The 72,089-nt window shown below is 40.2% G+C and overlaps 2 non-coding genes across 2 annotated transcripts; both read left to right on the top strand.

Moving 5' to 3' along the window:
• The first annotated feature begins 13,187 nt into the window (after positions 1-13,187).
• LOC129025471 (U6 spliceosomal RNA) lies at positions 13,188-13,294 on the top strand. Its single transcript, XR_008497227.1, has one exon. It is a non-coding gene; the product is annotated as a U6 spliceosomal RNA (small nuclear RNA).
• Positions 13,295-47,928: 34,634 nt separating this feature from the next.
• On the top strand, positions 47,929-48,035 carry LOC129025503 (U6 spliceosomal RNA). The gene has a single exon (XR_008497258.1). It is a non-coding gene; the product is annotated as a U6 spliceosomal RNA (small nuclear RNA).
• The last annotated feature ends 24,054 nt before the right edge of the window (positions 48,036-72,089 follow it).

The raw sequence follows: 72,089 nt of genomic DNA, 5'->3' as shown, positions 1-72,089 counted from the left end.
GACACATCACCCCTCTAATGACTGGATTCCTTCTCCTAGAATGAGGGGTGACTAATGTGACTTTTAAGGTCTCTTTCATCTTTAACATGTTATAATTTCATAATGTGAAAACATTCAGAAGAGACTGAATGGACTGGATGTGCTAGAAGGGACTGAATGATCCAGAAGGGACTGGATGAACTGGATGTGCTAGAAACATCAATAAGTTTTAAAGCCATGTGATCTCTTCATCTTATTCCCTTTTGTCCCTGAAGTTTGGGGAATAGAAGAGCCACATCTTCATTTTATACAGAATATTAATTTCTACAATAAGAACACAAAGTAAAAATTCCATACTGTGAAACTAACCCTTGAAAAGCACTTTACATTGTCCACAATAAACAATATAGGTAGTTTTGTATATACAGTGCAACCCTGCATAGTAATATGTATTTCTATATGTACATTTAAAGTACACAGTGATGGAGAATATTTAATAAAGGGTAGATGCAAAATATAATTTCAAGTATTTTAAATTATGTGGGACAGACGGAAAGATTGAGATGGAAGAATGTAGCAATGTATGTAGTGAAATTTGCACAAGTTAAATGCCTGTGGAACTGGTTTATTTAAAAGGCTGAACTTGACTGGGTATAAATAGGAAGTGGCTGTATTTTCCATCACTCCTTTTAACCTTGTTACGTCAACCAAGTCTCCCTGCCTCCTGAAAACATCTTAAACAAATCTTGTGACTTTTAGGCCAATTTAAGAAGCCCCATTTCGGTATTCCAAACTCTAATCTAAGTCAATACTTCAATTTCATATCCAATTCAAAGTTGCTCCCCTTTCCCTAGCTCAGGCCTGACCCCTGGCTCAGAGAACTTATTTTGGGGATCAGAAACCATAACAGTTCCTTCTACACTTTCTCGCATGGTTCAGCCACTTAGCTAAACTGAAACTACATTTCCCATGAGTTAGGGTGGAGCACAAGAGAAATTTGCACTAGACAAAAGTGAAAGAACCACCATTTTGTGCTCTGAAGGTAGAAGTAGAGTGCCAGGCACTGCAGCCAGCTCGCAGACATTGCTGCTGATCTGCTTATTCCCCTTGTTGGTGTGGGCAGCACCCAGGCCCACAGTTTCTCCAACTCCAATGAGATCCTCTCCTTTAGTTTCTCTAAGTCCTGGGCCAGGCATGTGTGCTGCTCTGTAGCAGACAGTGCCAGCTTCTCCCACAGGTCACCCTTTTCATCAGAGTTGAGGGAGCTGAAAGTTCCAATTTGACCTCACATGTTCCAATTTGTCCTTGCTGTCTCTCACTTTCATATCCAGTTGCCTTTCCTGACCATCTGTCCTGGCTGACCTATAAAGACTTCGGCCCCAACAGCAGACACAGAGCAACAGTTGCACACAGATTTCTCTACCAGTTCCCACGATGTGTAAGGTCTAATTCCTATAACAGATCACTCATTCTATATCACTCATAGTAATTCTGCTCTTCTCATGGGACCCATGTTGATATACTACCCCTTCTTCCATATTATGCTTGCTTCTCTGAAATAGAGAGAAAAATTATTGGACGAGGCAATATCTCATTTCAATGATGCTATTGTAACATGCCTCTGTCATAGCAACCATTCAAGTACTGGTTTTTCTAAGGGATGCAGACGCAAGGGGAATGTGCTCTTTGAATAGTCTGCATGGAGCTCTGGGTGGCAGTTTCCTGACTCTGATAACACACTCTAACTGATCAGTTCTGACCTCCTCAGCTTTTGCACCCGAAAGAAAACCTGAAGCCTCTTATTTCCAGGATCCCCTTGCCCCAGCAGGCCACTCTCTTGGATAGGGTCCCTGAAAGATGACTCCAGCTACCTTGCCCACAGTCCTCTTGGCCCCCAGGAACTGCATCCTGCCCACTAAGTGGCAAGAATACTCATCTGTCTGGGCCTCCTACCTTTGCACTGCTCTTGTAGCTTCCTCAGCCAACCTTTCCCTTTAGACTTCCCCAGGTGAGAAGCAGGTGTCAGTCTCTTTGATCCCCAGTACTTCTAAATTCCAAGGGAGGCATATACATCTCTCCCAAGAGCAGCATGACAGTGCTTTTGTTCCAGCCCAAGAAGACACTGGAATGGCTGGAGAAAAGCCAAGCACTTAGTGTTTCCTTAAATCCCCTTCTAGAATTTCTAGTGTTATCTTAAATATGCTGCTGGGGGTGATAGTCACTAGATGGTTTTTGTTAAATTGTAATGAATTCTACATATGTTCTTTGGAGGGGGTTTAATTACCTGTTTTACTTGGCTTTGAGTCTCCAGGTGTATTCAGAATCCTTATACTATCCCCTCCTAACCTCAGAATTAGGGAAGACTGTCCTTAAAATTAATCAGATTAGTCTACTCCATGGTATTATTTCAGGAATCCTAAGAAGGTCTACCTGCCCAAATAGTTTCCCCTCTCTTTCCTTCTATGATGCCTTAGACTCCTCCATTAGAAACACATTTCACCTGATTTGACAGATTAGACCCAAAAGAGTCCTTAGAAATGCATTCTAAGCTATTATCCTGTATCAACACTTTGGCATGGATAAATTAGTCAGATGGCTTTCTAGCGAGACAACTGATTGAGTAGCGAGCATGAAATTCAACACAGGTGTCTTGGTCAGCTCACTGTAAGGACAAATCAGAGACTGGGTAACTTATAGACAACAGAAATTTATTTCTCACAGTCTGGAGGCTGAAGTCGGAGATCAGGGTGCCTGCATGGTCAGGTTCTGTGTCTTGTGAGGGCGTGATTCCTGGTTTATAGATGGCTATCTTCTCACTGTGTCCTCAGATGGTGGAAGGGATAAACAAGATCCCTCGGGCTTCTTTATAAGGGCAGATATCTCATTCATGAGGGCTCCACCCTCATGATGTAGTCACCTCCCAAAGGCCTCCCCTCTTAATACCATCACATTGAGGGTTAGGATTTCAACATCGAAATTTTGAGGTGACAGAAACGTACAGCTCATAGCAACAGGTAAGTTTTGATGAGAGAAAGCTAAGTCTGTACCAAAGGCAATTTGAGGTGTCAAGACAGACTGAGTCATCAAGGACCAGCATGAGAACCCTGGAGCCAAAACCAGGAGGGCAAAGAAAGATGCTGAAAAGGCATAAAGAAAGATGCTGAAAAGGCATAAAGAAAGATAAGGTTCCCCCAGTCACACTTTTCTAAGTAGTCTTTGATGCAAAGAATACCTTATGTTCTAAGTAAATGCTTATGTAATAAACAGTTGTTTAAGGCCATAAAATCTCATTTTTGAGAATAAAATGTTTGGACACCCCTTTAAACCTTACATCTATGGCTGTCTCTCTTCATTCCAAAACTTGTTCCCCCAAATTAATTCATTATCTAATGGATATTTGAACCAAAGTGCTAAAAATTTTAGAAAGCTAGTTTATTTGGCACTGGGATGTGATTTCATGGAAAATTCATTTCTTGGGGGACCTCTGCTTATCTTAACTACAGAAATAAGAGGAATTAGACTTAGACCCATAATGTTATCTTTTTACTCATTATTTCTCGCACTGACATGGAGGAAGAGAGAATTGAACAAAGATAACATGGACCAGGGTAGGGGTTCTCAAACTTGAATGGGCATCAGAATCACATAGAAGCTTGATGAAAACACAAATTTCCAGGCCCCAAACCAAAAGATTCTGTTTCAGTAGATTGGGACTATACTGTGAAAAACACTGAGCTAGAGCCTACAAAAGTGGGCCCCTATATCTGCCCAGTGCCATCTTCTCTGCACTTCCACACACACACACACACACACACACACACATTAATCGGTCATCTTGTTGAACTTCCTACATAACATCTTTGGGTCCTTTTTCAGTGTATATGAATACTCCCAAAACTGTGGGTCCTGACAAGTTTTCTTACTTTACCTCTATTTGTCCTACCCAGTGCTACTCAGTGGCACCTCCAGGAAGGTTTTGTGGACTTGTCTCTCCATGAGAGACTCTCATTAACCAAATCCTTCAGTGAAATTGATATATAAAATTGGAATGCCAGATTACTGATTTATTTTAAAAAGAAAATCTGTCCTCAGGTGGGACTGGACTCTTGCCTTCACTGCATTCTTTCCTGCTATAGTTTGGATATGGATTGTTTGTCCTTGCCGAATATCATGTTGAAATTTGATCCATAACATTGGAGGTGGGTCCTAATGGGAGGTATTTAGGGCATGGGGGCAGATCCCTTATGAATAGATTAATGCCCTCCCTCGAGGGAGTGGGAAAGGAGTTCTTACTCAGTTAGTTCCCACAAGAACTGATTGTTAAAAAGAGCCTGGCACCTCCCCACTCTCTCTCTTGCTTCCTGTCTTTCTATGTGACCTGTGCACATGCCAGCTTCCCTTCATCTTCTGCCATGAGTGGAAGCAGCCTGAGGCCCTCACCAGACGCATACAAGGGCCATGCTTCTTGTAAAGTCTGAAGAACTGTGAGTCAAATAAACCTCTCCTCTTTATAAATTACTCAGCCTCAGGTATTTCTTTATAGCAATACAAATGGACTAAAACATCTCCCTAGAAGAAATCTGCATGGGAAACAGATTATAATCAACAGTTTGCTTACTTGATGTGGAATTGGGCAAGGGCTTTTAAAGAAATCACTAGTGGGCACCATGAGGTTAAGAGTGTCAAGGGTCTCTGTCCACACAATTGAGATCTACTTCCCACCAGGACCCAATGGGATACGGCAACCTCTACCCTGGACAACACTTGGAGAAGAACTGCTGTTAGTCTCAGTGATATGCCCTTGTCTATGTGCCCATAAAGGGACCAGCTTATCTTCTGGTGGGTACACACCCTCTTTAGAGTCAAAAAATAAATATCTGTTGAACTATTAATTAACTCATAATAATGGAATCCCTTCAATCTGTATACGTTATGTGATGGTTTATAGACCTAGAAGTCATCCTGTTTCTTTAAGGGAAATTTTCTCTCTAAGACTTAAACTATAACATGTAAAAGATCAAAGGAAAGAGATGTAATCTGTCTTTCATTCATTCTTGGAAGCAAATTTAAGTTCTGGCTTACAACAGTTTCGAGGTTCCATCCCCCAAGACACAGAAAGAATAAGAATATTTCTGGCTGTGGGTGAAGAAGCAGGGTGAAAGCAACCACTTTCTATAGGTGGTCCCTGTGGCTGTGTAGCCAGAGACAAATAAAGGGAACTGGAAGGGCATTCCTAAAGTTCTTCAGAGGGCCTCCTGAGTCATCAGAGGTAGACAAAGTATATGGCCAAGTTACTGGTTTGACTTTGCATTTGGCTTTGGTACTTTTCAAGTTTATACAAAATGACATTTTGTTACATCAAAATTATAATCTTTCCATTTTATTCACAAAATGATAGATTATAGCAATTATGCAAAGAAAGAAGATTCATTAGTAAATACAGTAGGTGAGATGTATATTTATAGGCCTAAGTACCTTTAAAGGGACAGATATTTAGTAAAGAATGGGCAAGGGTGAATGAAAGCCCTCGTCCTCACACTGACCCTGAGCCCCTCATTTCCTTTGTGATGGTGAGAAATCCTTAACTCTAGACTGGGGCCCCATGCATAGCTCCCTGTCACTACTCACCAGCCTGGCCTAGAGCCCACAGGCATAAGTATTTGGAAGTTTTTATTGGTGTTATTTTGTGTCATCAGAGATGACACGTCATTACCCAGAAAATACAGGGCAAAAAGTGGCTCTCAGAATCACACCAGAAACACTTCGTTTCTAGTACATAATAGAAATTAGGGTCAAATACCAGCTACTGTCAACAGGATCTGAAATCAAGAGTTTTTAAGACCATGGTTACAGACATCACCACCTCCGTCACCCCAAGCCCTTTCAAAATCTGCTTGCTCTTCCAGCAGTCGATGTCTAGCCTGTCACTGTGTGCTGGAAGCTGCCATGCAGAGACCAAGCCCTTATTCAGGTTTTAATCTAAAACCAGTAACATTGGTATCTACTAAGGTTTGTCCCAGGGCACAATTTTCATCCTCCACAACAACCCTCTTTTGTGCAGACAGATAACAAAAGATCATCTCGCCTGTGATTCTAGGACCAAAGGGATGAATTATCCTTCAAGTTTACTGTGTATTTGAATTAAGATTCTACTTGGCTTTGTCAATAACTAAGGCACATCTACAGTTGAAACATGCAAAAAAACAGTTAAAAGGGTTTTCTATTCAGCACAGAGGAAGAGCCTTGCTTCTAATTCATATTCTGGCATCAACTTTCTGTGTGCAGACAATTTCCCCTCTCTGCACCTTTGTTCTCTTGCTCAAAAAATACAGAGATTAGCCTGGGTGATCTTTAAAGCCTCTTTCCAACTGTAATAATCGTGTTTCTATAAAATAAAGGCTAATACAGAAGACTCATAATATTAATGGTCGTGAAGTACTTGGAACTTAGCAACGTTTAGCCCTTTCAACATGATCTAATGATGTCTCATGTAATCCTCCCACCTACCTTGTGAGGGATACATTGTTGATTCCATTATTCTGGTTACTATTGCAGCTTAAAACATTTTTAATAGTAACAAAAAGTATGAACAGTATAGCTATATAAATAAAGATAACAAAATATTAAAAGTATTTTTGTTTAAAGATAAAATGATTATAAGGTACAGTTTCTGATGGTCAATAATTTAAGTGGCTCTCCTGGGCTGTCTAGCTCGGGGTCCTTCAAGTAGTCACAGTCAGACAGTGACTGAGCTGGAACTGCAGGAGTCAGTTTCAGCTCTTCTGAACTCAGAAGCCAGGGGCTGACTGAGCATCTCTCTCTGTTCATGTATAGTCCATTCTCATTATTTGTGGTAGTTATGTTCTAAAAGTCACCTTGAACACTAAATGAGCAAATACCCAACCATCGTTCCTAGGGGAAATACAGGATTAGGTTCCTGTGAGTCCCTGGTCACAATGTTTTCATCAAGTGATCAATACATAACCTTGTTTAGTGTATGTTTCTGTTAAAGACACCTTATTTTATAGATAGATAGATAGATAGATAGATAGACAGACAGATAGATAGACACACAAAATATGTATTGTTAATTCATTAACATTGGATTCACAGTCAACAGAACTATAACTCATGGCAGAGCAAAGTTTATCGAACATATGTATTTTCTCCGTAAAGCACAGCACTCTCTTCCTGAGCTCAGAAACACTAGACAGTACTCCAGCATTATGCTTGGGGGCCATTTTCAACAGCAAAATCACCAACTAAAAGTACAAAATGCAAAAAATACCACTAAATAGACTTTGAAAATGTCACCAGTTTATAGTATGAGAGCTGATATAAGAAGGCAGAGTATCACCTTGTTTGATCTCAGCTCAGAATGTGCACATCAGGTGACTCAAATCATTCACCACTCTACACATGTCTACAGATAACCTTGAAAGTACAGCATGTATTGATTTTGGGTTACAAATAAATTTTAGTGACTAGGCAGATTTGCAAATACAGAAGCTGTGAATAATAAGAATCAAGTATATTTTCAGAGCTTCTCCATACGGTTTCTCACATGAGCTCATGTGGGCTTCCTCACAGTCTAGTGGGCTCTGGGCAGCCAGGCAACTTACATGGCTGCTCAGGGCTCCAGTGTGAGTGTTCCATCCAGGAAGGCAGAAGCTGTATCACCTTTCCTGATCTGACTTCTAAAGTCATGCAGCATTATTTCCACTGCATTCAACTGGTTACAAGCAAGTCATGAACTTGTCCAGATCCAAAAGAAAGGGACATAGAACCAATCTCTTGAGTAAGAAGGTTCTAGAAGAGCATGTGAAATGGGAGAAATTGTTGTGGTCATCATTGGAAAATATAATTTGCTATACCCATTTTACAGACAAGGAAACCGAGGTTTGGAAAGTTAAATAACTTACTTAACGTCACACAGCTAACACGTAGCAGAGCCAGAATTTGAACCTATACCTCTCTGACTCCAAAGCCTGTGTCCTGACCACCCGAAACCCTGCTCTACATAGCATAACTTTGGTTTTTAATCTATAGTTTCAACACAGTGCAAACTAGAAAGCAGCAGCATGGCTGAGCAAAGGGCTTGATGAAACAGATGGAATTTTACGAGGAATCTATAGAGAGGAAAAGAAGTTGCTTGGCAACTGCTGTTGGGGAGATTGCTCAAAGCATAAAGGTGAATTTGAAGAAGCCAAGAGAAATGCAATAAAGGTCAACCCCAAGCAAGGATTTAGCTTAGGCATGGTATGAAGGAGGTCTAAAAGAGAAATGACAAGTCCTGAGATCTGGCAAAGCACACAGAAAAGCAGTGGGATTTGGACACCAGAGGCAGAACAGCCACCCACAGGTGAGCTGTTCAGCACAGAACAACCATAAGGACATTCAGAAAATTCTATCATAAGACAAGCCTCTATTTCACCAATCATTTGAGAGGCAGAGTCTGACTCTGGGGCCCCCAGAATAAACTGGGAAACTGAGAACTATGCTGTAGAATTCAGGGTCTTGCAGAAGACCCTCTCCTAGTGGCTTTGCCTGTAAAATGTGGGAGGGGAAGGTACCTGCTCCTTGGTGAAACAAGTTATACAAGCAAGAACTGCATTTTCCAAGGACAATTTTCTCTCAGTTCAGGCAAAGCAGCCTATTGATAGGGCAAGCCAGGGACCACCACCTTCATTACACCAGTTAACAGTGATAAGTGATAAGCTCTGATGTAATTTCTCCCTTGAAGATAATTATTTTAACAATTAGATGACATTACCATTATCAACACTCAACCAAGTATCTCAGCATGAAGAAGGAAGTCCCAACACCAGTGGAAACCTAAAAATACAAAACCTCTGGCAAGGGGGTTCATGGGGGCCATCCTCCTGATGACAATTCTCCCTGAATCTCAGAGGCCCCACTACTCTTCTTGGCTGATCAAAATTCATTTTCTCCTTCTTACTGATTATTCTAGCTTTCTATTGCTGTGCAACAACTTATCAAACAAGTGACTTAAAAACAATCATTTGCCTTTGTTCATAACTTTGTGGTTCAGGAATTTGAGAAGGGCTTATATAAGTAGTCCTTGCTTGGGGTTTCTCATGGGGTTGCAGTCACATGCCAGCTGGAGCTGTAGTCCTCTGGTGGCTCAACTGGACTGGACATCCGAGATGGCACACACATAGGCTGGCATTGACACTGCTACTGGCCAAGAGCTCAGCTGGGGATGTTGTCTAGAGCACCTACATGTGGCCTCTCCAGGATGGCAGCCTCAAGATGTTCAGACTTCTAATATGGCAACTGGCTTCTTCCACAGTGTCCCAAGAAAGTCAAGCAGAAGCTGCAAGGCCTTCTATGTCCTAGTTTTGGAAGTCACTTCCACCATACACTATTAGTCGACACAATCACAAGCAATCAGATTCAAGGGAAGGAGCATAGACATCACCTCCTGATAACAGGAGTATCAAAGATTTTGAAGGCTATGTTTTAAAACTTCCTATTATATGTTGAATTGTGCTCTCCCAAAAGATGTTGAAATCCTAACCTGCAGTATCTGTGAATGTACCTTATTTGGAAATAAAGTCTTTGCAGATGATCAAGTTAAAATGAGGTCATTGGGAGGAGCCCTAATCCGATATGATTACGTCCTTATAAAAAGGAGAAATTTGGACACAGAGACAGACATGTCCTGAGGGAGAACATCATATGAAGGTGAAGGTGATGATCAGGTGATGCACCTACAAACCAAAGGATACCAAAGGTTGCCACGAAACTACCAGGAGCTGGGAGAGAGGCATGGAACAGGTTCTCCGCACAGCCTTCAGAAGGAACCAACCCTGCTAATACCTTGATTTCAGACTGTTAGCCTCCAGAATTGTGAGACAATGCATTTCTGCCATTTAAGTTTGGGGTACTTTGTTATGGGAGTCCTGGAAAACTAATACATTCTCATACTGGCTAAAAGAATCCTGATTTTGTTTAAGAGGGCAACAAGCCCAGGTAAAAATATATATTTCCCCAAACTCCCTTGCTGCTTAGAGATAGCCATGTGACACTAACCTGTCAGGGATTTCTGGAAAAGCCTTGCTTATACAGTAAAAAGCCATCTTTTTTTCTGTCTCAATTTTTCCTTCTTACTGTCTGTAATGTGGACGTGAGGTATAAAAACAGATCAGCCATCTTGCGACTGCTTGTGAGGACAGAAGCAGATCAGGAAGACGGAAGGAACCTGAGTCTCTGAGAGCAGCCCTCTCAGATCCACAAACAAGTCTCCATTGATTGTGTGATCCAGGCACTATTCTAGGTGCTGGGGACACTGACTCCCCATCCTCCTCTAGTGATCTGTCCTTAACTTCATTGGTAGATCATCTCAACTTACCAAGATAAATGCAGGAATAAAAGTGTAGATGTGATGTTATGAACTCCCACAGGGAAGCCTCCTGCCCAGCCTGCCAGAAGAACTTCCTGGAGCTCCCCACAGGGAGGAACACAAGACATGTGCAGCCTAAAAGTCTATCAGCCTCTGGGCAATGTCCTCCTCTCCCTCAACAAGAAACACACCTTCCTCATATATCAGATGGTCAGATCAGGGCTCTCAGAAGCCCCGGAGTGCTGAGCACAGCGCAGCTTGGGCTGCCTGCAGTTCTCATGGCAGCTGCTACCTCAGGATGCCTAGCAACAAGCCTGTCCTGGGAGACACCTCAGGCTGCCACGGAGTAGCCAAGCTGCCACTGTTCTCAAGAGGGCTAATCAACGGAAACCTGAAAGAAGCCATGCCATGGATAAAACCGAGCCAGCCCAGAACCTGGCTGCTTGCTAACTTCCCTTCTGCAGGACGCCCTGCAGTCATCCCATTTCTCATCATCAATCACCAAAATCCAGAGTCAGAAGCCTCAGCTGCAGCAGCAACGTGACTTCCAGGGTTTTCTGCAGAAAACTAGGACACTAGGTTTCTTGCTGAACTGGGTATGGCTTTCCTCATGCCGTAGGTAACCCAGCCAGATTGTCAGTGTGGACCTAAGGAGCCTGAGAGAGGAGGTTACCTGAGAAAGTTCGCCACTCTCCAGAACTTCTGCCAGTCCAAGGACATTGACACCCTCCATAGCACTAGCCAACATGCATACCTCCTTTCAGAAGCAACAGCTTACCAGAACCTGTGGGAAAACTCTGCTCGTGACTTCACTTCCAGAACCTCACCTCCCTCTGAGAATAAGTATAAGTGAGGTCCTCTGAACAGCAGAAGGATGAATGTGGGTTTCCATAGTCCCTTGGCCAGCAAATGTAAAGACAGTGAAGGCCAGAGTGGGGTCAAATGTCAGCCACACAGACCTGTCTTGCAATCTCTAGTTGTATGGCCTTGCACAAGTTACTGAAACTCTCTGAGCCACAATTTGTTCAACTATAAAATGAGATAATAAAACCATTATAGTCATTGAGGGGATTAAACAAGAACATTTTTATACAGTGTTGTCATGAGAAAAACTTGGGACTGTAACACCCGCTCCTGCCTCCCAAACCGGAAAGGTGCTAAGAGACCAAAGAATGACTCGGACAAGTCCAGCTTGGCGAGTAGATGACTTTATTAAGACTAGATATGGGACACTCCTGGGTGGCAGCAGGACAGCTGTAGAGCCCCATATCACTTTCTGTCTCTAAGCTGCTTTTAAGCTGATTTTCTGGCTCTTTGCCTACTGTGTGTGTGTGTGATGGGACTGTTTTTCTTGGTAGGTTCTCAGATATCCTCTGGGATGTCTGGGTTCTTGGAAACACCTGTCCCTCGGCTGGGTACCATGGCCTTAGCTCCCGGCCTAGCCTTTAGGGCTCAAGCAGTGGGCATATACCCTTAAGTAACCTGGTGGGGGACACGTCACAATATGAGTGTCTAGCATGCTACCTGTCACGTAGCAGTAGGGATTCGACAACCAGTGGTCTCCTTCCCTCCTTCCCTTGTCAAAGCTGTGATTTCTGAAGTCTTCTGGAGAAAGAAGCAATGAGGAATTGATTGGAGGTGCCCTTCTGTGTCCCTTGCAGAATGAAGTTCATGTTGTCTCCTATATATGTACCCCACAGCATGTGCCATGGTACTTACCTGTGGTACACACCCAGAGATACAGTAATGAAGGAGTAAAGACGAGCAAAGGGAGAGCAAAGGTGGAGGATGAGAAAGACATTCTCATCCAAATGGCATTTGCTGTTCAAGAACACTTTTGAAGCTGGGATAAAACCAGTGGTGCAGTGAGCTGGCAATAAAATTCAGCTCTCCCTAGCATGCCGAATACAGCCCAATATTTTCCCCACAGGCAGAGTGAAAGAAAACCGCAGCATCCCCCAGACTTTGGAAGGATAGTGGGCAGAGGGCAGCAGCAGGCACACTGGAAAGGGAGCCTCAAGCCCTCAGGACATTCATGTGCAGCCAAGCCCTCCCTCTGCTAGCCTTCTCTGCTTATCCTTATACATGGTTCCCTTTCCCTTGTCATTTTCACTACCACCATCTCAGCCCTCGCCATCTCTCCTCCCCAACCCCAAGAGCACCTCTGTCCAAGCTGCTCTGCCAGCCTCCCCCATGCCTCTCAGATTCATTGTCCTCATGGCATCTGATCATGGCAAACCACTCACATTTTATAAGATTTTTAAAAATAATACTCATAACGTTTAATCATCATAAGAAAATTTGACAACTAAAAATGAGCTCCCTCACAAATTTTAATGGAACTACATCCCCCAGAGATAAGGAAATCAAGGCAGGGAGAGACTCAGTCACTTTTCTAGGAATACTCATCTATAAAGCAGTAGATTCAGGATTCAATGCCAAGCAGCCTCTTCCAAAGATGTGCTCCTAACCACTGTGTATTCTGCCTCTGAGATAAAAACACAATTGAAAAGGAGGTTTGGGGTCAAGTTGTAGATCATGGATCAAACGCCATCCTCAGAAATTTTTATCTTGTTCTGTTGGTATAAAAAGTCATTGCAGGCTCAGGGGAAGAGTGTGGTAAAGCCAGAACTGTCTTACAGGAGACAGGGGCACCACCTTTCTGGAGGGTAATATGGTAAGTGGTATGAATGCAAAGGCCTACAAGGAGATTTTTGATGCATTAATCTCAGTTTTAAACATTTATATGCAGAAAATAATTGGAGAAATGTATAAGAATATGTGTATGGATATGTGTGCTCACAGCAATAATATTTCAAATAGTAAGAAAAAAAGAGGATCTGTGCTTGCTTCGGCAGCACATATACTAGAATTGGAAAGATACAGAGAAGATTAGCATGGCCCCTGTGCAAGGATGACACGCAAATTCGTGAAGTGTTCCATATTTTTACAAACCTGACAAAAATAAGCAACGGGGAAAGGATTCCCTATTTAATAAACGGTGTTGGGAAAACTGGCTAGCCATACGCAGAAAACTGAAACTGGACCCCTTCTTTATATCTTATACAAAAATTAACTCAAGATGGATTAAAGACTTAAATGTAAAACCTAAAACCATAAAACCCCTAAAATAAAACCTAGGCAATATTATTCAGGACATAGGCATAGGCAAAGACTTCATGGCTAAAACACCAAAAGCAATGGCAACAAAAGCCAAAATAGACAAATGGGCTCCAATTAAACTAAAGAGCTTCTGCACAGCAAAAAAAATACTATCATCAGAGTGAACAGGTAACCTACAGAATGGGAGAAAATGTTTGTAATCTATCCATCTGACAAAGGGATACTATCCAGAATCTACAGTGAACTTAAACAAATTTACAAGAAAAAAACAAACAGCCCCATCAAAAAGCAGGTGAAGGATATAAACAGACACTTCTCAAAAGAAGACATTTATGCAGCCAACAAACATATGAAAAAAAGCTCATCATCACTGGTCACTAGAGAAATGCTAATCAAAACCACAATAAGACACCATCTCACGCCAGTTAGAATGGCTATCATTAAAAAGTCAGCAAACAACAGATGCTGGAGAGGATGTAGAGAAATAGGAATGCTTCTACACTGTTGGTGGGAGTGTAAACTAGTTCAACCATTGTGGAAGACAGTGTGGTAATTCTAGGATCTAGAACCAGAAACACCATTTGATCCAGCAACCCCATTACTGGGTATATACCCAAAGGATTATAAATCATTCTACTATAAAGACACACGCACACATATGTTTATTGCAGCACTATTCACAATAGCAAAGACTTGGAACCAACTCAGATGCCCATCAATGATAGACTGGATAAAGAAAATATGGCACAAATACACCATGGAATACTATGCAGCCATAAAAAATGATGAGTTCATGTCCTTTGCAGGGACATGGATGAAGCAGGAAACCATCCTTCTCAGCAAACTAACACAGGAACAGAAAACCAAACACCGCATGTTCTCACTCATAGGTGGGAGTTGAACAATGAGAACACATGGACACAGGGAGGGGAACATCACACAATGGGGCCTGTCAGGGGGTGGGGGGCTAGAGGAGGAATATCATTAGGAGAAATACCTAATGTAGATGATGGGTTGATGGGTGCAGCAAACCACCATGGCACATGTATACCTATGTAACAAACCTGCACGTTCTGCACATATATCGCAGAACTTAAAGTATAATAAAAATTTTTTAAAATCAAAAAAAGAGGATCTAATCTATATGTCCACAGTCGTCTGCACATTCCAGGTATTTCCACACCTTCATATTACCACCTTGCTGGTGTTCAGCCTGCAATGCCCTTGTCCCACTTCTCTATTCAGCGAATTCCCGTTCAGCCTTCATGGCCCAAGGCAAATCCCTCCACCTCCGTATACACCTTCCTGGATCCCCCCAGTTGAAATTGATTACCCCTCCCCCTCATGGCCTGAGATTGCTTTACCAACACACCAAGTATATCTCTTTCATTTTCCTTTATTTTGAGTTTTATCAGTATCTGGCTTTCACCGTAGGCAGTTTCTGTCCTCATATAGCCCTCTATGTCTAACCCCCCACTCCCTGCCCCATGCTGCCTGACACATAGCAGGTACTCACTGACACCGAATTGAATTGTTTATGCCTTTACTTATACAGTGCATCATAATTTAGAAGGCACATTCGGATATTAACCTTTGATTTTTACCACATTAAAAAGCAGCAGAAGTAAATATTTTGCTCCCATTTTAGAGGCAAGAAAACCGGGGCTCATAATGGAGTTTTCCAAAGTCCACACAGACAGTGGGGATAGATACAGGTGTAACTTTGGCCTTCTGACTTGAGTGCAGTGATCTCTCCATGACACTAAGGGGGGAATGGGCCCTGGGGCACCTTATAGCAGGCTTCCCAGCCACCTTCACTGTGAGGAGACCTTATGATGTCCAAGGAAGTAGGAAGAGGTCTTCTAAGGAGTCAGACCTCTTGAAATGAAGCAATTTATCCACCTCCCATCTTAACTATCATTGCTCCTCACACAACCCTTCAAGGCTTGTTCAGAACCTATGTTCATCCCCAGTGCATACACCCAGCCTTAATTTTTGAACTGGTTCAGAGTGGCCTAACTCATTGCTAGGGTTCTTAGAAGCCCCCATCTTCCATGTCCATCAGGCAACCCCCTTAGCACCTGTATAAGTTTGCTTTCTCCAATACCCTCACCTAACTTTGGCCCAAGCCTAAACCTGGACTTTATTCTTCAGCAGGGCCTGAGACACCAGCAAAGCAAAACAACTTTCCTCCAGGCTAGGACAGACCCCGCCCTACACCAACTCATGGCCTCTCAGATCAGGTCCTCAAAGTGCTCCTATGCCCATATGCCTTGGAAGACTACCCCAATTGCCCGCTAAAAAAAAACCCAGCACATTGTCTGAGAACCTTTCCAATCACTCAAATATATGAGAAGACTTTCCATCCAGTATGCAAAAGGATTTCAAGGGATTCAATTTTCAGAATTTCTCTCCTGACATCTGCCTGAGGACACATTTGTGATGGATAGGCAGACCCACCTTTCCTACTTCCTTTTTCACAATTTCCCTCCCCAACTCTACTGAATAAAAGGCCCACCTCTCACCCTTCTGGAATCTTCCACTGGTGCACTGCCCCGGGCACTAAAAATGTTTTAGGTATCAAACAGAGGCATAATTTCACATTTGGGCTAGCATTGACAATGCAAATAACTCTAACCACTGTGTCCAATTCTTTATTTTCACCAAAACTGCTGAGAGACCTATGAATGTCATCAGCTGATCATTAAAATTAATTTTTGGACTGGGCATGGTGGCTCACACCTGTAATCCCAGCACATTGAGAGGCCAAAGCAGGAGGATCGCTTGAGCCCAGGAATTTGAGGCCAGCCTAGGCACAATAGTGGACCCTGTCTCTACAAAAAAATTTTAAAAAAATTAACCAGGCATGGTGGTGCACGCCTGTAGTCTCAGCTACTTGGGAGGCTGAGGTGGGAGAATTGCTTGAGCCTGAGAGGTCAAGGCTGCAGTGAGCCAAGATTGTACCACTTCTCTCTAGCCTGGGTGACACAGCAAGACCCTGCCTCCAAAAAATTTGTAATAGTTTACTATAGTATCTTTGACATTTGATGCAGAAGGAGTTTCAAGACCAAAATGATGTTACCATAATAAAATTCTTTCTACTCCAATATGCATATTTATGTGAACAAGCACTTAAACCTGTAAGTATGAAAAATGGGAACATAGTGTGATGCTGAACTCTTTCTAGCAGTAAGTGACATTCATCCACAGATATAGCTTATAAAGAGATGCATTTCCAATAAAACTTTACTTTTATATTTACTAATTATTTCATTTATGAAAATTGCATATATATTTGTGTTGTTTGATATATAATAATGATAACCAATAATACGGTAAAGATAACTCAGTTGGATACTAATAATATAGTACTGGTAACTTCATCAAGAAGAGATTTTTCTTAACACTTAGAGTCCTATTGTCCCTAATTTATTTTCTGCAACATGAAAATCTCCCCTGAAATCTAGGCATGTTTATCCAGTTGCTTATGTGATACTTCTACTGGGATGTCTAATAGATATCTCAAACTTGACATGTCCAGAATCATACTTCTGATACGCCTCCTCAAACCAGCTCTTCCTACTCGCTTCCCCAGCTTGCTTAAGGCATTCACATTCTTTTAGCTGCTCAGATTGAAAACCTTAAAGTTGTCCTTGACTCCAGAAGCTGCCATGAGAATGTGTCTCACAGGCCTCCTACACAGGAAATGTAATTGACCAAAAGCCCCAGATGCTGTGCTTGAAGTCCATCACTGCATTCATACTGAGGTCACCTCTTCCAGGGGCTGCTCCCTACCAACAGTTGGTTGTGGCAGGGATGCTAAGACCTATTCCCGGGAGACACAGGACTCCTTTTTTGGCCAACTGTGACTCAAGAATTCTCCAAAGGCTTTTCAAAATCTTCCTTAGACTGCATGGTGGTTTTGGGCTCTTCCACCCAACCTTTTCTTCCTCTCTCCCTCATCAAGGGTAAGACTTCCATCATGGTCTGATGACTCTCCCAGATTTCCCTGGTTCCTCTCCTGTTTCCTTTACACACAGGAAATAATAATAATAAAATGCTTACATGCTTAATTGCATCTGGGCATCTGCTTCTCAGAAGACACAGATTAACACAACTCCTCTCTTTCTCTCTCACACTTCATATCCAATCAGCAAACTCCATCATCTCTCTTGAAAATACAGTTGATCCTTGAACAGCCTGGGTTTGAACTGCATGGGTCTATTTAGACACAGATTTTCTTCTGCTTCTGCCACCCATTGAAACAGCAAGGTGAACCCCTCTTCTTCTTCCTCCTCCTCAACCTACTCAACATGAAGACAACAAGGATGAAGACCTCTAAGATAATCCAATTACACTTAATAAATAGTAAATACATTTTCTCTCTTATGATTTTCTTAATAACATTTTCTTTTTTCTAGCTTACTTAATTATAAGAATACAGTATATTATATATATAACATAAAAACTATGTGTTAATTGACTATATTATCTGTAAGGTTTCTGCTCAACAGTAGGCTATTAGTAGTTAAATTTAGGGGAAGTCAAAAGTTGCATGAGGATTTTTGACTGTGTGGGGCCTCAGTGCCCCTAACCTCCACATTGTTCAAGGGTCAACTGTTTAACCAGGATCCAACTGCTTCTCACTGTCATCAATCTGGTTCAAGCCATCATCATTTCTCACCTGGATTATGGCAACAGCCTTCTGCATCAGTCAGTGTGGTACATTAAAGATGCCCATAAATTCACTGTGCTCCTCTCTACTCCCTTGAATCTGGGCTTGGCCTCTCAATGCTTTCGCCAATTGCATATAGAAGTGATACTGTGCCAGCTCAAGACCTAGGCTTTAAGAAGACTGGCAGCTTCTGCTTCCTGCCTCTTGGAACCCAGCCTTTATACTGTAAGTACTAACAGCCCACTTGGAGGAGAATCAAAGCCTCTGGCCAACAGCCCCAGCTGAGCTCCCAGATGACAGCCAACTTATCAGTCATGTGAGTGAGCCATCTTGGAAGTGGATCCTCCAGTCCCAGCTACTCTAGCTGATGCCACATGAGACAAAGATGAACTATCCCCACCAAGCCTTGCCTAAATTGCAAAATCATGAATAAATAAATGATTGCGGTTGTTTTAAGCCATTAAGTTTTGGGGTATTTCTTTTGTACAACAATAAATAATCAAGAGTCAAGGTCCCAGCAGAAAACAGAAGGCATACTGAAGAGGTAAGTGAAGAGAGTTTAATTAAGGGACTATGTTTACAAAAGTATGTCCAGGATTATGGAAACTAACAAGGAATAGTGAAGCACCAGGGACTCACATCAGGGTTCTGCCATGTCTAACTCTAGGCCTAAAGAAGAAATAGAAGAGAGCAGTTACTAGAGTCCTGAAAGGGTAGCTATAGGGGGAGGTCTACCTGAAATGAATTATGGCCTTAGGTAGAGGGACACAGCCAACCTGCAGTGACTCTTGCTAGAGAGGAAGTCAGAGGAATAAATGGAATAAATTTTTGCTCATTCTTCTCTCTACCTCTCATCTTCTACTGGTCCCCATTGGTTGAACCCACTGAAAGCCAGAGGCCATGCTGCCCACTGGTGTAGTCCACGTAGGTCAACCTCCCATGATACAGAGTAGGGTGGGAAAAGGTGGAAAATAGATCAGAAAAGATATTTAGCAGCTCGCATATTAGTCAGGGTTCTCCAAAGAAACAGAACCAATAGGACACACATACACACACACACACACACACACACACACACAAATTGGCCCAAACAATTATGGAGGCTGAGAAGTCCCACAATCTGGTGTCTGCAAGCTGGAGACCCAGGAAAGCCAGTGGTGTAATTCAGTCTGAGTCCAAAGGCCTGAGAACCAGGAGTGCCACGTCCAAGGGCAGGAGAAGATGAATGCCCCAGCTCAAACAGAGAGAATGAATTAATCTTTTATCTGCCTTTTTGTTGCATCTAGGCCCTCAATGGATTGGATGATGTCCACCCGCATTACTGAGTGTAGATCTTATTCACTCAGTCTACTAATTCAAATGTTAATCTCTCCCAGAAACACTCTCATGTACACACCCAGAAATAATGTATTACCAGCTATCTGGGCATCCCTTAGCCCAGTCAAGTTGACACATAAAATAAATCATTACACTGACTAACAGCTCTCCCTGTCTTGGTTCACACCCTATCACAGTCAATTTTCAACACAGCATCCAAAAATCCTTTGTTAAAGCTTAAGTCAGACGCCTTTTTTTTTTTTTTTTCTGAAAATCCTCCATAATCACTCTGAGTAAAAGCCAAAAATCCTTAAAATATCTTCCAAGTCCCTACATAATCTAGATACCCTTAACTTCTGAGCTCATCTCCAGAGCTCCCATCTTCCTTCTGACTCCAGCCACATTGGCCTTCTTGCCCTTCTTCAAACATGACAGGCATGCTCCAGCCTTGAGGTGTTTGCACTGGCTTCTCCCTTTATCTGATATGCTCTTTCCTTATATACACATAACTGGGTCCTTTAATTCCTTCATATCTGTATATAAAAGTCACCTTTTCAGAGAGGCCACCTCATCTGAAATGTCAGCACCACCTGATACCTGACATTATATATCCACTTTTTCTGCTTTGTCTCTCTAATTAGAACTTTTTAATATCTAAAATTATATGTATTTTGCTTATTTATCTAGTATATTATTGACTATCTCTCACAATATAAAGTAAGTTCAATGAGGGCAGGGAATTTTGTCTGTTTCATTTATTAGGACAATGTCTGGCACATAATAAGCATTCAACAAATTTTTGTTTAATAAACAAATGAAAGACCACAGAAAATGGCAATATTTAATTTCAGTGTATATAAATGTATATACATATATGCATGTGTAGGTGTGTGGTGGGGGATAGATAGGCATAGATGTATGTGGAAAATTATAACAAGATGAATAAAACTATTTCAAACATAAAGTATGTTAGGACAATTTCTTGGGGAGAATAGAAAGAACATTCAACTTCAAAGAAAAAGAGGAATGATACAAAATTTGTATCTATTAAGGATGAGCTTGTTCATGTGTTCTTTTAAATGAATGTTGATGGCTGACTAGATGGTGGAACAGCTGCCGCTGAAGAAGTGGGACCACTGGCACACTTCTAAGAGATCTTCAGAGGGAAAACACTGAGCGTGGATGCAGGGAAGACACAGAAGCTGGGATGAAGGGGGAGGAAGCTGGGAACACTGCGTGGGGCTATTGTGCACCAGGTCTCATTCCTGTCCGCTAGTGACTCCAGGGAAAAGGGTGAGTTGAACTGGCAATGAGCAACCTGATCTTGCCACAGGCCTCAGGAATCCCAGAAGGAGGACACCCCTTGACCACCACAGACACTTGAGTTGGCAGGGAGAGCTGCCTAGAGAAGTGCTAGGAGAAGCACTCCAGCCTGTGCAGAGCCCAGAGGGTTTGGTGTGGGAGTGTCTGTAGTCCAGCACAGCCAGTGACGCCCATCCCCCTAGGCTGGACTTGCTCCCATAGAAGACTTTAGCCCTAGCAGAACTTTCGAACCCGAACCCTGCAGGGTGCTCTTTCCCATCAGATGGGATCAGTCCAAGAACCTGAGCACCCCTTGGTCTGCTGGCCTCTCCTGGGGCCCCAGCCTGGCCACACCTGCTTGCAATTCAGCCTGGGGAACCCTGGGTGCCCGTATTATAGTTCATGTGCTGGAGGACTGTGCCTGGCCAGCAGAGGGCTCCAACACAACAGCCCCTGCAGACATGCGCCAGTCTGCCTGCTCTCTCCCACCGCTGCAGTTTCCCCCATGCCCACAGCCATCCCCCACATTGCTTTGCCTGCATGTCTGGGCATGGAGGGATCTTGCCTTTCTTTCCCAGCCATCGCATGTATGCACGTGCACCCTGCCCTGCCACTGCTGCTGGCATGAATGCACTCCACCTCATGCCCCTGCCATACTGCCATTACAGTTGGAGCCTTGGCAGGCACAGGGCCTACCAGCCCCAACCCTAACAGCACATTGCCCCTGCATCAACACTGCCGCTGAGTGAAAATAGGCATGGAGAAGAGCGGACCTGCCCCCACCCTGAGCACCACTTCCACCTGCATGAAAGTGCACAGAGGGCATACACAGTCCTGTGCCCACGAGTGCCCTGCCCCCATGCTAACACCACCAGCAGCATGACCACATGCACAGTCACCAGCAGGGGCCCCTTTGTCCCCAACCCCAAGTGGTGCTGTCTCTGCTGCTGATGCGAATACCTGCCCAGAGGCCGGCACCCTAGCACCCACTAGCACCCTGCTACGGCTGATAAGCATGCACCCCACCATGCTGCTGCTGCCACTGCTGCTGACACATGCCAATGAGGATGGATCCCACTGCCCTATAAAACATTTTGGCTGACACCACCCATTGGAGTGTTGTGACCAATGGTCCAGAAGCACCTGGGCCCCTCCAGCTCATTAGGCTCCTAACCTTGAGGAGCCAGAGAACAAAGCTGGGGTCCAATACCAGTCCCCCAGAGTTAGAGCATGCAGTCAAGGAGTCCTGATCTGAGCCTTGGCCCCCTAAAATCTTCCAGAAATGAAGCCAGTCGTCTGAACCCACCTTATACCACAACAAAATCCTTAAGGGCATCAGATAGGTTAAGAGGGAAAAAAAACCCATCTGAAGGACAGCAACTTCAAAGACTGAAGGAACATAAACCCACAAAAATGAGAAAGAACCAGCACAAGAACTCTGACAACTCAAAAAGCCAGAGTGCCTTCCTTCCTCCAAAAAACTGCACTACTTCTCCGGCAATGGTTCTTAACAGGGCTGAGATGGCTAAAATGACAGGAATAGAATTCAGAATATGGATAGGAACAAAGATCATCAAGACGCAGGAGTACGTTGAAACCCAATCCAAAAAAGCTATGAATCACAATAAAATGATATAGGAGCTGACAGAATAAAAGAGCCAGTAGAGAAAAGAATGTAACTAACCTGATAAAGCTGAAAAACATATTGTAAGAATTGCATAATGCAATCACAAGTATTAATAGCAGAATAGACCAAGCAAAGGAAAGGATCTCAGAGCTTGAAGACTGGCTTTCTGAAATAAGACAGTCATACAAGAATAGAGAAAAAAGAATAAAAAGGAACAAACATAACCTCCAAGAAACATAGGATTATGTAAAGAGGATAAACCTACGACTCATTGGTGTTCCTGAAAGAGACGGGAAAAATGGAAACAACTTGAAAACATATTTCAGACTATCATTTTATAAAAATGACGTCTTGGGTGGTCCCTCGATTAACCAAAGATCAGCCCATTCCTGAGGCCGTTACGCTGTTCACTGATGGCTCCAGTAATGGCAATGCTGGTTATGTAGGTCCTACAAACAAGCTTATTTCTACCCCTTATACCTCTGCCCAAAAGGCAGAGTTAATTTCTGTAATTACTGCCTTACAGCATTTCCCCAAACCTTCAAATTATTGTCTCTTATTCTACTTAACGTGGGAAAGAGGATATGCTTGTGTTTCACCAGGAGATCATCAAACGAAAACCACAGGGAAAAGACGTCCGCGTCACAAACCGCCCTCAGACATGGTGAGATCTGTGCCAACTCCTCAGAAGCTGGCATGCCAAATCAAAATGGGTCTGATTCAATCCTCCCTGATGGCAATGGAGACCCATCTAACTAATCCCACATCTGCTGATTACCTTTCTTTTTCTCCTTACAAACCTAAAAATCTCACCATTTCTATTAGCCTGAAAATATCCTCTGTTCTTCTCTTCCTCCTTCAGCACTCAATCTCGCTTGCACTAGGTTTTATTTAATGATTCTCCTCCTTATACTTTCTGTCTCACCAGTTTCCTGTCACACTGATTTACCTGCTACACATAATTATTCTTATTGGGCTTATGTGCCTTTTCCTCCACTTATTTGACCTCTCACCTGGATAGATGTTCCTGCAGAAATCTACACTAACGATAGTGTGTGGATGCCTGGAGCTACAGATGACCATTGCCCTGCTCAACCAGGAGAAGAAGGCACTGCATTTAATGTTACCATGGGTTATAAATACCCCCCTCTGTGCCTCGGACATGCACCTGGTTGTATCCATCTAGAAACTCAAATCTGGGCTGCTTATCTTCCAGAGAGATCAGCTACAGAGGAACCGGAACATTTGGTCTCTGGCCTCTGCCTTTCTCCTTTAAAACAAATGAAAGGGGGAGTAATGGGATACCCCATAGTTTCAATATAAACCTGCAGGAAAACCATGCCCTAAAAATTTTGAGGGCCCATCTAAAACTTTAATTTGGGAAGATTGTGTTACCTCACATGCAGTAATATTTAAAAAATGACTCATATGGCTTAGTAATAGACTGGGCACCAAAGGGCTATTTAAAAAAAATTGCTCCTCTGGTGGAAAGGAATGCCTAGAGGCTGCTTATTTTATTTCTTATTGGGAGAACAAGAATCATCATTCTACTTTGCATAGGAGGTTCAGCTCGTTCTTTCCCTTAAAATAGGAAGATAAAGGCATTACCCCCCTGAGGCCTCGTATGATACTCCCCATTCTGAGCCCAGAACACCAAGAACTTTGGAAATTGGCTATTGCCATGTCTGGACTGCGAGTATGGGAAGGGAAAACTATTCTGTCTGTTGTCCCCACTACCGTCCCCCTCTCTCAGTATCAACGTAGATCCAGACATTCTGCTTTACTTACCTCCAACCTGATTGTTCCCATACAGAGTTGTGTTAAGCCTCCTTACATGCTGTTAGTGGGAAATATCAAAATTTGGACGAACAATCAAACTGTCCAATGCATTAATTTATACTTGTATTAACTCCCATTTTGACTCCAGGAAAAGTGTAATGTTGGCTCGAGCTCGAGAAGGAATCTGGATTCTGGTAACTTTGCCCAGACCTTGGGAATCCTCCCCTTCAATACATTTAATTAATGAAGTGTTACAGCAAATTCTAAAGAGATCTAAAAATTCTAAAAAGATCTAAGATCTAAGAGATTAATCACTGTGATCATGGGCCTAATTATAGTCACTGCACTGGCCACCACTGCCGGAATGGCGTTACATCAATCTATTTAAATGGCTCATTTTGTTAATGATTGGCAAGCCAATTCCACCCAAATGTGGAATTCTCAACAAGGCATTGATCAAAAATTGGTTAATCAAATTAATGATTTCAGACAGTCTGTTATTTGGCTTGGAGATCGGGTAGTGAGTCTCGAACATCGCATGCAAATGCAGTGTGATTGGAACACTTCGGATTTCTGTATCACCCCGTATTCCTATAACGAGACTGATCATTCATGGGAAATGATCAAAGGACACCTTCTGGGTAGGGAAGATAATTTATCATTGGAGACAACTAAATTAAAGAAACAAATTTTTGAAGCCTCTCAAGCTCACTTATCCATTGTGCCTGGAGCTGAGGCATTAGATCAGGTGGCAGAAAATCTTTATGGACTAAACCCCACGACTTGGATTAAGTCTATTGGGGACTCCACTGTAGTAAATTTTGGAATTATGTTTCTCTGTTTAATTGGCTTGTCTTTAGTGTGCCGGACCAGTCAAAGAATCCTGCATCAAAATCGAAAGAACGAACAAGCCCTCATCGCCATGGCACATTTATATAAAAAGAAAGGGAGAGATGTTGCAGGAAGTCAGGGACCCCGAACGGAGCGACCAGCTGAAGCCATGGCAGAAGAACATAAATTGTGAAGATTTCATGGACATTTATTAGTTCCCCAAATTAATACTTTTATAATTTTTTACACCTGCCTTTACTGCAATCTCTGAACATAAATTGTGAAAATTTCATGGACATTTATCACTGCCCCAATCAATACTCTTGTGATTTCCTATGCCTGTCTTTACTTTAATCTCTTAATCCCGTCATCTTCGTAAGCTGAGGATGAATGTCGCCTCAGGACCCTGTGATGATTGCGTTAACTGCACAAATTGTTTAAACAATATGAAATCTGGGCACCTTGAAAAAAGAACAGGATAACAGTGATGTTCAGGGAACAAGGGAGATAACCATTAGGTCTGGCTGCCTGAGAGCTGGGTGGAACAGAGGCATATTTCTCTTATTTCAAAAGCAAATGGGAGAAATATTGCTGAATTCTTTTTCTCAGCAAGGAACAGCCCTGAGAAAGAGAAAGCATGCCTAGGGGTAGGCCTCTAAAATGGCCACTCTGGGGACGTCTGTCTTTTACGATTGTAGGTAAGGGATGAAATAAGCCCTGGTCTCCCGCAGTGCTCTCAGGCTTATTAGGACGAGGAAATTCCTGCCTAATAAATTTTGGTCAGACTGGTTGTCTGCTCTCAAACCCTGTCTCCTGATAAGATGTTATCAATAACAATGCATGCCCAAAACTTCATTAGCAATTTTAATTTCGCCCTGGTCCTGTGATCTCGCCCCGCCTCCATTTGCCTTGTGATATTTTATTACCTTGTGAAGCATGTGATCTCTGTGACCCACACCCTCGTACACTCCCTCCCCTTTTGAAAATCACTAATAAAAACTTGCTGGTTTTGCGGCTTGGGGGTCATCACGGAACCTGCCGACATGTGATGTGTCCCCCGGACACCCAGCTTTAAAATTTCTCTCTTTTTTACTCTTTCCCTTTATTTCTCAGACCAGCCAACACTCAGGGAAAATAGAAAAAGACTCACATTGAATTATTGGGGGAGAGTTCCTCCGATACCCAACCTAGCTAGAGAGGCCAACATTCAAATTAAGGAAACACAGAGAACCCCAGAAAGATACTTCATAAGAAGATCATCCCCAAGACACATAATCATCAGATTCTCCAAGGTTGAAATGAAAAAAAAAATGTTAAAGACAGCTAGAGAGAAAGGGCACATCACCTACAAAGGGAAGCCCATCACACTAACAGCAGACCTCTCAGCAGAAACCCTACAAGCCAGAAGAAATTGGGGGCCTATATTCAACATTCTTAAAGAATCCCAACCAAGAATTTTATATCCAGCCAAACTAAGCTTCGTAAGAAAAACAAAAATAAGATCCTTTCCAGACAAGCAACTGCTGAAGCAATTCATTACCACCAGACCTGCTTTACAAGAGCTCTTGAAAGAAGCACTAAATACGGAAAGGAAAGACCATTGCCAGCCACTACAAAAATACATTTAAGTACACAGACCAGTGACACTATAAAGCAACCACACAAGCAAGTCTGCATAATAACCAGCAAACATCATGATGACAGGATCAAATGCACACATACCAATACTAACCTTGAATGTAAACAGGCTAAATGCCCCAATTAAAAAGCACAGAGTGGCAAGCTGGATAAAGAAGCAAAACCCAACCCAATGGTATGCTGTTTGCAAGACACCCATCTCACATGCAATGACACCCATAGGCTCAAAATAAAGGGATGGAGAAAAATCTACCAAGCAAATCAAAACAGAAATAAGCAGGGGTTGCAATCCTAATTTCAGACAAAACAGACTTTAAACCAACAAAGATTAAAAAAAGACAAAGAAGGGCATTACATAATGGTAAAGTCTTCAATTCAACATGGAGACCTAATTATCATAAATGTATATGCACCCAACACAGGAGCACCCAGATTCAAAAAGCAAGTTTGTAAAGACCTTCAAAGAGACTTAGACTACCACACAATAATAGCAAGAGTCTTCAACATTCCACCTATAGAGAGATCACTGAAGCAGAAAATTAACAAAGATATTCAGGACCTGAACTCAACACTGGATCAAATGGATCTGATAGACATCTGCAGAACTCTCCACCCAAAAACAACAGAGTATACATTCTTCTCATCACCACATGGCACATACTTTAAAACCAACCCTACAATAAGACGTAAAACAATCCTCAGCAAATGCAGAAGAACAAAAATCATACCAACCACTCTCTCAGATCACAGCACAATAAAATTAGAAATTAAGTCTAAGAAAATTGCACAAAACTGTACAATTACATGGAAATTGAATAACCGGCTCCTGAATGACTTTAGGGTAAATAATTAAATCAAGGAAGAAATCAAGAAGTTCTTTGAAACTAATGAGAACCAAGACACAACATACCAGAAACTCTGGGACACAGCTAAGGCAGTGTTAAGAGGGAAATTTATAGCACTAAATGCCCACATCAAAAGGTTAGAAAGATTTCAAGTTAACAACCTAACATCACAACTAAAAAAACTGCAGAACCAAGAGCAAACCAACCCCAAAGCTAGCAGAAGACAAATAACCAAAATCAGAGATGAACTGAAAGATATTGAGACACAAAAAAATATATATTCAAAAGGTCAACAAACCCAGGAGTAGGTTTTTTGAAAAAAATAAGAGAGAGAAAACAGATAGACTGCTAACTAGACTAATAAAGAAGAAAGAATGAAGATGCAAATCAATACCATTATAAATGACAGAGGGGATATTACCACTGACCCCACAGACATACAAATAACCATCAGAGAATATTATGAACACCTCTATGCACACAAACCAGAAAATCTAGAAGAAACTGATAAATTTCTGGACAGATACACCATCCCAACACTGAACTGGGAAGAAATTGAATCCCTGAACAGACCAATAATGAGCTCCAAAATTGAATCAGTAATAAATATCCTACCAACCAAAAAAAAGAAAAAAAAAAAACCGAGGGTCAGACAGATTCACAGCCAAATTCTACCAGATGTACAAAGAAGAGCTGGTACTACTATTTCTACTGAAATTATTTCCCCAAAATGAGGAGGAGGGACTCCTCCCTAACTCATTCTATGATGCCAGCATCATCCTGGTACCAAATCCTGGCAGAGACACAACAACAAAAAAAAGAAAACTTCAGGAGGATATCCTTGATGAACAGTGATGCAAAAATCCTCAAGAAAATACTGGCAAACCAAATCCAGCAGCGCATCAAAAAGCTTATCCACCACAATCAAGTAGGCTTTATACCTGGGATGCACGTTTGGTTCAACACATGCAAATCAATAAATATAATTCATCACATAAACAGAACTAAAGAAAAAAATTAATTATCTCAAGAGATCCAGAAAAGGCTTTCAATAAAATTCAACATGCTTCTTGCTAAAAACTCTAATTAACTAGGTATTGAAGGAACATACATCAAAATGATAAGAGCCATCTACGACAAACCCACAGACAACATCATATTGAATGGGCAAAAGTTGGAAACATTCTCCTTGAAAACTGGCACAAAACAAGAATGCCATCTCCACCATTCCTATTCAACATAATATTGGAAGTCCTGGCCAGAGCAATCAGGCAAAAGAAAGAAATAAAGCACATCCAAATAGAAAGAGAGGATGTCAAACTAACCCTGTTTGCAAATGACATGATTCTGTATCTAGAAAACCCCATAGTCCTGGCCCCAAAGTTCCTTGAGCTGATAAACAACTTTAGAAAAATTTCAGGACATGAAATCAATGTACAAAAATCATTAGCATTATATACACCACCAACAGCCAACCCAATAGCCAAATTAGTAATACAATACCATTCACAATTACCACAAAAAGAATAAAATACTTAGGAATACAGCTAACCAGGGAGGTGAAAGATCTCTACAATGAGAATTACAAAACACTGCTGAAAGAAACTGGAAATGACACAAACAAATGGAAGAACATTCTATGCTCATGGATAGGAAGAATCAATATTGGTAAAACGGCCATTCTGCCCAAAGCAATTTATAGATTCAATGCTATTCCTATCAAACTACCAATGACATTCTTCACAGAACTAGAAAAAACTATTTTAAAATTCATACAGAATAAAAAAAGAGCCTGAATAGCCAAGATAATTCTAAGCAAAAAGAATAAAGGCATCACACTAGCTGACTTCAAACTATACCACAGGCTTAAGTAACCACAACAGCATGGCACTGGTACAAAAACAGACACATAGACCAGTGGAACAGAATACAAAGCTCAGAAATAAAGCTGCACACCTATAACCATGTGATCTTCAATAAACCAGACAAAAATAAGCAATGGGGAAATGAATCCCTATTCAATAAATGGTGCTGGGATAACTGGCTAGCCATAAGCAGAAGATTGAAATTGGACCCCTTCCTTACATTATATACAAAAATCAACTCAAGATGGATTAAAGACTTAAGTGTAAAACCCCAAACTATGAACACCCGGGAAGACAACCTAGGCAACACCACTCTGGACATAGGAACAGGCAAAAATTTCATGATGAAGATGCCAAAAGCAATTGCAAGAAAAGCAAAATTTGACAAATGGGATTTAATTAAACTAAACAGCTTCTGCACAACAAAAGAAACTATCAATAGAGTAAACAGACAACCTACAGAATGGGAGAATATATTTACAAACTATGTATCTGACAAAGGTCTAATGTCCAGCATCCATAAGGAACTTAAACAAATTTACAAGTGGAAAAAGAAAAAACTCCATTAACATGTGGGCAAAGGACATGAACAGATACTTTTCAAAAGAAAACATACATCTGACCTATATGCACATGTAAGAAAGCTCAACATCACTGATCACCAGAGAAATGCAAATAAAAATCATGAGATACCATCTCACACCAGTCAGAATGACTATTATTAAAAAGTCAAAAAATAACAGATACTGGCGAAATTTTGGAGAAAAAGGAATGCTTATACACTATTGGTGGGAGTGCAAATTAGTTCCACAATTGTGGAAAGCAGTATGGTGATTCCTCATAAAGCTAAAAACAGAAATACCATTCAATCCAGCAATCCCACAACTGGGTATATACCCAAAGGAATATAAATCATTCTATCATAAAGACATATGCATGTGTATGTTCACTGCAGCACTATTCACAATAGCAAAGACATGGAATCAACCTAAATGCCCTTCAATGGTAGGCTAGATAAAGAAAACGTGGTACATATACACCATGGAATACTATGCAGCCATAAAAAAGAATGAGATCATGTCCTTTGCAGGGACATGGATGGAGCTGGAGGCCTTTATCCCTAGCAAATTAATGCAGGAACAGAAAACCAAATACTGACTTTTCTCACTTACAAGTGGCAGCTCAAAGTTGAAAAAACATGGACACACAGAGGAACCACACACCCTGGGGCCTACCTGGGGGTAGAGAGTGGAAGGAGGGAGAGGATTAGGAAAAATAACTAACGGGTACTATGCTCGATACCTGGGTTATGAAATACTCTGTCCAGCAAACCCCCATGAGACAAGTTTACTGATGTACCAAACCTGCACATTTACCCCTGAACTTAAAAGTTTAAAAAAAGAATGTCAATGGATAGCAAATGAGTATGGCATTTAGATTTTGCTTCCAAGAGTGACATGACAGTTTTATTTTAAAATGACAATATTTTCCAACTGCTAGAAATTATATCCTTTGCAACCATTTAACTTTCTAATTAAAAATATTGTAGAAGTTAACCTCAAAATAAGTGAGGAGGATTCATGGTTTAACAAAAATATTTTAGGGGATATGCAAGCAAAAGAATTTGATGACCACTGTTCTTGTGTGTATTGAAAGAACTCTGGCCTAAGATCAGAAAATCTCACTTCTTATCTTAGCTCTGTCACTAACTAGCTGTGTGACCTTATAGAAATTACTTAACCTCTCTGGGCTTCAGCTTTCTCATCTATGCAATTAAAGAATGAAAGAACATGGAATCTAAAATCATTTCTAATTCTAAAACCCCCTGTTCTGTGACCTCTAAAATTGCTTTTCTGTCTTTTTACAGTTTCATCTCTTGCTTGGAGTTTCTTCTTTCCTTCTGCTCCCACTCCTATGGCTACATGCCTGCCTCTATCACTTGTGGGCTGGGGAATTAATAGAAATAAAGGCCCCCAGCATACAGCAGACTCTCTCTTCTCTTCCCATGAGGAAACTTGCATGCATAAACATGAGCAGCTCAACCTGCATATCCAAGATCTGTGTACTCTCTCTATTCCCCCAACCCCTTACGCTCCCCTTTTCCACTGCTGACCACCCTGCTTCAGGCTTGGGGGTATATCACTGTCTACCCTCAAGAGGACTAATCCAGGGGAACAGCCTGTGCAGGCCCTGGAAGCAGGCTCATGGCCATTTAAGCAGGGGATTTTCTGGTTCTGTGTACCCAGGCGAGGGTTCCAGGTGGTCACATCCCCTTGGCCTCACAGTTATTCTAACTCATAGGGAATTGTGTGTTTGCAAGAGGGCCAGAGTGAGGTCATCTGAAGCACAGGGCCCAGAGAGGGGTTCCAGTTGCCCAGGTCTAAGGTGGTACTATCTGGCTCTAACCCTTGCTGAATAATTGCTGGCCGGGATGAATGGATAAACACATGTGCATATAAACACAATTAAATACTACACAGCAATAAAAAGGAATAAACTACTCATCAGCAAAACAAGATGGATGAAGCTCAGACACTATGTTAAGTAAAAGAAAGCAGAAAAAAAGTACAAACTATATGACTTCATTTCTATGAAATTCAGACAGATAGAAACTATAGGGATAACAGATTTGTGATTGCCTAGGGCCAAGGGTGGGGGAATTTACCACAAAGGGCATGAGATAACTTTCTGGTATAATGAGACTGCTTCATCATTTGATTGTCATGGTCGTTTCACGGATGTATACATTTGTCAAAACTTATCAAAAATAAAATAGGTTTATTTTATTGTATATAAATTATACCTCAATGAAATTGATTCATGAAGAAAAACAAATAACAACAAAAGGATTGCCTAGCAGAACTATCATCTGTCAATAAGTATACATTCCACATCATTGTATGATTTATCTTGCTCTGTCCTAATAGAATTATCCTTAAATCCATACACGCATGTTCTTTTTTTTTTTTTTTTTTTTTTTTTTGAGATGGAGTTTTGCTCTTGTTGCCCAGGCTGGAGTGCAATGGCACAGCCTCTGCTGACCGCAACCTCCGCCTCCTGGGTTCAAGCAATTCTCCTGCCTCAGCCTCCCGAGTAGCTGGGATTACAGGCATGCGCCACTATGCCCGGCTAATTTTGTATTTTTAGTAGAGACAGGGTTTCTCCATGTTGGCAAGGCTGGTCTCGAACTCCCAACCTCAGGTGATCCACCTGCCTCAGCCTCCCAAAGTGCTGGGATTACAGGCGTGAGCCACCGTGCCCGGCCTACACGCATGTTCTTAAAGAATTATGTATGTGTGTATGTATGTATGGGGAAGAGGGACTGGTTGTCTCCCATCAGTTAAACATAGGGGCTGACTCTGAGCCACAGACCTTTTCCTTGACCAGTCTATCTTCATTTTTAAAATCAAAATCTCACCAAGGAAGGCAATGTGAATCCAGTGGCCCTGGTTCAAGTCTAAGGCTTGCCTCTTATGGACTGCATGGCCTTGTGGAGTAGTCAGAGCAGGAGCCTAGCATATCGAAACTTATTTCATCCTCACTCAAACATTGTGAAATAGATGACTCTGACCACGATTTTATAGATGAGACTCTGATCACCATTTTACAGATGAGAAAACTGAGGCTAAGATCCTTCACCTAACAAGCAATAAGTCATGATTTGAATCTATATTTATTAAGCTCTACCCTCTTATGCTTCTCCAGAGAAAGTTACTTAGCTTCTGAACCTAAAATTCCCTTCTTTCTAAAGCTGGAATAACACTGCTTACAGTTAAGATAGTTGTGAAAAATAAATAAAGTGTATTGTGTGATTCATGTATTCAATAGATTTCAGCAATCTTTTATGGCTACAGACTTTCCAACCAATTACAGCTTTTGAGTTGAATACCAACATTAGTACTTCCTACTTACCTTCCTCCTGGGTTTAATCCTTCTGGGATTAATGCCAGAAGGTTCAAAAGTGGCCAGCAATTCCATTATAGCCATTAAACAACAATTAGTCAACCCAAGAAGGTGCACGTTACTGTGCAATTTTCTGTTTGAAGCCTATTAAAGGAGTTATTCCATTCTAAGAAGCAAGATTTTCAAATGTTAAAGCTCTCTTAGAAGAAAATTTAAGTTCAAACAAAGGAAATTTAGACCTTCCATTTGAGGTTGCACTTCTTGTGGTTCCTTCATCCTCCAAAAATGAAGATCCTCCCTTCATAGCAAATCCTCCATACATACACACCATCCCCACTTAGAAGTATCAGAAGATTCTAGGGGAAGGTTATTTCCTAATACAGTTATGCTGCATTACTTCAAACAAGGTATCTAATAACCTTATGACTTCGTGTTCCAAAAAACAACCATGATGATGCCATGTATAGAAAAAAAATATCTAAATAAGAAGCTGTGTGGTTGTGGTTACAAACCCATCCACCACATGGGACTTCTCTTTGCTGAGCATCACATCGTTCCTATAAGATCAGTGGAGGAGGTTGGTGGGACTGTTCCTGGCACAGTACCTGGCACACTGTAGGAACTCAATGATGGCTAGTGCCTTGCCCCCTGCCCCCTGAGGTTTGAGTGGGCAGGATTTTCTCAGAAGCGCTAGACTCTCTTCTTTATTGTAGCAACTGAGTCAACAGGGAATGCATCCACCTTAATTTCTGGAAAAATAAGGCAAGCAAAATTGCAGAGAAAGTGTCACCATGTCTAGGATGAAATGCCCATCGCTCCATCACAGGAAACAAAGTAAAGGAGGGCTTTCCTGGAGGCTAATTAACAGAAAACTACAGTCATCTGAGACTTAAAAGAATTGAAACAAACCACCAGCTGTCACTGATCTTTTCCATCTCCTTTTGGAACAGTGTAGCTAGGGGAAGAATGTTTCTAGCAATAGCTGCCAATAGTCTCCAGAATAAATACTGAGGACAAATTATGCCTTATGAGTAATCATATATCAGATGGAATATGCATCTTGGGGTGCCCTTCACCAAAAGCTCCCTCTAGTGCAACAGAGGTGATCACTGTCTCCTCCTCATGCAGGGCTGTGCTCAGGCAACCTTCTGCCACGCAACCTGCTCCTGACTTGCCATGAAGCCCCACAAGCCTGCTCACAGCTCAGTGTAATGGGGAAGACTTGGATCCAAGCTGGGTTATGGTCTCTTGCCCAAAATTTGGAAGTGGGACTGAACTGGGTCAGTAGTTAACTACAGCTGATGGACTTGTAAGACAATGCAGACTTCAGGGCCAAGGGCACCATTTGGGGCTCCCGTGTTTGACCCACGTGTTCAGAGAAGCAGAAAAAAGCCATTCAACCTGGAAGAGAGAATGATGCAGAGCCACAGAGAGAATGAAAGAGAAGATACATAGAAAGCTAGGGGATAAAGAGGAAGGGATTGAATGGTCCCTCATACAGCCCTGCTGCATTTACCCGCTTTTGACTCAGGCTGACTTGAGTAATACACAATCCCCTCTTGTCAATTACAGACATTCTGATTCTTAGGGTTTCATTCCTTTAGTTTAACATGTTAGACTACTGATGTCCTAGGAAAATATAACACACTAAACCTTACTATTGGTCACTAACACCTTCATGTGAATGACGTTTTCACAATCTTTCACAAAGGCAGGTTTTGAGATGGAGGTTTTCAGTAGAGTCCAAGGACAGCCCCTTGGAAGGGCAATGCACCCTCCAACCAAGAGGGTGGATGAGCCTAGAAATGATGTGAAGCAGCCAACCCAGACCAGACACTTCAATCAATTGCCAAGCCCAGTCTAGTGCCCACGGCTACTTGGCTCTCCTGCCAGCCTTCTTCCATTTCACTCACTCTGTTCCCTTCTGTTCCTTCCTCACCTGCACTTTACCTCAGCCTCATAATTGACTTCCCATGCTCCAGCCTCACTCACCTCACTCCATCCGCCCCATTGCTGATGTATTCCCTTGTTTAGTAATTTATTGATTGTCTCTTCTATTACAATATCCCCTCATGAGATCCAGGACCTTAGGAATCTTGCTTACCAGTCAGATTTAACCATTCCAAATACAAAGTTTCCAGTGCTTGCTGCACATGCTGTCTTGCTACTCTTTTGTAATACATCCTGTGGTTTGAGCTGGTTTGATTCAAGCTGGTTCTCTCCTTCCCATATACTCCGGAAGCTCTGCAAAGCCATGAACAGTTATTGATTAATCTTTGAGGTCCCAGTGCCATGTACAGTCATACCTTTAAAAGTGCTGGCTGGATGGACAGATAGAAGAATGGAGGAAGGGTGTAAAGGAGTGTAAAGGCCAGAGGGTAACAGTTTCCGTGATTCTGGCTGTGTAATAAACAACTTCCAAATTTATTGCTATAAAACAATCATTTTATTAGAGTCAGAGGGAGTTATAAGGAGAATTTGGGTCAAGAATTTTGGAAAGGTTTGTCTGGACTGTTCTCACTATGGGATCTGTCACGTGATTGTAGGCAGATGTCATCTGAAGGCTAGCTTGGGCTGGACAGCCAAGATGGCCATTCACATAGTTAACAGTTGATAATGCCTGTTGGCAAAGAGCTCAGCTGAGACTCAGCTATAACACCAACATGTGGCCCCTGGATGTGGCTTGGGCTTCATCACAGTAAGGCTACCATAGTGTAGCCAACTTCTTACATGGTGGCTTAGGGCTCCAGCACAAGGGTCTCAGCAAACAAGGCAGAAGCTGCATTGCCTTATAGGACCCAGGCTCAGAAGTCACACAGTGTCATTTCTGCCATTCTCTGTTGGTTGAAACAGTCACAAGCCCACCTAGATTCAAAAAGAGGAAACATAGCCCCATGTCTCAATGGAAGGATGTCAAGGAGTTTTGTAGTCACTTGAAAAAACGGCATCAACTTAAAGCTCTTCTGGTTCACCCCCTTTTATTATGGTAGAGGAAATAAAGGTTTGGAGAATGCACATGGCTTATTCACAGTCACATCACATGAGTGACACAGTTAGGGCTAGAACCAAAGTTCCCTTAACTCAAGTCTGTCCAGCCTCCATCTACTCTATTACTTTGTAGAGGTCTCTATTAATGTGTTCTCACTTTTAAACAACTGAAACCAACTTTTACAAAATTAATAACAACAAAAGATGGAGGGAAATTTAATAGAAAAACCCTCAACATATCTCAGAGTCAAAGGAATTGTTACCTTACCAGATGAGGTGAGCCTCAGGCAGTTCCAGGGCCCTTAGATGGCATCCACTGAATTTCTAAAGAGCCATGGCCAAAGACTATACACTAGTCTCCCCCTTATCCACAGGGATATGTTCAAGACCCCCAGAAAGGGAAACCACAGATAAGGGGCCACTACTATACTTTCAGGGATCATTTCTATAGTATATTACTCAAGTGCTTCTGATCATGTAGGGTACTAACCTGATCATGTAGGGTACTTGCCTGGGAAGAACTGGTGTGACCAACAGAGAAAGACATTCTGGTTGTTTTAATGTGGTTCATGTGAAACATACCAATGGCAACAGCTTTGCCACCTGGCTCTCCAACATTTTTGTTATTAGCAAAGGCAACAAACCATGGATTTCTCTTCCTCAGGGAAAAGGTATCCACTTCACCATTGCTGAAGAGAAAGACAAGAGAATGATGTCCAAACCCAGCAGTGGGTGAAATGATCTTTAGATGACATGTTGCAAAGGTCTTTGTACTTAACTACAGCATGAAAACTAAAAACAATTTAACAAAAAGCTATGTTCGGCAAGGACTCAGTGCCAAAACCTCTCCAAGTGCTATCTCTCTCTGTTCCAAGGTCCAAATTTTCAAGAGAGAGAGCCTCACCAATCTCAATGGAGTTGGGTTTCTACTCTCTTTCACTCATCAATCAGCCATAGACAGAGGGACAAGGTCACAGGGTATAGGACATGTTGAGAGAAGGCCTCTGCTGAGTTTCAGGACATGTCCAGACAAAGGGTGCTTATGATAATCCTGAAGCCACCATGAGCCTGAACATCATCTCAGCAGAGGAAAACCACTGAGACATGTGACCCAGAGGATTTAAAAAATGCATCCTCATCCCTGTTGGATAGTTGAAATATAGGCTTGGCAGATGCTATGTGATGAACTAGAGTTATCAGGCATTAGGGAAGTTTGCCAAGTGTCCCCTGTGACCACAAGGCCATAATTGTTGGGTGGGCAGTAAATGGTTAAGAATTACTCACTGTGTCTCAAAAAACATATGTTCCAGCACTTCTTGCTGTCAGGCCAAGTGCATGGAATTTGAGATTCCACAGCACAAGGCAAGGCCAGTTACAAAGAAACAGAAACAAATTAAAGTAAGGCAGAATGGGGTTTTGTAAAACATGGGAGCTTTGCATCTCATACATTATCGTTCCTGAAGGCATGTCATGTCATGCTAATATGTTGAGGTCAGCTATGGTGTAAGCTGTGAAGAAAGTTTTTTTTACTAATAATAGTTTAAGTAGCAAGGTTTAAGAATAGTTTCTTAAGTAAAAAGCAAATATATATAAGATATATATCATACAAGTAGTAATAGTGATATATATATATATCTTATAATAATATCAAGGTCACACATTTACATACGCTTTCTGTAGTAGGAGAAAAAAGGGTTGGGTTAGAGGTCCCGTATAACCACAGGCAAGCCCAGGGGAGTATATCACACATGTTACTGTCAACTGATATCATTGTTTCAGTGGGGAAATGCTTCAAAACAGCTGCCAAACATGATGTCATTACTGATATACCAAGAGCAGGGAAGTTTAAAAATGCACTGGGATCCTGATGCTGGTTCAGGTTCTGCCTAGTGTTAAATATATATATATATCCCCCAAACTGGGAACTAATGCAAGAAAATGACGCATGTCCCTTCAATGCCTTTTTAAGCAGGCTCACCCAAGAATTATTTGATTGCCCAGGAGAATGCACTTATGTTTGGCTTTGCTATTTCTATCTAATTGGAGCGCAGACACTGAATTTAGTTGTTAATTTGTATATTTTTGTCCAGTAGAGATGACCCCACTAGCTACAGTTTTATGGTCCCACAAGACATTTGCCAGTTTTGTATCTAGTGGCAAATTTATTTCATCATTCCTTTGACTGACTATATATAAATATCTGTCCTTTGAAACAACCTTACTATCTTGTTGGCTCTCTCATTAATTAATGAGATGGATAAAATCTTTGACAGCATTCATTCTATATTTGTATAAAAGTCCTGTTTTTAACATTTTGAAAATTATATTTCAATACTAGGGATGAGTCTGCAGTTTCTCCAGTCTCCTCAAATGCAGAGTGGTGGGTGAGCTGGGTTCCAAGACCCTTCAGGTGTCAATATTGTATGATTCCTTCCGTGAATGTGTGATGTAAAGTATTTAGTAGGGTAGGTTATTTGTTAGAGAAATTTTCAAAGTAAAAACTTCAGAATGGTTTAAGGATGGTTACATTAACAGTGAATTCTAGCTGAACAAAGAATCTAAAAATTATCACTAGGTTCTGTAGTTTGAGTGATGATGTCCCCTCCTTATGTTTTGAAACTTAACCCCCAATGCAACAATATTAAGAGGTATAGATGTGGCCTTTGGGAGATGATTACGTCATGAGGGTAGAGCCCTCACAAATGGGATTAGCACCTTTATAAAAGGGCTTGAGGTTGAAGAGAGCCCTCTCTTGCACTTCTGTCCCTTCTGCCATGTGAGAACACAGCATTCATCTCCTCCAGAGGATGCAGAAACAAGGCACTATGTCGAAAGCAGAGAGCAGCCCTCGCCAGACACCAATCCTGCCAGTGCCTTGATCTTGGACTTCCCAGTCTCTAGAACTGTGAGAAATACATTTCTATTGTTTCTAAATTACCCAGTCTGTGGTATTTTGTTACAGTAGCACAAATGGAATAAGACCCCAAGTAACCTGATTATCCAAACATTAAGCTTCCCAGACTATCAGAGTCTGGAGATGGATGCCACCTTGTCTGGAGATGGATGCCAATCCTCATGGGGCCTACCTTGTGGAATACAGCTATGTAACCCGATAAATATAAGAGGCACAAAAAATGATCCCTGACTCTAGTTCTACCAGAAGAGAGCCTGCAGCATCTGATAATGAACAGCAGTCTCACCAGATCATCTGCCTCCTTGCTACTCAACATGTGGTCTGAGGACCAGCAGCAAAAGACATCACCTGGGAGCATGTTAGAAGTGCTGAATCTTGGGACCATCCCAGATCTAGTGAGACAGAATCTGTATTTTAACAAGATCCCTTGCTGATTGATACGGGCAGAAAGCTTGAGAAGCACTGATCTGCCTGCAGGGTCCAAAGGTGGTTCTCAGCCCTGGCTGCACACTGGAACCACCTGGGGAGTTTTAGGGCTTACAGAGTGCAGGTGTTATTAGTATCCCCCCCCTAGCAGGATGGGAAAGAAGGTGACAGATGAAAAACATAAGCCACTCATCTCAAGTCAGCACTGTGTAAGAAGCCCAGTAAAGGAACTTTAGCAATGCCAGGCTTTTTCAATTTGAGCTCTAGGAAAGAAGTCAGGGAGGGGAAGACTGAAGGGCTACAGGGACAAAGGAGAAGAATGGCAATCCCATGGGTTCTTCTATTGATTTCCCCCCCTCCCAGGAATGAAGGTATTTGTAACTTGCCAGGAAGCCTGTCTCCTGTTCAGGCTAATTCTATACTGTGAGTTTATTCAGAGTTTAAGAATAATAATCAGGGACCACAAAACCCTAAAAATCCCTGAAAGCATCAGTAATGGGAAGGGCAGAGTGTACTTTGACCATTCTTAAGGAAGTCCCTTTACTTGTTCTAAATCCCAGGCATGGAATTTTGCTTCATTCAAAGTTCTATAGTAAGAAGTCTCCACACTAATCGAGTTTAACCTTTCACTATCACAACCCACAGTTGCTATTTTTAGAAATGCTGGGCTGTGAGCAAAAGATTAGGTTAAGTATCAGTGGCCTGCAGATGTGATCCCAAATACTTGTCATAGACATATTCTGACAACTGTACTCCACCAATCTGTTTAGTACAGTGCTTTGGTTTCTTCAATAACAAAGTACTGCTTGTGGGTCTGGTGGATTCAGAGGGATCAAAGAGTGGTGTCAGGTGCTAAGGAAAGTCACTATTTGGAAAACTTTAAACTAAAAAAGATGGAGGATCCAGTTCTGTCCTCAGGATTGAGTGATGTGGAGCTCCACTGCTCATGTCTGAGGCCTGTCCAGACCTCTCTTACAGGCTCTGGCTCCCATGCTTGGACTTTGGATTGGCCGACAACTCCAAGGGAGTGAGTCTCTTGTGCATCCCTGACAGCATTTTCACCAAGTTCCTTGTCTCACATCTATAGTTTGCCATTCTTCATTCTTTAAGGCAGCTTTTAAACTACCTGTATAAAGAATTAACTGCTTTTGTTTCCAATTCACCATAGACCAATACTTTTAAAAATGTAATTTAAAAAGTCCCCATTCTTCCTCCCACTCTGTACCCTTTATAATGGTTGATCATATGTTCCAGTTTGTTGAGGACAATGTCATTTTCCATCTATTGTCCTGGAGCCATGATTAATAATCCCTTTCACTCTGGAAATGGTTCCACTTGAATAACAAATTATATGGTCACCCTACCTTCATATGTGATTATAATCATTACTCTTATATACTTACACAATTTCTACAAATATCAGCAAATAATGTGAATTTTTATCTCTCAAAAGATAGAAAGGATGATATGTGTAGTTGTAAAAACATAGTCAATTGATGAGTCTATTGACAGTAAATTAGTTAGGATAATGTTAGCTGGCATAATAAAGAACTCCCAAATGAATAGTGATTCAAGACAATAGAAGCTTATTAGTGCCTCACATAAAGTTTAAAATGTGTATTCTAGGCAGAGATTCAGGGGCTGGGGATAAGGCTCACTTCGTCTTGAGGCACTGCCATCTTAACAAGTGGCTTCCAAGATTTCCACATGTCTTAATTGAGGCCACTATAACAAATTACCATAGACTAGGTGGCTTATAAAAATATACATTTATTTCTCACAGTTCTGGAGACTGGAAGTCAGACATCAGGGTGTCAGCATGCTCAGGTTCTGGGGAGGGCCCTCTTCTAGGTTGCAGACGGCCAACTTCTCATTGTATCCTCACACAGCTAAAAGAGGGAAGAGACTTCTCTGGGGTCTCTTTTGTAAGTGCACCAATCCCATTTAAAAGGGCTCCACTCTTGTGACCTAACCACTTCCCAAAAGCCCCCACCTCTTAATACCATTACATAGTGGGTTAGGATTTCAACATATTAATTGGGGGGACACAAACGTTCTGTCTATATCCACAATGTTTGTCTGTATCAAGCGAGTGAATTGGAAAAAGGCTTGGTGGATTCCACATGGAATTATGAGTCATAACTTAAAGAGGCACAGGTCACTCCTGATCACATTTTATTAGCAAGAACTCAGTGCCTTGACCACATCGAACCACAAGGGATGCTAGAAAATGTAGTCTAGCTGCATACACAGATGAGGAAATCGGTTTGGTAAATAATTTTGCCACAGTAGTCAAGGACATCATTTTTAAATGAAATAGAATAGAATAAGCCAGAATTCATTTGACCTGGAATATAGGAAAGGTTAGTAGAGTTTTGGAAAAGCCTTGTTTCAGTCATCTATATATTTGTATGCATGCTGTGTGTAAAATGTATTTCTTACACTGGGTCACAGTCAAAAAGTTAAAGCCATTCTACCAAAGAAATTTCCATATAAACAGTATTAGAAGAGACAGCCAAAGGAAAAAATGAGGGCTCAAGCTCTGAAGAGAGCTTTAAAATCACTGAGAAACTGGGCTAGTGTGAACATGCTTAAATATTCATAAATGACAATAACATCAACAAACCAGATGCAACTGTGTAGACTGGGCTGATCCTGAGAAACACTGGCATTGGCAAGTGAGTCAGGTTGGACTTAGGTACCCGCCCACTCCTCTGACAGCAGCCCACCCCTATTCTCCAAGGATCTCACCTATGCCCATGCATGCAAAGTATGAGGGAATAATTTAGTCGTTTCTAGCAGAACTTGCATGGAAAAAATCATCATGAATCAAAAGAATGAGGCTTTCAAATTTGAATAAAGGGCTGGTTTCCTCACATTTTAGGGCAAAGAATCAGATCTGATATCAATATAACTTCCAATCACATCACACAAAGAGCCACTCTCTTGATACTGTGTGGAGCTGTTATGAGCATGAGTGTATATGTGCATGTGTGTGTGCACGTACATATGCTTGAGCACACGCTCACCTGTGTGCTGAGACACAGGAGAGGTAAGACAGTAGAAAGATCAAGAAGTATTGAGAATTCCTGGCAGAAACAGAATGAATGGAGCTGGTTTAATCCATTTTGAGAGGACTTCGGTGGGCTTTTCTAAGGAAAGGCAGGACATAGTCTAGAAAAACACAGCAGAGATGACATTTTGAGCATAGGGATCCATGGTGAGCCATAGAACATGCTTTAGAGTTGAAATAAGCAGACCTGTGTTTGAGTCCCAGAGAGATAGCTTATTCTTCCCATTACACAGATTAGAAAACCGAGAGTCATAGAGGTTACACCCAAGATTTTGCAGCTCATATGAAGAACGGGTAATCAAAGAAGTAGGCTCAGTAGTGGAAAAAGATAAGAATCTACCCAGAAGGACTGTCCAGCTCAGAGGCAGAACATACTGGGACCACAGGAAATTCAGATGGTGGCTGAGCCCCCGCTGAGGGAGAGTAACCAGAGCTCTTCAGCACAGGATCAGACAGCTGGTCCTTACTAGGGTGTTTTGGGCTGCTGTTTCACCAGGGAAAAAGCAACAGTGAAATGAAAAGAAGTTGGTGGGCATTCTGGAAAATGCCATCAGTTGAACGTGTCCTATCTCTTCCTTGCTATACTACACTCCAAATAAAAAAGAAAGAGCTTAATCACCTGTAAAACGGGCACTCAACTCAATTTCCCCGTGCAGATCTATAAACCCAGCCCCTCCCTTTCCATCCCCTCTCCCACAGCCCACCGGAACAGGGCTGGAGACAGTCATTTCTTAGAAACACTAAAAATATACATTACATCATTCCTCCCCACAGCCTTCAACCCCCCCCACAACAAGCCAAGTAATTTGAGCCCCTCTGCAAGGCATGCCATAGCCTCCCTTTGAGGTCTGTGTTTTCCCTATTTATTGTACCTGGGAGACTGACAGACATATGTTTTATGATACATTATATATTAGGCTTGGCTAAAGGCTCCATTTCCATTAAAGATGACTAAAGCACTAAGTTATAGCTACCTGGACCTCCCCTGCCATTTGTCTTCTGAAGCTATTCTCTGAGCTGTATTTCTGTCTTTTACTGTGACATTTGCTTACAAAATGGACAGAGCTTGGCCATTAAAAACCAAAGACTCTGCTTCTACAACATTTTTTAGAACAGAGCTCTAGAGCCCTCTTCCTGAATTCCTCCAGTTTTTGGTTCTGACAATTTCCTGAAATAGACGAGTGATCCCCAAAGCTGCAAAATCACATCTCTCTTTAAAACACCAGCTAAAACTGAGAAAGATAAAATAAAAACAGATCTACTTTTCCAAAATGGGGTTATGTGAGTTGCTGCTCCCTTCAGGCAATTGTTCTGCAATTGACATGTGGTTTCTGCATAGTAATTAGTTAAACGCTCACCCTCATGCATAAGACACTTGTGAGGATTACTTTTTTTTAAGTGTTGGTTTTTAAAATTTAGAATGATGCCTTTAGATCAATCTAGATACCATGTCATTGCACATGTAATTAGTAAAATAAGGAAAAGACAATGATAAAAATAGAAGCAACATCAAAAAAAAGTCAACCTTCATTAGCATTATAACCTATGAATTAAAGCTGATAACAGGGAAAATAACTTCATTTATCCTGTGCAAGAGTCAGTGATTAATTGAAAATACACATCAAAGAGCTTCATTTGCATATAGCAGCTCTGTTACTCTGAGAAGCTTTATGTGGGAAGGGGTTCCCTATTGAACACACACAGACATACAGAGACCTTTCACAATACTACAAGAGCCATCATTCCTTCCAACTATGAAGGATGTCCAGCTTCATCGATACATTTACAGCCTGGCCCAGAGAGACCACTGAGTTGAACAATGGACAAAGAGACACAGAAGTATTTCTAGATATACAAATATATAAAGAGGATGAGAAAAATATTCCTTAGTAATTTTTTTAAACTGGGAATGTCCCTCACAGGTGGTTTTCCATCCTCTCATTTCTCACAGTTAATGTTTCAGGAAGGAAAATGTTCCCCGCTTCTTCTTGATTTCTCATCTTAAAGACCATTCCCCAATTGGATGTGTGGAGCCCCCACTCACCCCAGCCTTCACATTTACTGCCACATGGAATGGCAAACTTCTCGGGCATTGATTGCTCATCTTCTCTCTGAATACAGGATGCTCAATCTCTTTGTAAGTCTCCTTTTGAAAGTTGATGAGATATTATGGAGGCATATCACTGGAACTTGCTCCACCCTTGCCCTGCCCACAATGTGCAGACACTACTCTGGATATGAACCACTATGTTCTAAGAAGCATTCCATTTGGGTGTTGTGTATGGCAAACACAGCCTCAGAAGGCCATTACTAGGGCAGGACTTCCAGAATAGCTGAGCAAAGAGCTCACCAAATCCTCATCCCAAAAAGCAACAATAAAACTGGATAAAATTGTCAAAAACAACCATTTCAGGCATCTGAAAATTGACCAACAACAGAACAAAAATGAGGAGCATTTATTCAAGAAAAATGATTGAATCTCAGGAAGAATAGAGAGGGATTGGTATTTTTGTCCAAGACTGTTTCATGCTGTTCCACCCAGCTTCATGCCACTGTAGTTCTACCAGGGCAGGGCAGGCCTTGAGGACCAGCAGCTCCATGGCTGGATGGGCTAATGTGATATGGAATGGAGGATGGAAAAACCCATGCCCAGGGGCATGGTTGAAAACAATAGCAATCTTGGGGGTAAACCATCGGAAAAAAACAAAATCATAGCTAGCCTGGAATTGCCTTACTGTCTGGGCCAAACATCATACCAGCAGAAGAGCAAGAAATTTATCAGCAAGATCCAGGGATCAAGGCAGCCAGAGTGGGACTCGGTAAGCTCCCTAGATATCTGGAAGGCTGCATGTGTCCACATGGCTGTGCTTATGCTCAGGAAAGACTGAAGAGGGTCTTAGTGAGCTACTTGTCCCTGAATGAATGTGAGACCCTAAAAGCACAGAAAGTAAAGACTGACAGACTTGCAAACTGCCTAAAATTTGAATGCCATTTTCCAAACCATACGCAGATCCATCACCATACAGTAAAAGCCTTATTGGCTCAAGAATTTTAAATCTTTGGCTGACCACTATGCTATGGTGACCCAGACGTGACTCCAAAAAAACAGGCTTAAAAATAAGATCAAGATTTTTTTTTTAATTGAGTGGAGGCATCAGTGGCTGCACACTGCTGGAGAGACAGACAGTATATAGTTATTTCGGTAAATAATAACAATAATAGCAAATAACAAATAAATAACAAAATAAATAAATAACAAAAATAGCAACAACCAAATCAGGGGAGAGAGGAATCAGAGTCCAGGGTTGCTACAATATATTATCAAAACTGTCCAACTTTAAACAAAAAGTTATGAGACATGCAAAAAATAAAAACAAAAACAGGACAGTGTGACGCATACACAAGAACAAAAACAGCAGGCAATAGAAACTCTGAAAGACCCCAGGTGACAGACTTACCAGACAAAGACTTCAAAGTAGGTGTTATTAATATGTTCCAAAAACATAAAGGAAACCCTCTTTAAAGAATCAAAGGAAAATATGATTCCCAAGAAAAAATAAAAATGTTTGAAGTGAGAGATATCCCAATTACCCTGATTTGACCATTACACATTGTATGCTTGTATCAAAATATCACAGGTACCCTGTAAATATGTACAACTATTATATAGCAATAGAAATGTAAAAGACAAAACAGAAAATATAACAATGACTCATCAAATACAAAATATCAAAAAGAAATTATTTTTAAATGACCATTTTTAAATTCTAGAGTTAAGAAGAATGATAACAGAAATAAAAAATACACAAAGGGATTCAATAAGAGATTTGAGTGGCAATAGAAAGAATCAGCAAATTTGAAGATAAATCACTAGAAATTGTCCAATCTGAAGAACTGAAAGAAAAAATAATGAAGAAATATTAGCAGAGCCTGAGAGACCTGTGAGATACCATTAAGTATTCCAACATATGTGTACTGGGAGTTCAAAAAGAAGAAAAGAGAAAGAGGCAAAAAAAAAAATGAAGACATAATGGCCCAAACTTCCCCAAGTGGATTAAAAACATTAATCTACACACCCAAGAAGCATAATTAATTCCAAGTAAGATGAACTAAAAGACATTTACAGAGACACATCATAGCCAAGATGTTGAAAGGCAAAGACAGAGAAAATCTTGAAAGTAGGAAGAGAAAAGCAATTCATCACAGACAAGTGGAAAGGAGAGCTTGATAGATTAGCAGCTGATTTCTCTTCAGAAATAATGAAGGCTCAGAATGCAGTGGGATGACATATTCAAAGTATTGAAAGAAAAAAACTGTCAACCAAGAATCCCATATCTAGCAAAACTATATTTCAAAACTGAAGACAAAACAAAGACATTTCCAGATAAACATGACCTCTCTTACAAAGAATACTAAAGGAAATTCCTCAGGGAGGAAGAAAATAACACTAGACAGTAATTCAAATTCACACAAAAAATACAGAGCATGAGTAAAAGTAACTATGTATTTAAATATAAGAAACTTTAGAAAGATAGTTTCTCTCTTCTCTTAATTTATTTAGAAGACAATAGGCCAGTCACGGTGGCTCATGCCTGTAATCCCAGCACTTTGGGAGGCCAAGGCGGGTGGATCACCTGAGGTCAGGAGTTCGAGACCAGCCTGGCCAACATGAAGAAACCCCGTCTCTACTAAAAATACAAAATTAGCCAGGGGTGGTGGCAGATGCCTGTAATCCCAGCTACTCAGGAGGCTGAGGCAGGAGAATGGCGTGAACCCAGGAGGTGGAGCTTGCAGTGAGCCAAGATCGTACCACTGCACTCTAGCCTGGGCAACAGAGTGAGACTCTGTCTCAAAAAAAAAAAGACAATTGTACAAAAGAAAAAAGAATAATTATAAAAACTTTCCTGTTGGAAATATGCCATACAAAGAAGTAATATTTATAAATAATAATATCACAAAGGAGGAGGGATAGAACTATGAAGCAAAATTTCTGTATTTCACTGGAATTAAGTTAGTATTACCTGAAATACATTGTTTTTAGTTTAGAAACATACTGTAATTCCCCCAGAAGAACCACTAAAAAAATTATTCCCAAAAATATAATTAAAAACAATTGAAAAAGGAATTTAAATAGCACACTAATAAAAAGTATTTAGGACAAAAACAGCAGTAGAGAAGGAATAGAGGAACAAAAGGGCATGAGACAAATATAAAACAAATGGAAAATATGAGATCAAATACAAATATATCAATAACTACATTAAAAATTAAATGATTGTGCTCACTTCGGCAGCACATACACTAAAATATCAATGATACAAAAAAGATTAGCATGGCTCCTGTGCAAGAACGACATGCAAATTCATGAAGTGTTCCACATACTTTTGAGTTTAAAAAATGGCTAATCCCAAAGGGTTACATAATGCATAGTCCTACTTATATAACATTTTTGAAATGACAAAATTTTAGAAGTAGAGGTCAGATTAGTGGTTTCCACGGATTAGGGATGGGGCAGGGTGGGGGTGACAGGGATATGGGTATAATTATGAAAGGGAAACATGAGGGATACTTGTGGTGTTGGAACTGTTCAGTACCTTGACTGTGGTGGTGGATACACTATCCTACACAGGTGATAACATTACATAGAACTTAATAAACCCCCTCACCCACAGACACACACACACACACACACACATGATTACAAATGAAGCTGGGGAAATGGAAATAAGAGCTATGGATTATACCACCGACAATATCCAAATTGTAATATTATACTATAGTTTTGCAAAATGTTACTGTTGTTGGAGAAAACTAGGCAGAATTTACCAGGGACTGTTCTGGGTCATTTCTTAGTACTATACATGAATATACACTTATCTCAATAAAAATTTTAATTAAAAATGTAAAAGGATTAAACATTCAAATTAAAAGGCAGACACAGTTATACTGGATATAAAACAAAACCCAACTATATGCTGTCTACAAGAGACACACATAGATTCAAAGACACAAATAGTAAAAGTTGAAAGTAAAAATACAAAAATTATATTATGCAAATAGCAACCATGAGAGAAATAAAGTCACTGTACTAGTAACAGACAAAATTAAGATAAAAAATATTGCTATAGACAAAGAAGAACATTTTATAATCATAAAGCGTTAATCAGGAAGATATAACAATTACAAAATACACACATACCTGACAACAGAGCTCCAAAATACATGAAGCAGAAACTTACAGAATTGAAGTAAGAAATTAAAACACAGTAATAGTTGAAGACTTCTATAGTCCACTCTATAGAATGGATAAAACAACTAGACATAAAATCAGCAGAGACATGGAAGAATTGAACAACATTATCAACCAACTGGACCTAACTGATATCTATAGTACACCCCACCCAACAGTAGCAAAATATACATTCTTTTGAAGTGCACAAGGAATAGTCTTGAGGATAGACCATATGCCAGGTGCCATGGTTTGAATATTGTTTGTCCCCACCAAAACTCATGCTGAGGCTTGGTCCTTAGTGTGGTGATGTTGGGAGCTGGCACCTTTAAGAAATGAATAGATCACTAAGAGGGGTTAATGCCTTTCTCATGGAAGTGAGTTCTCACTCTCATGGGACTGTATTAGTTACCATGATAGTAGGTTATTATAAAGTAAGGCTGCCTCTCGTGTTTGGTTTCTCTGCACATGCTGCTTCCCCTTCTGCTTCTCCACCATGTTGTGATGCAGCACATAGCCCTCACTGGAAGCCAACCAGATGCAGCCACCCAATCTTGAACTCCCCAGCCTCCAGAACTATGAGTCAAATAAACCTCATTTCTTTATAAATTATCCAGTCTCAGGTATTCTGTTGTCACAGCAGAGAATGGATTAAGACACTTGGCCACAAAATAACACTTAATAAGCATAAAAGGATTAAAACAATACAAAATATGTCCTCCAACCACATTGGAATCAAATTATAAATCAATAAAAGGAAATTTGTGAAGTCAATAAATACTTGGAAACTAAACAACACACTTCTAAATAACCAATGGGTCATAGAAAAAATGTAAGGGAAATTAGAAAGGAACTGAAGGAAAACAGAATCACAATATATCAAACTTTATGACATAGAGAGAAAACAGTGTTTAGAAAAACCTTTATATCTTCAAATGCCTATATTTTCAAAAAAGAAAGATCTCCAATGAATCGCCTAAACTTTTACCTTAATAAGTAAAACAAGAAAAGAAACCTAAACCCAAAGCAAGCAAAAAGAAGAAATAATAAAGATCACAGTGAAAATCAATGAAATAGACAACAGAAAAACAATACACAGAGTCAATGATACCAAAAATTGGTTCTTTGCAACAATCAACAAAATTGACAAAAATTTAGATAAACTGATCAAGAAAAAAAGAAGATATAAATCACCAAATTCAAACATGAAAGAGGAGATATCACTATTGACCTTATAGAAATTAAAAGGATTAAATGAGAATATTATGAACAACCATATACCAAAAAATTCAACAATTTAAATGAAATGGGCATATTCCTAGAAAGATACACATCACCTAAACTAATGCAAGAAGAAATAAAAAACATGACTAGACCTATAACAAGAAATTGAATTAGTAATTTTAAATCTTCCCACAAAGAAATGCCTAGGCTAAGATGGCTTTACTGGTGAATTCAATCAAACATTTATAGAAGTTAAATCAGTCTTTCATAAATTCTTCCAGAAAATAGGGGAGGAGGAAACTCTTCCCAATTAATTTTCTGAGACCAATATTACCCTGATACCAATGCCAGATAAAAACATGACATGAAAGGAACACTACAGACAAATATACTTCATGAATATAGATGAAAAAATTTTAATAAAATTTAAGTAAGCTAAAATACCAGAAACCTGTGAAAAATATTAAACATCATAACAAGAGATTCTTTTAATCCCAGGAATGCAAGGTTAATTTAACATCTGAAAATTCATGTAATATATTATATAAATAAGATGAAGGACAAAAAACACATGATTATCTCAACAAATTCAGAAAAAGTATTTGACAATATCTAATATCCATTCATTATAAAAACTCTCAACAGACTATCATCTATGAAAAATCTATAGATAAAATCATACTTAATGGTGAAAGACTGAATGTTTTCTTTCTAAGACTGGGAATAAGGCAAGGATGTTCACTCTAATCAGTTCCATCTAATATCATAATGGAAGTCCTAGCTAGTGCAATCAAGCAAGAAACAAACAAAAAGAGATATCCAGGTTTGAAAGAAAGAAGTAAAACTATCTCTATTCCCATTTTACTGAGTTTATCCTACTTGGAGTTCGTGGAGCTTCTTGGATGTGTAGATTTATGTTTTTCATTATTTCTTCAAATATTCTTTCTTCCCCTTTCTTTCTCTCCTCTCCTTTTGGACTCCCATTATGTGTATGTTAGTACACAGGTCGCTGAGACTCTGTTCATTCTTATTCATTCTTTTTTCTTTCTGCTCCTCAGACTGAATAATCACAACTGACCTATCTTCAAGTTTTCTCATTTTTTCTTCTGCCAGCTCAGATCTGCTGTTGAGCCCCATCATTGAATTTTTCATTTCAGTTATTTTACTTTTCAACTCCAGAATTTTTGTTTGGTTCTTTTTTATAAAAGCATACCTCAGAGATACTGCAGGTTTAGTTCTAGATCATCATAATAAAGCAAATGTCATGACAAAGCAAGTCACATGAATTTTTGGTTTCCTGGTGCATATAAAAGTTATGTTTACACTATACTGTAGTCTATTGTGTGCAATAGCATTATGTCTAAAAAATGTACATAACTTAATTTAAAAATACTTTATTGCTTTAAAAATGTTGGCAGAGAGACACAAAGTGAGCACATGCTGTTGGAAAAATAGTGCCGATAGACTTGCTCAATGCAGGGTTGCCAAAAACCTTCCATTTATAAAAAATGCTGTATCTGCAAAGCACAATAAAGTGAAGTGCAATCAAATGAGGTGTGCCTGTAATTTCTGTCTTTATATTCTTATTCTTTATATGATGATACATTGTTCTCCTACTTTCACTTTTTAGACATGGTTTCCATTAGCTCTTTGGATGTGTTTAAAATGTTCAAATACCTATTTTAAAGTTTTCATCTACAAAGTCCAACACCTGGTATTCCTCGGGGACAGTTTCTGTTGATTGTCATTTTTTTCTGCTCTGCATGGGCCATATTTTCTTGTTTCTTTTCTTGCCTCATAAATTTTTGTTGAAAGCTGGATATTTTGACCATCATAATATGGCAACTCTGGAAATCAGATATTCCCTCATCCCCAGAGCTTGTTGATGTTACTGCTTGTTGTTGTTTTTCTAACAACTTTACTGATATAATTTACTGATATAATTCTGTAAAGTCTATACTCTTTCTTACGTTTGGTCACTGAGGACTCTGTTTGGTCAGCCTGGTGATTAGCCAACAATTGAACAGAGATTTCCTTAAATGCCTGGAACCAAAAATTCTCCCACTGTTTGCAGAGGCGTTCTCTGTGCATGCTGATGCGTGTCTTCAACATTCAGACAGGCAGTCTACAATACTACCTTGGTCTTTACTTCTGGTTTGTGCAGAGCCTCGAGGTTGACCAGAGAGGTGAGCTTAAGGCCTTCTCAGGTCTTTTCTGAGCATGCACACAGCCTTGGACTTGCATGCAGCCTTCTACATTCCCAGAAATATGTTGGAAATTTTCAAAGCCCTTATTCCCCTACACATCTCAGACTTTCTTACCAAGCTTTTTGGTTAGTCTATTGTTTGTCTCAACCATTATCCATTGCCACAGGCAGCAATAAATAAAATATTTGCCTGTAAATATTTCAATAAATATGCCCCCAGGTAGTGAATTTAGGACTGGGTGAGTTTGGAGCTAGGCAAGATAAAGACATATCTTTTGACCAGGTATTCAAGAGGGCCACCAGAGAGATCTACTAAAGGCAATTCTTTGCAAATCAGGTCCTTCTGCCCCATCTAGTACTGGTATTGGAATGCAACATATTATTTTCAAGGCTATAACTAAGCTGGGGAGTGGTAGATAAAACCAGGGTGAGTTAAAATGCTGCAAAGCTCTGTTCTTGCCAATAATCAGCCATTTTTCGTGAATAAGCACTCTCTGAGCTGTTGCAAGCTTTTGGTTAATTTTCAAACTTCTGAAAAAGTTGATTCTGACAGTTTTTGCCACTTTTTTCATTGCTTTTATGAAGAGGCAGACTTCTGGAGTTCCCTACTCCATTTTCAACGATTTCATTTTCTATTCACAGATGACATGATCTTGTGTATGGAAAGTCCCAAAATATCCACTGAAAAACTATTAGCACTAATAAACAAGATCAACAAAATTGTATGATATAAGAGCAATAGACAAAAAAATCAATTGTATTTCTAGGTACTTATTATAAATTATTGGAAAATAAAATTAAGAAATAGTTCTATTCATAATAGCACCTAAAAGAATAAAATACTCAGAAATGAGTGTAATGAAAGAAGTCTATTGCTTGTGCACTGAAAACTATAAAATATTGTGCCAAGAAATTAAAGAAAATATGAATAAATGCTAAGAGATTTTATTTTCACAGATTGGAAGATTCAATATTATTATGATGGCAATTTTCCCCAAATTGTTCTATAAATTCAATGCAATTCCTATCAAAGTCCTAGCTGCCATTTTTACAGAAACTGAGGGGTTATCCTAAAATTCATATGGAAATGCAAAGGCCCTAGAATAGTCAAAATAATCTTGAAAAACAAGAACAAAGTCAGAGGACTTGTACTTCCTGACTTCAAAACTTACTATAAAGCTACAGTAATGAAGACAATGTGGTACTAGCATAAGGATAGACATATAGATCAATGGAACAGAATTGAGATTCTAGAAATAAACCCTTACATTTATGGTTAATTGATTGTTTACAAAGGTGTCAATGCAATATGATACAGAAACAACAATCTTTTCAACAAACAGCAGAGACAATTTTTAACAAATGGCACATGCAAAAAGTTAAATTTAAACACTTTTCTCACATTATTCACAAAAAGAAAATAACTCAGAGCATTGTAAGTCTAAATTTAAAAGCTAAAAGTATAAAACTTTCCTAAGAAAACCTTTGTGACCTTGAGTCAGGCAGAGTTTTTAGATACCATGTCAAAAGCAAAATCCATTTAAAAATACTTAATAAATCAAACTTTACCAAAATTTAAAAACTTTGCTCTTCAAAAAGCACCTTTAAGAAAATTTAAAGACGAGCCAAATAATGAAGACAAGTATTTGCAAATCATATATCTAATAAATATATAAAGAACTTTTCCAATTCAACAGTAAGAAGACAAACAACCCTGTTAAAATTTTGGCTAAAGATTTGAATAGATGCTTCACCAAAGAAAATACCTAAATGGATAATAAATACATGAAAAGATGCTCAACCTCATTGTTTATTAGTGAAATTCAAATCATAACCACAATGAACCGCCACTTCACTCCCACTAGAATTGCTATTATCAAAAAGACAGAAAATAATAAGCATTGGCAAGGATATACAGAAACTGAAACCCTCATACTTTGATGGTGAGAATGTAAAGTGGTCGAACTACTTTAGAAAACAATTCGGTGATTTCCTCAAAATTTGAACGTAATTTTAGCAGACAATCCATCAACTCCATTCCTAGTTGTCTACCCAGGAGAAATAAAACCTTATGTCCACATGAAGACTTGTATGTGGGTGTTCATAGCATCATTATTCATAATAGCCAAAAAGTAGAAACAATCAAATATCTATGAACTAGGAATGAAGAAACAAATGTAAATCCATACAGTAGCATATTGTCAGGCAATCAAAAAGAATTAAGTACTAATATATGCTAGAATATAGATGAACTTCAAAAACATTATGCTAAGTGAAAGAAATCAGACCCAAAAGACTACATATTGTATGATTCCATTTGTATGAAATGTCTAGAAAAGGCAAATCTGCAAAAATAGATAGTAGATTAGTCATTGCCTGAGGCTGGGGGTAAAATAAAGAGTTGGAAATAAGCATGACGGATTTCTCTTTTGAGGTGATGGAAGTGTTCTAAAACTGGATTGTGGTGATAGTTGCTCAACTTCATAAACTCACTAAGAATCATTGAATTGTACACTTAAAATTGTACACTTAAAATCATTGAATTGTACACTTAAAATTGTGTACTTAAAAAAAACTGTATGGCATAGAAATTATGCCTTAATAAAGCTGTTTAAAAAATTAAACAAAACTATGATAATAAAAAGGCTACCCCTAAATAAATGACTATTAATCATATTAAGCCACCAGAACAGCAGTGTGGATGAGTTTACCGAAAGCACAGCCTAAAGGAAAGAAATTAATTCCTGGAGACAGAAGCCTGACTTCAACAAATGAAGAGACCCCACAGAGAACAAGAGGAGCACAGTCTTGTGCTTCCCATCCCAGGAGGCTTTGAGGAGGGTGCAACCATATCCCATTGCTGCATCCGCTACTCCCAATCTTATATTTTTTCAAAAGGAGAAGAGAGAGCAAATTACAATTTACACTATTCTGAACATCTTAAGAATTATGTGCCTATTGAGGGAGTCTTGGTTTTCAAACAAGTGTTTTGAAATAAAGTATCAGATGTCCTTCCAGACATGAGACCAGTAGTAAATATTAGAGTTTAAGGAGGACTCAGTGAGACCACACCCATGTTCCACACTGGAAACAGGCCCATATGACTCATTTTAATCACAACTCTCCTGCCCTACACACCCACAACAGATGAATACACAATTTTCACAAATAATTATAATAGTTTCCATTTACTGGACACATTGTGCATCCAGCATTGTAGTCAAGGCTTCAACCCTCTCAACAAACACAACCCTATGACACAGGATTCATCCTTATCCTCACTCTACAGATGAGGAATCTGAGACCTGAAGAGGTTATGAAACTCACCCACAGTCATGTGGCTGGTAATTACTGGAGCTGAGATTCTTCCCTCTGAGCCTTCTACCTGCCGAGACTGAATTCTCAGCCCCTGCTCTCTATAGCCGTGTTCCTCAAGCTTATTTTCTTTAATACATCATGACCCAGGACATACAACTATATCTGTAAATGGAGTTTCACAAAACAATACTTAACGTTTACTATGCAAAATATTTTTATTCTATTTGTCTTATTTTACTTTTTAATATTAGGTTGGTACAAAAGTAATTGCATTTTTGCCCTTAAAAGTAATGGTCAAATACCTTGGTCAGTACCACTAACATAATTTTAAAAACACTATTACACAGAAAAACCTGTATAGTCACATTGAGGTGACTCTGCAAAAACTTTCAAGACCTCTTTAGGTATGTCCATCAAAGTCAAGCACCTGCCAGCCTGAACATCTGCCTACACTGCAGCCCTTCACCTGCCGGAGAAAGGAGGAAGAGAGAGCTAAAAGCCTGAGCAAATCACCCAGTGGATAGCCCCTACTCAAGGGTGCACTAAGCAAGAATCTAGCCATGAGGAGGACAAGAAAAGAGAGAAGCAATCTATTTGTCTCAAATGAAGTGTACAGCAACAGAATTCTTAGCAACACACCAAAAGACTAAGAGATTCTAAGAAAATCTCATGTTTTCCTATGACCAGAGTATCATAGGCAGACTTTATTCTCAAATTCACTTTGCTTAATACCACCTTAACTTACTCAACTTACAGGGGCGTATGAGAGCTCAAACCTGGCCAACTCTGCCACTCACATCTCCTACCACATCAACAGCATAAAATTCAGATCCCAGATTCAGAGACACCAGAAATCCTTTCTGTTCAATTTATAATTAAAAGGGTGTAGCTTCTATTTGAACAGCTTCACCAAGTGAAAAACTTTTAAATGATTTTCTGCCTACGTATTTCCACTTTATTAAAATGAAAACATAACCCTGGATGATTATTTTCCCTTGCATCATTCTGGCATTTTATCTTGTGCTTATTTGAAGACCGTTCTGTTCTTTTGCATTAATCTTGGTAATCCTAGCAGACTTCCCCACAATTCATTTCTCTACAGAGTTATCTCTATTCGCTAAGATTTTCTGCTGATGTAACTACTTGGGCTGATCAAAAAGGTGAAGAGGGGATTAGGGAGGTCCATATTAAAGGTTTTAAGCATATGTGTTCTCAATTACTTTCTTGATCTGGGAGATTACATTGGAAGAGTTATCTCTGTCTCCTTAAGAAGAGAGGTTGCAAGAGGCACAGCATTGTTGAGATTCTGCTATTGAGGAGTTGGAAAGGATTACTCCTTTTTCCTCTGTCTTTAACCATTGCATTCCTAAGAAGACTCCTTTATGAAGCCTCTGCTTCAAAGACCTTTGAGGTACAGATGTCTGCAAAGTAGCTCAGATTTAATATTCCCAAATCAGAACTTCTGACTCTGGCCACCATTTCCACCCCAACTGCTTCTCCCCATCACCCACCCCCACCTTCCCATTGTCAGAAAACAGTCACCTCCTTCCTCCCAGTCGCTTTGGCCTAAAATCCAGAGGCTCTCCCTCTGGATTTCCCTCCCTCACTAGCCCCCATACATGATTCATTAGCAAGTCCTATCCCCCTGCTTTCAAAATAGGTCTCAAATTCAACCACTTTTCCCCATCTCTCTGCTCAGAAGGCCTCTTCTTCTTGCACTGGAACTACTGCAGTGATCCTCAAACTGGTATCCTTGTTTCTGCTTTTACCCCTTCCAATCCCTTGCATCATTCTGGCATTTTTATCTTGTGCTTATTGTGCTTAAAAATTTAAAGCAGATCATGTCCTCCCTCAGCTTAAAATCTGAAATACATTTCCATTGCAATTAGAATAATGATGTCCTTGTTCTATAAGGTTCTACACAGGTCACCTCTCCTAACTAATCTCCTCCTACTGCCCCACACTTGTTCATTGAACTTGCACCACACTGGCTTTCTTATTTGTCTTCAAACGCACCATGCTTATTTCCACTTAAGGGCATTTGTACTTACTGTTCTATCTGCCTAGAACACTATTCTACCAGACTGTCACATGACTAGCTCCCTTCTGGTCTCAGCTCAAGTGTCATAAAAGTAGCCTCAGAGAAGCTTTCTATGACTGCCCTAGCTAATGCTCTCTGTCCGCCCACTCACTGTCACATTACCCCATTTCATTTTCTTCGTAGAACTTATTTGAAATACTTTTTGCATACTTGTTTATTGTCTGTGTCCTCCATTGCAGTGCAAGCTCCAGGGAAACAGGAACCATTGTCTCTCTTGTTCACTGGAGTATGGCACTACCTAGAAGAGTGCTTGGCAGCAAGAGGGCACTCAATTAATAGCCAATGAATGAACTGGCATGCCACACTATTTCTGACATCCTTTTGTACATCCACTAACGTACAAATAATATAAGCTATCAATCAAATATCTTAAGTAAGGTCTTTTCCAATGCCCTCCTTAATGACATCAGGGATATTAAAACTATAAGAATCTAACTCTGAGGAATTAATTCTGCCCTAGCCTACTCTGGCTCATTTACATCTTATCATAATTCACTGATTCAAAAAACATTTACTGAGTAATCAGCAAAAGCCAGACAATGTGCTAACCACAGGTACATCACCCGATTGGAACCCTCACTTTTTACCTGTGTTAGCAATTGGTGAAGACTGTATACACTATACAGCCAAACACTAATTGCAACTGTATATTTTAAAAGACAACTACTTTCATTTAATATTGGACAATCAATCAGAGGGCTAATAATAATTTCCTGTTACTTAGAAGGAGCTTTATGCCAAACAGCAAGGTTGTTTTTTTCTTGTTTTAGTAAGAAAAGCTAAATAAGAATTCGATGGAAGAAAGCTGTACTATTCAAATACAGAATTTAACTATGTGGGAAGAGGAGGAAATGGAGAGCTGATTTTTTCTTCAAAGGTAAAAAAAAAAGTGGAGAAGTAGAATTTCTTTGAAATCTGCAGCGCATAATTTACTGCATGAAAGTGCAAGCAGCCAGTTCTTGGAAACAGAACAGCACCATTAGGGCATCTGTTTCAATTATAAACCAGTTTTGGTTTAGCCATGAACATTCAGGAAGTTATTAAAATTGCACAGAATCATTGAATATTGGCACGAGAAGGAAATTTGGCACTCACGTTGTCCTCCGCTTTTCTCAATTTATACATAAAGTCACTGCAGCCAGGCCATGTCAAGTGGCTTGTCCAGTGTTTCACAATAAGTGCCCAAGTTAGAATTCATAATCAGGTTTTCTGGCTCATTGGCTCTGCCATACACAGTTTGTTGCCTATCCAATTGCCCATCCCTCTATTCTTCCCCATCTCCTACTTCCCTGCTCATAAAATCCTGATTGGTTAAAAAAAAAAAAAAAAAAAAAAAAAAAACCACAGGTAGAAAATCTGTGATTTCAGAAAAGAAGAGCCCCTCTGCCAGCCCCAGGGGATAAATCATTATTGGACTAAGTGATCTTCTTATATCTTTTGGCCTGTATTGGTCTGCTATGGGCCTGTGACTTATTTCTGTCTCATGAGATCTAAAGGACAGTCTTCTGGTAATGTGTAATTTCCCCTCCTTCCCAAGAAAAATACGGAACCTCGGAAGAGAAAAAAAATAATAATCCCTTTCAACTTTCTTTTTGCCTTGAACTCAGGTGTCATCCCTAGGGATGCTGCAGTTATTTTGCAACCGTAAGACAACAAGTCAATAGACTAAGTATAGCAGAAATAGAGAAAGGGCGTAGGTTGCTGAAAAGAAAGCAGTTGCCCACTTCCAGATTTCTTGATAAGCAAAGAAAAATAACTCCCTACTTCTTTAAGCCACTGTTGTCAGATTTTTCTCACTTGCAGCAGGACCCATTCCTAACTTGTTCTGCATCCCAGAGACCTCCAAACTGTGATTTTAGGAGCTGTACAAAGTATGTTGCTGTCCCTTAAGGGTCAAGAAAGGTGAGGGATGAGGAGAGAGAGAAGAATCTACAATTACAGGCCCCTAACCCCAAAGTGAAACTGAGCAGCCCTTTTCTCTCTGAGTCTCATATTGAACTTCCATAAAAGCTTTCATTGAAACAACATATCCACACTCTAGAATCATTTTGAGAACCGTTGCAGCATGCCAGACAGGCCTTTGCTTTCAATAAATGAAACCACAAATAAAAGGCCCAGGGGAGCTCAATAGGCAGATTAGTCCCCTGCAGATGCCTTTTGTAAAGAGATGAACCATCCTTCTATTATATAAAAATATGGATTTCACATGTAGGCTCACTTAGAATGGGTTGAGATTATTGTCTCCCTCACCAGGAGCCTTGAAATTGGCCTCTGGGACTACACTGATCTCCTCACTCCTTTCATTTCCAGCCACTGGTATGTCCTCTGATACCAGCAAGCAGATAAAATGATAAACATCACCAGCCACTCTCAGTGTCAACTCCCCTTTAGGGACTAAAGAGTGAAGAATGGTTATTAGTCTGCACTGTGAAGAATGGGTTTTCCTGTTCACTAGAGAGCTGGGGGCAGGGACATGGTTTGGGGACACCTGGACTGGTCATTGACTGTGATTTCTCCTCTTCACAAACCAGGAAAGTCTGATCTTTGCAAAGCTTTTCCTAATTAGAAGTACGGTGATTATTAATGTAACTACTTCCAGAATGCTCATATGAATCTTCAGGAGAAAAGGAGAGTTTTATAACAAGAATTTGGCTATTTTCCCAACTCAGGTAGGACCCACATGGGGAGAGTATCTCTGGTAGCCACAAACCCAGTAGAAAATCCAGAAGAAGGGAAAAAACAGAAACAAGCTAGATTGCATCTGTTTATGTTGCATAACCTCCTTGCTTCAAAGCCTGTATCCTCGACTTAGTTGGGAAGTTCAAATGTATGTGCATGCATATCAGATACCTCTGTGACCATCTCACATACTCCCAGCCCACCTTTTACCTTATCCGTTGCCATGGCTACCTGCTTTATGCACATGTAACTTGACAGCATCTCAGTTTAGCTCACTGTGTGTCTGGCTCTCTGACCCAGGATCCTTCTGATGCTACAGTATGGGCTATCCTCAAGACTCACGCATGGCTGCTCTCACTTATAAGTGGGAGCTAAACATTGGGTACACGTGGACACAAAGATAAGAAAAATAAACACTGATGATTCAAAAGGGAGGAAAGAGAGAAAAGCTCAATGGCTGAAAAACCACTTATTGGGCACTACGTTCATTACTTGGGCGATGGCATCATTAGAAGCCCTCAGCATCACACAATACATCCATGTAACGAACCTGCACACATACCCGCTAAATCAAAAACAAAATAATAAAATGACTCATGCATGGTAGAGCTGGAAGTAAAAGGAAGCCAACCTCCCATGGGGAAGCCCCTGACCAATGGGGGAGAAGAATTGGTGAGTTTATCTTTTGTTCCCCAGAAAGGCAATTCAGAGGTACAATCACATAGCTCCTCAGATGCTCTCAACTGGTCTAAGCCCCAGTAGCCCACAGCAGTTACCAACTCAGCAATGCATCCTTGGAGTGGCTCTCCTTCCTTCCCTGTTTCACTCTTTCCAGTTCTCCACTTATTTTCCCTGGGATCACTTCCCTAAAGAAACTACCTGCCTCCATGTTCTTGTCTCAGGAGCTGCTCTTTCTGGGTAAGAGAACCCATCCCATCAATTTATAACCCATGTAGAATGTCACAGTCTCCATCACTCCAAGAAATGCTAGGACAGGGCTTCCTAGCATTTGTGTCATCTGAGCTGTCATCAAGGAGGCATGTCCTTCTGCCAGATGGCTTCTGTGGTGGTCATAAAACATAGCCATAAATTATTTGGCACTCCTCCCATAAATAGATATGATTTATGACCACTCATTCCCCTTGAGTCTAGGCAGATTCATGACCACTTCGACCAATAGAATATAGCAAAAGTAACACAATGCGGCTTCAAGGCTGGGTCATACAAGCCCTTGCAGCATGTACTTTGTTTTCTGGATCACTTGCTCCTAGACCTTGAGCTACCACATACAAAATCTGACTATCTTGAGGCCACCATGTTGGAGAGTCTATGTATAGGTACTCTGTTCTCCAGTATCAGGTGAGCCCAGTCTTCCAGCCATTTGGTCAAGGTGCTGGACATGTGTTACGGTCTGAATGTTTGTGTCCTCCCCAAAATTGATGCATGAAAACCTAATACCCAATGTGATAGTATTAGAAAGTAGGGCCTCTGGGAGGTTATTAGGCCATGAAGGCTCTGCCCTCATGAGTGGGATTAGTGCCGTTATAAAGGAGACCCCAGAAAAAATAGCTAGCCCCTTCCACCATGTGAGGACACAGAGAGAAGATGCCATCAGTAAACAATAGAGTTAGGCCTCACCAAACACCAAATCTGCCAGCACCTTGATCTTGGACTTCCCAGGCTCAAGAACTAAGAGCAATACATTTCTGTAGTTTCTAAGCCACCCAGTTAATGGTATTTTGTTATAGTAGCCTGAACAGACTAAGACAACATGTGAATGAAGCCATCTCGGACCTATCAGACCTGTTCATCCACCAGATAAATACTAGCAAGTGACCTACGTTGACACTGCAAGGAACAGAAGAATCATGTAGCCAAGCTGTACCCAAATTTCATATCCACAAAATCATGAAATATAACAACATGGTTGTTGTTTTAAGCTACTATGTTTGGGAATCTTTTGTTCAGCAGAAATAGATAACTAAAACACCTGGAAATTCAGGTCAAGCCTGCTTAAGAGATAGCACTGCTCTCCTTGAAATTAGGGAAAAGAGCAATTCCCCATGGAAAAGACTATTCAAGGGTTCAGGTCACCTCAATTCTAACTTGATAATTTCTCTTTGGTCTACTCCACCCCTATATTCTGTTTCTCTTGTCCTATCTAAGTGATTAAACATTGATACCCCTAAACCTGCTGCCTCATTCCTCATGTAAATAAAACTCCAAGCATTGGACCCTAATATCAAAGTGGCATCTCTGTCTTTGTCTCAGCTTTCTTAGAAATGTGTCTACCAAAAGAGATTTGAGAGTATGTGTTGGGGGAAGAAAAAAAGCATTATGCCATCACATGAATAATGTTTAATGCATTATAATCTCAGGATGTACGCAGAGGGAGGAAAAAAGAGTTGTTCAAAGGCCGTCACAGGATGAAAATGCAATAATTGGGAACTAGTAGGGCTTCTGAGACATAAAATGGTTGTTACTGCCTTTTATGCTTCTGTTTGTCACATTTAATAATAGGAATATTTTACATTTGTATAATGCCTCACAATTTAAAGAGCACTTTTCTATATATTAGCTCACATTCTACAAGCCTTCTATGTATGAGTTCACCTACACCCATGACTTCAAGACATATGATCTGCATGGAGATAACTCCCAAGTTGCCCAACAAATCTCTCTCTCTCTCTCCCTCTGTCTCTCGACTTCTAATTGCCTCCTAAACCTTTCCACATAAATATTCTGAAGACTTCTCAAATTCATTACTTCAACACTCAATTCATTTTCCCCACAACCCTCCCAACACATGTGCGCATGCACACACACACACACACACACACACACCATCTCTTCCACCTTTGTTCCCAACTCAGATAATGGTGCCACTGTCCTCCAAGACTAGAAAGTCTGAAGTCAAGAAGTCATCTCAATCTTCTCTTTCCCCTCAAAGCCCATTAGCTGTCAGGTCCTGTGAGCTCAGTTTCCACAATGCTTCTCAGATTTGTACTCTCCTTTCTATTCCCCCAGGTGCCACCACCAATTCAGGCCCTCCTCATCTGTCTGGATCAGGGTTAGCAAACCACAGCCCTTGAACCAAATTCAGCCCTCCACCTATGTTCGTAAATAAAGTTTTATTGGAATATAGCTGTGCTTATTCATTTGCATATTGTCTATGGCTGATTTCACACCATAGCAGCAGAGTTGAGTGGTTGCAACAGAGACTGTAACAGCCTGCAAAGCCTCAAATCTGGTCCTTTCCAGAAAAAGTTTGCCAGCCCCTGGTGTAGACAGCCTGAATAAATCCACAAGAGAAGAGACACCCTTCGACTTCTACTTGCTCAGAGGTATTTTTTGCCACCAAGGAGAATATGCTAACAATTTTGCCTTCATGGTGCCCAGTGTCTGCCTTGTATACAGAGTTTATAGTGTTGATTTATCAAAGTTTTTGTCATTTAAAACTGACTTTCTATTATGTAATGAGCTTTATCCCCGGGGGCGTTGTGAAATGAGCATATACCTGTAAGTCTATACTTCATATCACAGGTTCCTCGAGACTAAGTCAAGACTCACAGCTGGGTGTCCATGGCTGGAGTGGAAAGAACTCAACACCCCATGCTACATCTTGTGTTTCCCTTGTTGCTGTTGGGTTTTGATTATTTATTCTGTATTCTTTGACATTCTGAAGACTTTTAGGACATAGTCCTAACTTAATTAAATTTAAGGCTATGGAATAAATAGAAATAGCCATTTTTAGTCTTACCCTTCCTTGCTCCAACAGGCAACATTGACAGTTTCTATATGATTACAATTGGTTGAAAAGAGAAATTTCTATATTTCTGTATTTGTTTTCTATTGCTGTATAAATTACTACAAACTTACTGACTTACAACAACACACATTTATTATGTCACAGTTGTGTGTTAGTCTGGGCACAGAGTGCCTGGACTCTCTGCTCAGCATTCTCACTGGGCTGACATCAAAGGGTCACAGCCAGGGCTGTGGTTCTTTTCTAAGGATTGGAGTCCTCTTCCAGGTTCACTGGTAGTTGGCAGAATTCAGATCCTTGTGATTGTCAGACTGAGGTCCCCATTGTCCTATTGTTAACTGGGGACTACTCTCAGCTTCCAGAAGCTGCCCAAAGGCTATTCACTAGGGTGTTTGCTTTCTTCTGGGCCAGCCAAAGTGTCTCTCTAAGATTCTTTTCTGTGACCAGTGGAAGAAAACTCTCTGCTTCTAAAGGGTTCACGTGATTAGGCAAAGCCTATCCAGATAATCCTAAAGTCAGATGATTTGGGACTTTAATGGCATCTGCAAAATCCCTTCACAGTGTCACCTAGGTTAGTGTTTGAGGAATAACTGGGAGAAAGTACAGGTACACCAGGTAGGGCGGGAATCTTAGAATCCTGCCTACTGCGATTTCTTTCTCCATAATGCCAAACAGCTAATTTAACTAACTGTTCAATGATTTTAACTGTGTTTTAGAAAGCTTGTTCATTCTGTCAGAGATTTGAGGGGAGTAAAATCATGAGGAAACTTTGGAAGCTTTCAAAATTCCTTCCAAGTCTCCCTTTTTAAATGAAGACTAAGTTTAGAGGTGCTTTGTGTTTGTGTTTTTGTTTTGTCTCACAGTCACCAGATACAATGGCACCAACTTTTCAAATGTCCCTTTATGAGAGCCACTTCCTACAACGCCAAAAAGGCATGAATACATCTAGCAATATTTTAGGAGAAAAAGTCTCTCAATATTTTCCATGCTATTTAATTTCATCTTCAGGTCTCTAACTGTTTTTTTTTTCTTTTCGGGGCGTGTCTAATAGAATGGAGGAATGGAAAGTAGAAAGTGTCTGGAAAATTAATATAAACTTCTTTCCTGGCTCTAAATGTTTAATAATTCCTTAGCCAAGAAGCATATTTTTTTTTCAGTTTCACCAGTTTTTGTTGTTTTTTTGTTTTGTTTTGTTTTTTCCTGTAATTCTCTTTATTACTGGCAGAATGTACTGCCAAGGCTTTTCTTGTTTTTTAACTTTGGCCTGAAATACTTAAGCTTCTCACACTTTTCCCCTTGTTTTCTCTCTTATGAAGAATTTTATTGTGACAATCATCACGTAATCACCTAAAATGTATTTTTCCAATTTGACTTATGCTTGCAGACTCCAGTGTTGTCTCATTATTTCTGTCATAATATTACTTAAATAGTCACACACTAAAAATAAACTCCTCATGCTTATCACTCTTTATGCAACTATACAACTAATTAATAAATTAAATGCAAAGTTACAGAGCCAATAAATTCAGATGATCAGCATTAATTTAATATGATGGATTATGTTGCTTTGGTAAAACTAAATCACCATTATTGAGTTTAATAGTACAAAGATGTAGCCTTCACTTTAATTCTTTTTTTTTTTCTTTTATTATTATTATTATTATTATTATTATTATACTTTAGGTTTTATGGTACATGTGCCCAATGTGCAGGTAAGTTACATATGTATACATGTGCCATGCTGGTGCGCTGCACCCACCAACTCGTCATCTAGCATTAGGTATATCTCCCAATGCTATCCCTCCCCCCTCCCCCCAACCCACAACAGTCCCCGAAGTGTGATGTTCCCCTTCCTGTGTCCATGTGTTCTCATTGTTCAATTCCCACCTATAAGTGAGAATATGCGGTGTTTGGTTTTTTGTTCTTGCAATAGTTTACTGAGAATGATGATTTCCAATTTCATCCATGTCCCTACAAAGGACATGAACTCATCATTTTTTATGGCTGCATAGTATTCCATGGTGTATATGTGCCACATTTTCTTAATCCAGTCTATCATTGTTGGACATTTGGGTTGGTTCCAAGTCTTTGCTATTGTGAATAATGCGGCAATAAACATACGTGTGCATGTGTCTTTATAGCAGCATGATTTATAGTCCTTTGGGTATATACCCAGTAATGGGATGGCTGGGTCGAATGGAATTTCTAGTTCTAGATCCCTGAGGAATCGCCACACTGACTTCCACAAGGGTTGAACTAGTTTACAGTCCCACCAACAGTGTAAAAGTGTTCCTATTTCTCCACATCGTCTCCAGCACCTGTTGTTTCCTGACTTTTTAATGATTGCCATTCTAACTGGTGTGAGATGGTATCTCATTGTGGTTTTGATTTGCATTTCTCTGATGGCCAGTGATGGTGAGCATTTTTTCATGTGTTTTTTGGCTGCATTAATGTCTTCTTTTGAGAAGTGTCTGTTCATGTCCTTTGCCCACTTTTTGATGGGGTTGTTTGTTTTTTTCTTGTAAATTTGTTGGAGTTCATTGTAGATTCTGGATATTAGCCCTTTGTCAGATGAGTAGGTTGCGAAAATTTTCTCCCATTTTGTAGGTTGCCTGTTCACTCTGATGGTAGTTTCCTTTGCTGTGCAGAAGCTCTTGAGTTTAATTAGATCCCATTTGTCAATTTTGGCTTTTGTTGCCATTGCTTTTGGTGTTTTAGACATGAAGTCCTTGCCCATGCCTATGTCCTGAATGGTATTGCCTGGTTTTCTTCTAGGGTTTTTATGGTTTTAGGTCTAACATTTAAGTCTTTAATCCATCTTGAATTGATTTTTGTATAAGGTGTAAGGAAGGGATCCAGTTTCAGCTTTCTCCATATGGCTAGCCAGTTTTCCCAGCACCATTTATTAAATAGGGAATCCTTTCCCCATTTCTTGTTTTTCTCAGGTTTGTCAAAGATCAGATACTTGTAGATATGTGGCATTATTTCTGACGGCTCTGTTCTGTTCCATTGATCTATATCTCTGTTTTGGTACCAGTACCATGCTGTTTTGGTTACTGTAGCCTTGTAGTATAGTTTGAAGTCAGGTAGCGTGATGCCTCCAGCTTTGTTCTTTTGGCTTAGGATTGACTTGGCGATGCGGGCTCTTTTTTGGTTCCATATGAACTTTAAAGTAGTTTTTTCCAATTCTGGCCTTCACTTTAATTCTATATTTAATCTATTTCTGTATTTTGACTTCTATACAGAGAGTGTCTGTTTACATAAGAAGGTTGTGCACAAATAATAACTTCATGGCTTTGCTTGCTACTTCAAGATAATCAGATCATACATGTAAATAAAACTCTTCTATCGAGCAATCTTCAAATGCCAATTTTAATTAGGCACAATGACACCTGTGTCGACCTGTTTCCCAGGCAGATGGGACAGCAAATGCACAGGTTCTAAGATGGAAGCCTGCTTAGGGAAGGAACTCAAGGGACAGCAAGGAAGTCGGTGCAACAGGACATCACTCTTTTTTCTGATACCAGAATGCGGGCTCTTCTTGTTGACAGCTAGTATCACCATAGAGTTAGATACTTCTAATCACACATGTGCAAGAAAACCACGTAACCAAGTGCTAAAAAAATTAAATGGGCTTGACTACATTGACACTGTGACAGCTAGCTCAACCACATGGGGATATACGTAGTATAATTCCAAGGTAAAAGTGGAAATATTTGCAAAAGGAAAATAAGTTCTCTTAAGTTAGAATTTATAAATGTTTACCATACAAGGAATCAAGTATCATGCTTAACTTGTAGCAAAACATATCCATATGATAGATAACTAGCAATATTATCTATCACTAACAGACATCTGATACATGAATGGGAAATCATTAAATTTACTCAAAATAAATTTTCTCAATTGGGATCACCTCAAAATCTACATTTTACTTAACATTAAAGATCTTCCTAGATTTTTCTTTTTATTTTGGTAATTCCAGGAGAAAGTGCCTGAGTGAAAACTCACTCTGTTCTAATAGCCACATCTAATCTATCAGAAACTTAAGGAACCTTGAGTATCATCGATTCCAGCTCTTTCATTTTAAAAATGAGAAAATTGAAGCCCAGAGTAGCGTGATGTTTTATGCAAGGTCACACAACAAAGTTTCACAGATGGGACTGGAATCCACAGCTTCTGGATCAACTTCCACATTCTTTCCATTGTTTATGCACTTGACTTTTTATCTCCTGGACCACATGACTTAGAACACTGATTCTCAAACTTTAGCATGAATGAGAATCACCTGGAAGGTTTGTTAAACATATAGATTGCTGAGCCCCACCCCCAGAGTCACTGGTTCAGTATGTCTTGGGTGGCGCCAGAGAATGTGCATCTCTGACAAGTTCCCAGGTGTTACTGATAATGCTGGTCCAGGGACTACACTTTGAAAATGCTTTCTTAGAAGGTAATGAGCTAAGTAATGTTTTGATTTTACTCAAAAGTGTGACAACTGGAACAAAATGAATTTTTACCCAGGCACTTTTTCCTGGAATCACCAAGTTGAAGAGAAAACTCTAAAGGCTGTTTAATGTTTGAGGTGATCCCAGTTGAGCAAAATTCTTCAATTGAGTAGATTTAATTATCCCAGTTAATATCTAATAGGCATTGTTTTTTCTTACTCAGCAGTTCAATAATTAAGCATGATTCTCATTGGAGACAAAGAAAAGAATTAAAGACAGTATAGTACTTGTTAATACTGATAAGCCTTTTGCCCTGTGGAAAAATTGAAGTAGTATTTCTATCTTATCTAAAGAAAGAAAATGGTTTTATTATTTGGGCATTAATAATTATGCCAAAATAAAGTATTTTTTACCTGACCCAAGTAGTAGATGGAACATGTTTGGAATAGTATTATTTGAAATCCTTGGGTTAAAAAATGTTTTATGCTGAAAAATTTGACTTTGAGAAGTGAATAAACAAATCTTCCAGGAAATCCTCCTTCCACTTGAGCCTATTTTATCCCAGGCCTAGATGTGCACTTCTCCAAACTTTTGAATGTATTCAAATCACCTGGGGATTTAATAAAATACAGATTCTAATTCAGTGGGTCTGGGGTGGAGCCCAAGGGTCTATATTTCTAATAAGCTTCCAGATGAGGCCTATGCTACTGGTTTATGGACTCTGCTTTGAGTACAAAAGGTCTATATACAGCTCTGCTCCCAACAGGTCACCAAGGCTTGCTCTGTGACCACGTTCTTCAGAACCCATTCCTTCCTCTTTGTCTTCATCTACCACATCTGAATCACTTTAGCCCAAGCTCCCCAGCAAGATGAGAACCACTGTGCCCTACCTTGAGAATGGTGCAGGGCTTCCCAGTGCCAACCAATGAGGCTTACAATATTATAACTATATAGTTACAACGTTATAACCATGTTATAGTTATAATCTTTGAATTATATTATAATATATTATAATATAATTCAATGATTCTCCAGGTATGCTCTGCTTCGGCATCCCTTTGAGTTCCTTTTTGTTACCCTGGCTTTGGCCCTAGCCAGCTTTCTATTGGAATCTATTAAGTCATTGCCATGTGATAACTTGTTCTACCCCTGTCTGAAGATATCCCTAGTTTATTTGCTCTCAAACAATAGACCATCTGTTCAAACATTGCTTCTCTGGGTTTCCACACTCTTTCCCAAGGTGATGACTCATGGTTTTGTTTAACAAGGCAAGAATGGAGATCCCTGGGGGCTTTTCTGCTGGCCTAGCACAAGTACTAGACGGTTTTGGTGCTGGCTCCAACGTCTCTCCTGGGCTTTTCTGGGGATACCAACAACCTCACGTCTCTCCCACCTCAACTCTTTAAGTACTGTTGCCATTTCTCAATTTTTACTCCTCCTCTGTGCACCCCACGCCCCAAATAGTCACATCTTTGCAGAAGTCATTATCATAACCAGAAGTAACAATGGTTAACATGATTGAACACTAAACATGTGCCAAGTACTTTGTATTGTCTCAGATCTTCACAACGAACCCACAAAATAAGAACTATTATTTCCTTTTTAGGGATAAGAAAACTGAGTCTTAGAGATGAGCAAACTTGCCCTGGGCCACACAGATGAAAATGGCAGAGCTGAGATTCAAACCCAGCTCGGTGTGATTGCGAAGACAATATACTACATTGTCTTCCTTAAGGAACTTTGAGGAATGTTTTCTCCAATCTAGATCTAGGGACATTTGTCTGGCATTGAGTAGCCTGCACTGATACAGTGGATGGTCCCATCCTGACCATTTAGTGACGTAGAATCCTTTTCATTAGCCAGTGACTACTAACAATCTAAGTATTTATAGTTTGCAGAAAGGAATAGATCACACTCTGCAGATACCATGTTTATCCCCTCATACCCACCAAGATACCGCCCACAAAGATAAACTCGATACAGAAACAAGTTGACGTGTAGAGTATAAGCAAATAATTAGAAATTCATTAATTTAAAAAATAAAATTATATTCTTCACATCATACAGAAATATAGATTCCAAGTCAACAAAAGACCTACAAATCAACCAACAAGCAAATATATAGTTAAAATTATTATAAGGAAATATAGAGTGATAACTTTGTAATCTAGAGGTAAGAAAATTTCTCTTAAGCCAGACCTAAAAAACAGAAACAGGCAGGGCGCGGTGGCTCATGCCTGTAATCCCAGCACTTTGGGAGGCCGAGGCAGGTGGATCACCTGAGGTCAGGAGTTCGAGACCAGCCTGGCCAACATGGTGAAACCCCGTCTCTAGTAAAAATACCAAAACTAGCCAGGTGGCAGGCACCTGTAATCCCAGCTACTCAGGAGGCTGAGGCAGGAGAATCGCTTGAAAGCGGGAGGAGCCAATGCGACCAACTGGAAGAAAGGGTATCAGTGATGGAAGATGAAATGAATGAAATGAAGTGAGAAGGGAAGTTTAGAGAAAAAAGAATAAAAAGAAATGAACAAAGCCTCCAAGAAACATGAGACTATGTGAAAAGACCAAATCTGCATCTGATTGGTGTACCTGAAAGTGATGGGGAGAATGGAACCAAGTTGGAAAACACTCTGCAGGATATTATCCAGGAGAATTTCCCCAATCTAGCAAGGCAGGCCAACATTCAGATTCAGGAAATACAGAGAACACCAAAAAGATACTCCTCGAGAAGAGCAACTCCAAGACACATAATTGTCAGATTCACCAAAGTTGAAATGAAGGAAAAAATGTTAAGGGCAGCCAGAAAGAAAGGTCGGGTTACTCACAAAGGGAAGCCCATCAGACTAACAGCAGATCTCTCAGCAGAAACTCTACAAGCCAGAAGAGAGTGGGGGCCAATATTCAACATTCTTAAAGAAAAGAATTTTCAACCCAGAATTTCATATCCTGCCAAACTAAGCTTCATAAGTGAAGGAGAAATAAAATCCTTTACAGACAAGCAAATGCTGAGAGATTTTGTCACCACCAGGCCTACCCTAAAAGAGCTCCTGAAGGAAGCACTAAACATGGAAAGGCACAACCGGTACCAGCCGCTGCAAAATCATGCCAAAATGTAAAGACCATCGAGACTAGGAAGAAACTGCATCAACTAACAAGCAAAATAACCAGCTAACATCATAATGACAGGCTCAGATTCACACATAACAATATTAACTTTAAATGTAAATGGACTAAATGCTCCAATTAAAAGACACAGACTGGCAAATTGGATAAAGAGTCAAGACCCATCAGTGTGCTGTATTCAGGAAACCCATCTCACGTGCAGAGACACACATAGCCTCAAAATAAAAGGATGGAGGAAGATCTACCAAGCAAATGGAAAACAAAAAAAGGCAGGGGTTGCAATCCTAGTCTCTGATAAAACAGACTTTAAACCAACAAAGATCAAAAGAGACAAAGAAGGCCATTAC

The sequence above is a fragment of the Pongo pygmaeus genome, chromosome X (assembly GCF_028885625.2).
Source record: "Pongo pygmaeus isolate AG05252 chromosome X, NHGRI_mPonPyg2-v2.0_pri, whole genome shotgun sequence".
In the NCBI taxonomy this organism is placed as follows: Eukaryota; Metazoa; Chordata; class Mammalia; order Primates; family Hominidae; genus Pongo; species Pongo pygmaeus.
The sequence above is the reverse complement of the archived record's forward strand: the minus strand, read 5'-3'. Positions and strand labels throughout refer to the sequence as shown.